The following is a 72,089-nucleotide window of genomic DNA, read 5'->3' on the forward strand; positions in this document are numbered from 1 at the left end:
GTCTATAATTTTTATAGTACCTCAATCTGTGACTGCTACAATAACTTCTACTATCCCATAGCCTTTAGTTTCCAATCCCACGTCTACACCTGCATATGCACCTTCCACTATATTTACCTCATCCACTATGCAAGTCTCCCTTCTCCCATCCTCCAAAATATCAACATTCTCATTAACCCCATCAACCACTTCATTGACCCTTCATTTGATTCAATCCCCATAGAGTATCCACCCTCTTGCCATCAAAATTAAGATTTTCATTAACCAACATAATTGAAACATAAGTGGTGGCTTCCATTGTCCCTAATCCTTTTGAACTTCCTATTAGTATCCCCTTTGCAAGCTAGTATATTTAATCTCATATGAGCTACTAAGATCACATAGATGCTACCAAGAAAGCTCAAGAGGAGAGGATTCAAAAGATAAGAAGAAAGGAAGCTTTTTATCTGACCAATCCCAAGATGGAATCCATGTATCACATAACACTTCAAATATTAATGGTTGTGGCTAAATACCCAATGTCACAAAACCTAAAGAGAAAAGTTAGCTAGAGACTATATAGTCTGGATGTGTAGGCTTAAACCTCAGTCAAGCCCAACCCCAAGATAAAATAGATATGATGGAGGAGATACAAAAAGTTATCACAACTAATTTTTTGAAGGTTAGTCAATAAGTGAACAAGAGGGAACAAGAGCTCAAAAAAATTAAAGCCACCATTCATTGACAAAATATTAAGATCAAAGTTAAGGATCTTGAAATTGCTTGACTAAATAAAGAGTTCTGAGACAAAGTATGTCTAAATAATCCCTCCAATCTAAGTAAGAAGAAAATGACAAGCTGCAAAAGGAATTGTAGGATATCTGATCTCTAGTCGATGTAGGCAAGAAAGGGAAGGAAGATGTAGAATTAAAGTTATAAGAAAAAGAAAAAGAAGTGATACAAGCACAAATGAGTCTCTCATATGCAATGAAAACACAACACCAATTACAACAAGATACGCAAAGAATACAAGGGAAACTACAAAAGAAGCTAAATGATGTTAAGGCTCAAAGTGATGCAGAGAGAAAGGAGAGAAAAATAGTTGAGCCAAAGTTGTAGAAAAGAATAAAAGAGCTAGCATAGCTGCAACAAGAAATGAAATATAAAAAGGTTAACTCTCAAAAGGAACTAGCTATAGTTCAAGTTCAATTGGATATTGAGAAAAAAGAAAAGGAGGTAGTTGAGTACATCTTGCAAGGAAAAGAGAGAGAGAATGGGCACAAGTAAGGTAGGAGCTCTCTAATTCTAAGGATATGCTAAAGAAACTCTAACAAGAGAAAAAAGATAAGGATCAGTTCATCCAACTTTTGCAGAGTGCATTATATAGCTTCACACAATAGACAAGAATTCTTCCCATGCTTCAATGGTTGTATATTTCACAATGGGATAGAATAAGGAATTAGCCATTGCATTGAAGCCTAAACTCAAGTTTATTGTAGATTCTCAATGGCTAAGCGCAGAAGTTGGTACTACACTAGAGAAAACCTTATCACACATTGCTCCAATGGTTGCAAATTCTTGATTTTTGATACAAAAACTATACATCTTGATTGAAGATGATTTAGTAGTGGCTGAAATAAATGATGGGATGTAGGTAGCTAAAAGGCTGAATGAGTTTCTTAAGTTTAATCAAGCAACCATTGAAAGAAGAGAATGCCTTGATGCCTTAGATTAGATTGTAAGGAAAATGAAAATTCATATTGAGCAACTTATCTAGTTGGGACTTCCTTCACCTTTTCTTCAAGATAATTATATCTTAGTAGAGGATCAAATAAAGCAGTTATTGGAAGAAAAAAAAAAAAACAAGATTTGGCAATGTTCCAAGGCGTAAGCCAACATCCAATAGTTGTGGAGGTAGAAGGAATTTTGCACTCCCTTTCTCTACTTGAATTTCATAACGAAGTAGTTGTGACAACAATAAATAATTTATCTTTTAAGGATATTATCAAGTTGGACAAAGTTTTTGAGGAATTACAATAGAAAGTGTAGCCATGTAAAGTAGACTTGACACCTTTGTAGTCAACACTTTCAAAGCTATGATCCCTATGTGATTTATATTTTTTTTTCAAGTTTTGGCAACAAACAAAATATTTTGAAACCATCGCTTTGTAGGAAGAAGTCTTTGAGAAGTTGTTAGATGTTGTAGATTAGATCTACCATGATCATTTTGCAGATGTATTTTCATATCATAACTTTGATAAGGTCTTACTTTTATTTTCAATCCTCTTAGGTACTATGCAGCTTTCTTTTCCTTTTTTTCTGCTTTCTCCAAATTGTGTAGGTCCTTTTACACCTAAGTTCAAAGAATTGTGTAGAGTAAGCCACATGTTGACATTGTGCATGTTTTTTCCAAACTGAGAATAGAAACTCCTAGGGTGTTGTGCTAAGGTGTCATTGTTGGACATTGTTGCTGCTAGGATATGTTGTTGTCATTGATGTAAACATATTTATGTGATTTGGTATTGAAAAGAATTGTTTTGGTGATTCGGTGATTGCATTTGAGGTTTTGGTCTTTCTATTCAGTGGCTAGTAGAGTCTGGTTTTTTATCCAGTGAGCTCCGATATGATCATATCTTGTGTTGCGGATTTGGGAGAATGTTTTGGATGTTCATGTGTATCTTCATTTCAAGCGGTTCATGATTTCATACTTCAGAAGCTGTCTTTCTTATCCGAGTTATTGTTGTTAAGTTTTCTTGAACGTTAGCATGTTGATCGATGAATATTTGCATAAGTGGTGTTGGTGCAACTATTGTGGATGGTTCTAACGTTCTTTTTGGTGTTTCTTAATCATGTCCTATTTTTCTTGGTGGCCCACATTAATTATTGTGTGATTTCTTGATGATCTTCATGGTCCGATGATATTCTTCGTGTTATGTCGTATTCTTGGTGGTGTAACATGTGGCGGTTGTTCGTGGCAAGATTTCCAGTGGTGGTGCATGTTTGAGAAGTTGATTTAGGTCCATTCTATGATGTATATGGAATTGTATTGGTCTAGTGATTGATTTATGTATCATGTGATGTAATTTTGTAATTAGGTGTTATGGGTTTGGCCGACCTTGTAGTCAAGGTTGATGATCTGTATAAATGGGTGTAATATTCATGTAATTTGGGGTCATAGGTATTGAGTCTTTATTATCAAAGAGTGGTGTATGTGCGAACAAGTGAATTCATCTCTCAGTATGGTGTGTTGAGAAGAGATTGGTGAAGGAAAGACATTTGAGCTTAACCGAAACTGTTCATTCTTTTCGGGTTGTAGTACAAATCTTTTTGTAAGGTAGTGAACCTTCCTTGAGGGTTGGAGCCTTTTAGGTCATTGTAATTTGAGAAGTGATCTCTAGGTAGTGTGTGTGAATGCATGTGCATTCCCCATTGTAATATTTACACATACTACTATAGAGTATCATCTTAATGTGGGTAAGATCCCACCGTGGTTTTTCCCTTAATCGGGTTTTTCACATAAAAAATATTGGTGTTATTTGTGTTGTTGTTATTCTTGTTATCTTTCTTTCTTCTACAGTTGATCAACTATGAGATTGTGCTTAATTGATTTAATCTGATGAAAACTGATTCACCCCCCCCCCCTCTTAGTTATCTTTCTTGTTGTTGCCAACAGCCATGTGGTAGCTTCCTATGCCACCATTGAGGAATACCAAGTGATCATCACTTTTTAAGTGCAATGTATCTATTGGAGCCACGTGTTTGCTCCTCACTCTTACTCCCAAGGCCAAAGGAAAGATTTTCAGAACTTTTCCATCTTTGGTCCCATCAACTATTTAGTCGTGTGGACCATTAAAATATTTCATTCCATTTCATTACACCTAAATGATGCATATCAATATCATGCATCACTAAAGGGAAAGCAAAGGAAATTTTGATTTATTGTGCACCTAAAGCCCGCAATAGTCATAGGTCAGAAAGGCACAATTTAAAAGATATTATAAGCTCAAAGGGACTTAAAAGGTGTGTCACTGGTTGATTTTGGATGTACAGACTCACAGAGGGAAAGAGTAGATGATGCCACATGTCAAAATAATGGGAATTTAAGCTCTAATCCATATTTTTAGCTCAATTCATCAAGTCATTCTAACATAAGTCATGGGTTGAGACAAATAACATTCCAACCACCCGAAAAGAAGCCAACATGATCACTTAGCTCAGTTGTTACAACAATTTCACAAGGATCTACAGGCAATAGGAATATAGAATCTTTTTTATTAGAAAAGGAAATTGCTCTATTTAAGATGAAAAAAATTGTATGAAGGGTTCATCACTTTTATGACATTTAGAAAGAAGATGACCAATAACATGCAATTTTAAAGACCTTACCATGTTATGTTCTTAAAAAATAATAGAGATCAAATGCATGAGTTTGTAACATATCCACCTCTATAGTGTTTTTTATCTCTGCTAATTTTCTTATTTTGATGCTATGTCTCTATCTAAGAGTGATTGCAATTATTGGTTATTTTTGTTTTGACTTTTATAATTTTATCTATATCATAGAGTCACAAGCTTTTGAATCATGTTGAATATTCTTTCAAATTTCTATAGCATGTATGATATTGGAGTTGTATTATTCTATGTGGTAAGCAAAAATGTTGTAAAAGTTTGGCAAATTGCCTTAGTTTAGTTTATTTTATTCTTTCATTTCTCTTTCCTTTTTTCTCTCTCATGCAAAAACAAAGAACCGACTTCTAAAATCTTGAAGATTGTTTACTAAAGTTTATTATAGTCCCCCATTTATAGAACTTCCCATAGGTTGTATCTCATAGGCATTGGCTTTAGAGATCAAAAATCACATCCAGGGGATGTTAGGAATTAGTGTTCACATGAGTGTTTAAATTAGCATCACAAGTATGTGTAACGAATATTAAGTTGTTGAGAAACAACTTAATGTTATTGTTAGTATGGTTTATTAGAATACTATTTTATTTTTCTATACGTGATTGTATTACAAATTTTTAGAACAAGGTGTCTAAGTAAAAGAGTGGTTACAAGAAGTTATACCAATTCTCCTATAATTTATGAGTTAATACTCCTATAAATATGTAGTGAACAAGAATGTGAGCATGTGCAAAATAGAAAAAGATTGTTATTTCATCCATAAAATTATTGGCTTCTATGGCTGCTATATTTCTTATACTTTATACAAGGAAAAATGTACAACAAGCCCATTTTTTATTGAACATTTACTCAAAACTTGAACTTTATTTTAATTGAACCAAGAAATATAGTTTTCAAAATCAAACCCAAACCTAACCTAACCATTTGCTTTAATTAAATTGTGTCAACTTAAAATATGAAATGTTTCATTTCTTTTTTATAAAATTATATTTAAAATTAATGATATCAAGTTTTCACAATCCATAGAATAATTGCAGAGTTGCTTCTAGATTAGATTGTGTTCAAGAATTTTTGCATCAACGTTTCGGATCCATCATCAGGATGACAAAGTAAGATGGATCACAGAAGATGATCCAAAACATTGATACAAAAAATCTTGAACACAATCTAATCGAGAAACGGCACAAAATTAATTATATTTAAACACAATAATTCATTTTGATGATCACCAAAATCATTTAAAAAGAATATTCAAAATACATTGATTGCACAATCTTATATTCAATATAAATTTTCTTGGGTCATGTAAATCTTCCTCGTATGAGCATAAGCTCCCCCAAATGGTCAATGGTGGCTAAAGGAGACGTCTCAGGCAAGCTAAAAAAACAGATTAACATAATTAGAAATTACGTGTAAGTTGCAGTAATGGATCTTATCAAAACAGAGACTAGAAAAACTGTCTATTCCACTGAAAAAAAGCCAAACTCTAAGAAAAAAGAAAAAAGTAGTCAATGCATAGAATTTCAGTCTGTCTAGAAGTATTATCACTGCTAAATTTTCCTGGACGTTGCTTTCAGCAAAACCAAAACAACTAATTAAATAATAAAAGGAAGAAATTCTATGAATAACAATAACAATAGAAATTATGTACATAAGTATTGATTAAAATAGAATTGCAAGTCAATTTTAGAAATGTATCATTACAAACAAATCTGATTTTGATGTTAGTAGCATCAGCATTGGTAAGAGATGTAGTGGGTTGGTTGTTAGAATATACTTATTTGTGAATTGAATTGAATTTTCTTATACCGATAAATATCTTTAAAATTTAAGGGTCGTCTCAATTTATTAGATCAATTTTTGGACGATCTAAGTATTGGTTGAAGTAGAATACATAGTCAATTTTAGAAACATCATTACAAACAAATCTGATATTGATGTTAGTAGCATCAGCACTGTTAATATGTGTAGTGGGTTTGTTAGCGTATAATTTTCTATGAATTGAACTACTTTTGTTATATTTAGAAATACGAATAAAATTTAATTGTAACGTCTATTTACCAAATGATTTTTTTATTTGCAATTAAGTCTTTTAATTCTCATTAAATAAATAAAATAATATATTGAAATGGATATAGATAAGGTAATTGATTATATTTTGTAAATTTTAAATAATTTAATTGACTTATTTTATAGCCATTATTAATGTATTCTAATAAATAATTATATTTTGTCTTAGATATAAAATTAAAATTATAAAGGAGACATATTGAATAGACAACCATTTACAAATATTTAATATTAGTAATGCATAAAATTACATACCCCACACTTTGTACCTTTAGTTTTATGTCACCTTCTATATATGTCTTTGATATGTGATTTGTCCTAATTCATGGATAATCATTATAATCTGAAATAAACTTCTTCTATATATCTTTTAGCTCTAATACTACTTACTACTTATCCTATTTCATACTCATGTCCACATATTCAACTTATGTTAGTTTCATACTAATACATTTGACATAAATATTTCAAAATTTAAATGTAATTATAGTCCCAAGCTATCTCAATTTTGAGCTAATTGTAATGTGTTGAATAACACATTGAGACATTCAAATTAAGTGTCTCTTACCTCATTTGCATCTAGAGATCATCAACTACTTTTCACTAATCAACTTTCCAATTTTAGCAATACTCCATTTCAACTATCTCTACAAACCTATTTTGCGATCCACATCTAGCTTTAGCAACTTTCAAAATCATTATTACTTTCATCATCTCTATATACCTTAAACCCTAATTGCATGCTAGGTACTTTGCATTATATTTGAAACTATGGTTGTCATATTCCAAAATTTTGCATTCAAAATTACCTCTAATTTAAGGTAGACCTTGTGCTTATCATATATTGTAGACCACTATTTCTATCAATTGGTTGAATTACTATCCTATTAGTTAGTGAAAAGGTGAGGGTCTTCCCTTAACACACTCTTCAAAGGTGTTTTTCAAAACTATTGTTTTTATTCTACATCTAGACATATAGACATATCTTCAATTGCAATTATAGTTAAATCTCTATTGCTAATTTTATATCAATTATTCAAATCTTATTTCCACATAAGACTCAAATTTGTAAAATGTGGATCTAATCTGATTAATTTTTGTACTCAAAATTTAGCCTAGCCAAATTATAACCATAATTGATTATAATTTATAGATCCAAATTTAGAATCAAACTAGCAAACATATATCTATTAAATATTCAAATCAAATAAGTTCGTTCATTTCATTTAATCTCCAATTCTTTAAATTATATCACATTATTAGTCAAATCTTTAAATCAAGTAGGCTAGATTTTATTCTATCTTAAATATTCATTAAATCTAATTTTAGTAATGAAAATTAAGATTTTTTTTCTTTTTGAGTCATTGTAGATTTATTTTAGAATACTAACCTTATTATGTTTCTATTTTTTCTAATATAGTAATTTGTATACCTCAATAATTTTACACTCACTTTGATGGTTGTACTTATTTTTAAGATCATTTTTGAAACCGTAATGCAATCTCCTACTCATCAACCTTTGTTTTGTTCTACATTAAAGAAAATAGGGTGCGCAATGCCCCTATCCTAATACACTAGGGTACCTGGTGCCCCTATCAAGATAATTTGGCCCAAATTTGAAATTATAACAGACAACTTTGCAAATAATAGGTAATTGCTCCCCCAACGTTGGCCTTCCTCAAAAATTAAATACTAAAAGGAAGCAATTCTATACTTAATAATAACAATAGATTATAGGTGCAATTCATGTAATTTTCATGAAGAATGGAGTCACCCATACTCATGTTTTTAAATTATATTCTTAATGTCTTTATCCACGTGTTAAGCTCTCATTTATATATTTTAGTTCAATGAAAGACATTTTGTTTTACGAGAGAATTGATGCCAACTTAGAATTTGCATAGATTGGAATTCTTTTTGTTTGTTAATGACAAAAAGTATGGCATTCCATCCATTTTTAATATAAGTATATAGTTATTGATTAAAATAGAAATGCAGGTCAATTTAAGAAACATCATTTTTAAAAATTGATTTTTGATGTCAGCAGCATCAGCATTGTAAGATGAGCAAGATGTGTAGTGGGTTTGTTGTTAAAATATAGTTATCTATGAATTGAGATTTTTTTCTTATATTGATATGTATTTTTAAAATTTAAGAGTCGTGTTTATTTATCAGATATATTTTTGATAACTTAATTATTGATTAAAGTAAAATTTATAGTCAATTTTTGAAACATCATTACAAACAAATCTGATATTGATGTTAATAGCATCAACAGTGTTAAGATGTGTAGTGCGTTTGTTGTTAGAATATAGTTAACAAACTATGAATCAAAAACAACTTGTTATATTCACAATTACTTTTAAAATTTAATGATCACATTTATTTGTCAAATGGTTTTTTATTTGCAACTAAGTCTTTTAATTTTCATTAAATAAATGAAAATAGATGTAGATAAGGTAATCGATTATATTTTTTTTAAATATAATTTAATTGACTTATTTTCTGAGAAATTATTAATTTATCTTGATAAATAATTATATTTTGTCTTAGATATAAAATCAAAATTGTAAAGGATACATATTGAATTGATAACCACTTACAAATATTTAATAATAGTAATGGAAAAAAAATGCATACCTTACACTTTGTACCTTTAGTTTTATGTCGCCTTCTATATAACTCTTGAATATGTGATTTAGAGTATGATTTTGACTAATTTGATGCAACCATTTGTCCTAATTCATGGATAATCATAAGAATTTGAATCCAACTTATTCTGAACTATAAATCTTTTACCTCTCATATTACTTACTACCCTCCCTGATTCATACCCATGCCCATAGATTCAACTCAAGTTAGTTTCATACTTGTGCATTTGACATAAATATTTTAAAATTTAAATCTAATTGTAGTGTCAAGCTATCTCAATTTTGACCTAACTATAATGTGTTGAATACCACATTGAGACATTCAAATTATGTGTCTAAAAAACGTTGTCTCTTACCTCATTTGCATTTAGAGATCATCAACTATTTTTCACTAATCAACTTTCCAATTTCAACTATCTCTGCAATCTTATTTTGGGATCCATATCTATTTTTAGCAACTTTAAAAATCATTATTACTTTCATCATTTGTATATACCTTAGACCCTAAGTGTATGCTAGGAATTTTGCATTATATTTCAAACTATAGCTGTCTAATTCTAAAATTTTAGATTCAAAATTACCTCTAATTTAGCATAGCCCTTCTATTTATCATATAATGTAGACCACTATTTCTATCAATTTGTTGACTTACTATCCTAGTAGTTAGTGACAATGTGAGGGTCTTCTCATAGCACACTCCTAAAAGGTGTTTTTCTACACTATTATTTTTATTCTACATGTAGACATCTAGACATATTTTACATTGCAACTATAGTTAAATCTCTATTAGCAAGTTTATATCAATGAGTAAAATCGTATTTCCACATAAGGTTCAAATCCATAAAACGTGGATCTAATCTAGTTTCATTAAATCTTGAATTTGTCTTGGGGTTGGTGAATCATTTTTTGAACCACTACTATAGCCTTGCTTTCTAAGTCTTTGGGGTTTAGTTTCAACCATACAAAGAAAAAAAAAATTCAAGAAAAGTGGCAAGATGACAACAGGGGTAGTGGAGACTAGAATAAGGCAATATGATTATTCATGACAAAAAGGTCAAAATTTGTCTCGTAATGTCCTAAGATGAGACTCAAATGATGACAAGATTAGGATTATGATAGATAGCCACAAATCGATATCTCAAGCAAGGTATGGCTTCCCAGGAGATGATAAATTCCAATGGTAATCTAACTTAACTCAAGAGACTAAGATGGTATCCTACCATGAAAGATGATAGATCTAAGCCAGAGACCACCTAGTGATATCAAGGTTTATGCAAGATAGTAAGGACAATAAGGCAACTTGTTTGACTTTTGTAAGATTGAGTCTTTGGATGAAAGTTTGAAAGGACTTAAAGAGGAAAGGCAATAATGGTGAACTAATGGCTGACTAATTGGGAATTCTAAGGGATCATCTGGGAATCTCTTGAATCTTTTTAACCAGACATGCAAGTTAAGATACCAATCATGCAATTACACAAGCAAGGCATGCAATAGAAATGTCTCAAATATGCGAAAAGATTAACTAGAAATGCAACTTTAAGTCTTAGTACATGGAAAGAAGTGTTAGGAATGTGATAATATAGTTTAGATACACAGTAGAAAGTGTCAAGCATGCAACAAAATATCCCATATAGGCAATTTTGGTGAAATGTCTACCTAATGTTTGTCTAGGTTTGTTCCAGGTATCAAATGTGACCAAATCTAAATGTTTGATTATTATAGTGGCAAGCAAACAATGGAAAAAAGAAGACATAATGGTTGTTGATGTGATTAATAATAATAAGGGTATGGCCTAGGCTCCTAAAAGCCCAAATTTCCACTAGTCTTATCACAAAAAAAAGACATGCCAAACACTTCCTATGCCTAAGGTCAAGGCCGATGGCAGCGAAATTGAAGCCCACACTTGGAATGTCCTTCGACTCAAATGTACAACACCTTAAGGAGTGATTTGAAATATTGTCTTTGTGAAAGAAGGATAGGTAGGAATCTCCAAGATTGAAAGGATAACCCAATCACCCTCTCCTCAAAAAACTATGTATAGCTTGTGCAAAGTCGAGGATTTCTTTCTCAACTTAAGGGAGTCTTATGTAAGTAAATTCAATGTGTGATGCTGCACCTTTTCACTAAGAAAGATGCCAACAAAAATCAATCAAAATGGTGGGCCTCTACAATAAGGTTTCTAGTTGTTGTTTGAGGAACTCGTGTATACATATTTGGTGGTAAGCCACTTAATAATTTAGTCTAATCCAACAAGGTCTTTACCCTTACCTTGTAGGAAACCATCAACATATAATCACAAGCTAAGCTCTATCTTTTACCTAAGTTGCTTTTTATATAGTGGACCAAAGGAAAAACCACTATGAGTCATTCCCCTTGGAGAGATCACTTCTCCAAAGGTGGGCTCTCTACAAAAGAAATTAAAGATATTGTAATTTCTTGTATATCCAAACTCTGCTAAGGCAAAGGGAGAGGATATTTTCACAACACCTTAGGGTTCTAAAAATAAAGCATCAAAGTGCACAAGACACATCAAACAAGATTTTTTTTAATGTACCAAATCCAAATGTGAGCTAATCTAAGAAAGCACAAGCACTCAACTAGCTATCTCTGCAAAGCACAAATTAGAAGTTTCAAAAATAACTCCTTTAGATCCTACAAGAAAATATTAGTAATTTCCAAAAGAGGGTCCTTCTACAACCAATGAAGAAGTTGCACCACTTTGGTAGTACCAGCAAGGGTTAGCCAAATGAAAACCAAATCTGAAAATGTAAAAGATGAAATGTAAAATTCAAATTTTAGAAACTAGAGATGTGGTTATACCTCCCATAAATGTAGATAAAATTGGATGTCAACTTGTAAAATCAGAAAACTTACAAAAAACACAGACACGACACTATCTACCATAAATGCAGCAATATCAACCACATGCGTGACAAAACAAAAACTATTAGAAAGTCTAATTAACTAGATACACGACCCAAACTACCAAGAAAATATAAATAACAACCACAAATGTGATAATATAAGCCACAAACATGTTGAAATAGAAAACTATCAATTTTACCAAAAACCCTAATAACCAGAGAGATGATAGGATCAGTCGTACATGTGAAAAGAAATACTACATATGCACTAAAAATGTCCATGCACATGGAAACATGAAATCGTCACAAAATCTAGCCTACAAGACTTAAAAATTTCTAATAATCAAGCAACAATGTTACAAATAAGGGGCAAGAGTCCCACCAGGTGTGCCAAAAAGAAAAAATGACAAATTGTAAATCTATGTAAACCCTAATAAGATCCAACCACTAACCCTAGATCTATAAACTAATTCAACACAACATTATTAGATATCTACCATGCATGTGAATAACAACAAAATAACAAATTTATTATACCATCCACACACAAATTAGGCTTGTGTCCATTGTTCTCCTATCCTCCATGATCTTGTAGTTAATATGGTTGCTCTCAAATTTGTGTTGCACACATGCACACGAGCTCAAGGAAGAATAAATGTGGTTGTGATGATGTATAGCTATGATGCAAATATGATGTGATGATATATGCTATAATGATTTTAACATAATGTAAGTATGTTATATAGAAAATGGGAGTCAGAAGCCTCTTCTATAGAGAACATCCAAAAATTGGAGAGTTAGGATTAAGAGCTTAAACGATGAATGGAGGGCTAGGATTAAGGAGTGGGTATTTAGAAAGACGTGTCATCATGTGTATGAGAAGAAAAAGCTAAATTAATTAATTAAATAAATAAAATTATTTATTTCATTAATAGAAGAAGGGCCACATAAATTATATAAATAAAATATTTATTTAAACTAGGAAAGGAGGAAATAGACAAAAGAGGATAATGAATGAATGAGTTAATTTTATTTATTTAACTAAAGGACAATCTTAGGTGTCTACATCATGTATTTTATATTAAAATGCATTTGGCCAACTTTTGACCCCATAACTTTGTGTAGTTTCCAAAGTTTTTTATAATTTTGACATAGATAAGATATATAAAGATATGAAGAAATTTATTTTGAGTTGTAGAATTTCTCAAGTTGCAAAGGGGAATAGTCATATTATTGAGTTGTATCAACCACTACCACTTTCAAAGAAGTGAGAACTTTATATTGGCATTTCCTAATTTATCTATATATATACATATATATAATTGTTCATTTAACTCTATATAAGAAATTCAAAGATATGGTACATGTAGCTGATCTATTTTTTATAGAAAAAAAAACACGAGGTTAGACAGGTTGTTAAGAAGTATTGTATAAGATAGGGACACTAAGTTTGTTTCTTACTTTTTCAAGACATTGTGAAAGAAGGTGAAAATAAATTTGAAATAAAAACCCATGTATATAAGTTATAGATATGAATTTAGGCAATTTGCTAAAATATTCAATTAGAGAATAAATGAAATTGAAAATGATATTGGCATAAGAAAATTTGATATATAAAAATTACATAAATATGAACAGGAGAAAAATACAAATTTTAGTTGCATACAATATTAGTCTAAGGAATGTATCAAAGTTAAGGGATATTAGGAATGAAGAGAATAAGAATGCAAAAATAAAATAATTGTAAAAAATATGAAGTATATATAGAAGTAAGAAGTCATTTGAGGAAGATAAATGATATATACAAGGAGAAATTTAATGAGAAAAGAATCCATAAGAAGTTCACAGTTGGAGGTGAAGTGATGGTGCATCTTAAAAATAAAAATATCTAGTTAGGACATAAAACAAGTTGAAGATGAAGTTTAGCCTTTATTGAATTGTCAAAATATCTGATTCAAGAAATACATAGGAAGTGGAGTTATAAATTTTTTTGGGAATGTCACAAGTATTCAAGGTTATAGATATATGTCAATATCATGAAGGAGAGGAAATAAATAGTGGTTTAAAACTATAATGCGAAAATTTTAGATATCACAACAACAAAAAGAAGAGATGAAGAATATTTTAGATAGTGGGTTGGTAGGAGCATTAGACATAGACACCATGAAGAAATTTTGGTGAAGTGGAGAGCAGGTTCTAAAGAAGATTCATCTTAGATTTCTAATGGCAAGGTAGAGCATCTTAATTTTACTTTATCCATTGAAAGTCAGTGACTCACTTTCCCAATTATCCTAAGTGTTTGATGCATGAGCATATCAAGGTGTAAGAATGATCTTGCATCACCCACATTTTCTTCTACTTTTTTAATTTTCTTGCAGATTTTCAATAACAATCTATTCATCATTCAAGCACCATAGATCCTACTGGATTTAACTACACATGCATACTTGAAAAATGTGTTCTATATTGATCCTACTAACACATACTTTTCAAGAGATTTTGATCACCACAAAAGCATATTTTAATTACGAACTCACTACCAAACATATAAAATAACCCCCAAGTTCACTATTTGAGGCTTGTGACACCACCTCAAAATATATAACAACAAAGGGACACATTTTCAAGTTCATTGAAACAAAGAGAGCTTATGGTATGTACCTCATTGTAACTCATTGTTCCATCACCACCACATTCATTTCAAAATATTTCATCTATATTGTGGATTACTACATGTTAGACTTGGAATTGAAATTTATGCCTCCTTGCATCTTACTACAATAATTTTTAAAGATAGAAGCTACTAAATAAACATTTATCATGATTATTTGACGATAGTTAGGTAGTTTCTGACTCAACATTAGCATTTTATTGTACTTTCATTTGAATTTGTCCTTCACATATAATTATGCCTTTATGTATCATTAGAAGTTGTGGCCCCATGTTGTAAGATCATATGATAAACTCTTACTCATAAGTATAAATCAATATAAAGATTCTATTGTTGTTTTGTGTTTCACTAAAATTTTGTTGTTTGATTATTCATTCATTAAATCCTTCATCCTTTTTTCCATAAATGAATCACAATGGTTTGTTGGAACATGCATTAAAGAAAATGACCAATAATTACATACATACCATGCCTCCATATCCTTTGCAAACACTTAATCTATAAAAAATGTTAAATTATTATAAACCTATTTTACATCATAGTTTCTTTATATCTTGTGTTATTTTGTTGTTAAAAATAGTATGACAGATTTGTATTCAATAAATATAATAAGAATTAATATAATTAGAAGTTTAAAAGCTCCAAATGTCTTGCCACAATGACACCATCCACCTGTGGTAGAGAGCCAAGACAATGAATCCACTCATTGTCCCTTATGCACACTAAAGTGCAATGACTTCCTTTCATTGTATTCTAGATAAAGCTGTGATTTTTTCTATTGTGCTTATGAAGATTCAAGTACAAACTAGTAAAGTTGCACTTGAAATTGTTCATCTCCAAGAGCTGCTAAACCACTAAAGAAATGCCTCTTGCAATGATTGATGGGTTCCTCCCAACTCCACCTCTCCTTGTGGGCATCAATGTTGACATAGCCACTCTTCTAGATGAGACAGTCACGATGACTATGGGTCTCACTCTTGCTGTCCAGTTCCTCACAATCCCAGGAACTATGGTACTCGTCAGGGATGGTCTCAACCCTCATCGCCACCTTCCCTTCAGCAGAGCATGGGTAGGCCAAACACCAGCAAATTTCTCTACTTGCCACTTGTCATCTTTGCGGTCCACACCCAATCGCCCTGAGAGGAGAACGCTGAAGACAATGCACTTACCACTTCGGAGCCAATTGATGACTCCACTCCTGGGGATGTTTGGGGGAAGCCAAATGATAATGACCCTCCTCTGAGGAGTTGCTTCAGCTGCTTAGTTTTTGTTGGGTTCAGCCCATATCTTTTGTTTTTATGATTTCAAATAAGATCCTTATGCTAAGACTCGTAGATGTACCTTTCTACCACCCTTCTCTTTATCTTGTTTAAATTAAAACACAATACAATAAGATATATTCGTAAGATGAGCTCCCTTTGATTTCACTTTATCGCCTCCAGGCATAAAGTTGAACCAACCAACCTATAGTAATGTATATTACAGAAAGCAAATTTATCTCATTACAGGCGTTTTAAATACAGCCGTCCACTACCACACCCATTCCACAAAAAGATTCTTCTACTATGGTAGGTTTTCGGGCCAAGGCACATAAGAGAAGATTGAAACTGGTCCAATATCTTCCACCACATCTGCATACATTCCAGATGATATGCCTGCAAAGGACTGAAATTCTGAAGGCATAGCCAAAGCTTCAGTTTGCCCACTGCTACTATCGTTGAACTTGACCACCCCATTTAAAATCCTGATTGAATTAACAGAACCTCTTACAAATTCCTCATGGGTTTCTTCATCACAATAAACCACTGTATTATTGAGAGCTCCAGTTTGTTGCAGGCTAGCTTGTGGTGCACTAGCCTTTTGTGCTTTGCTGTTTTGCTGGAGGAATGGATTTGGCACACAATTGGAATAAATTGAATGACATAATGACCCATTTCCATTGTTTTCCCTATGATATCTTCTTTCAATTCTTGTCTTCCAGTAGTTCTTGATTTCATTGTCTGTCCGGCCAGGCAAATGCTGAGCAATTCGAGACCACCTGTGAATCAGTAATACACAAATATAAATCAGAAAGCAGTGTGTTAATGCTTTATTTTGGCCCAATTCTCTGCTTTATGGAAAAAGAATGTGGTGGAAATGTAGACTATTGTTTAGAATGAAAAAAATACATAATAATGCACACATACAATATTTAATTTTTATTTTTATTAATAAAGAAAGTTTTTATGAAATGCTGCTGCTACTTTTTTATTATCATTTAATCTAAACATGTATTATTATATAAAATGTCTGAATTTTTATCAAATTTTGAAACTAGATAATTTTAAATAATAATTTCATTATTTATTGTCAGGGATGGCAAACAATCAACCTTTCAAGATTCTTGGCAGGGAATATGGATGGTTGCATGCAAAGGCAACGGTCATCCATATAACTACAACTTCCATTTTTAGTTCCCTAAATAGCCTATAAGAATTCTTAGATATCATTAAGAGCATGAGTCAAATAAGGTATTTGAACATCTTATTTTGGCTCTTGCTTGAAGCAATTAGGTGATTCATTTCATACTAAGAGAACCACCATCATAATTCAATACTTTTTCCTTGAGTATCACACAAATTATATGTCCATCATCATGAGAGGAATCAAAATTTCCATGAGCTTCTATGTCTTTATTGATATAGATGATATTGTTTTTGTTTATCCTTTTTATTTGAAGTGGTCAACTCAAAATATATCTTCTACTATTTATCATTCAAATGGCCATGTATTTGTCACAATTTGAACAATAAGGTCTTCCCTTTCCTCTTCCCTTAAAACCAACAATAGAATTATCATTTATTCTTTGCTTTATTTGCATCCTCATTTTTTATATCACCCTATAAGCAAGTACTCCTCATCATGCTCATTTTTGTGAATATTGTTTCTTCTTCGTATAACTCAAAGTAGAATGTATGAATAGATGCCCCATCAATATCCCAAGGTTTTTCTATAAGAACATTTCTCTTTAGGTTTTCAAATGGTTCTCCAACATATTTCCTTCAAGCTTATCTATAAAGTAACCAAATTGACTACCCTCCTCTAATACTCCCTAATGTAGGCTCAAACACTCTTTATCATTTCATTTACTTGAAGAAATGTCATTGAATAACTTGCCTTTCTTTGTGGCATATAAAATATATAATTATTGATACCAACATTAAATAAATTATTCCCACTTCACAACTAGTGGCATATTTTTTATTTCTATTAAGTGTGCATAGCTCTAATACAAAAGAAGAGTATGCCTAGAAATTTTTAATATTTCTAGAGAAATATATTAATATGGGATAACTCAAAAGACTAAATCTTACCTCCATTTGGGAAACCCTTTGGTCTATCTTTTCAATACTAAAATCACCATAGGTTTGATGTTAACCATTGTCTCAATTTTGAATAATTTCCCTAAGAAGACTTTATTTTCTCTAATTCTTCTCATCCCAACCCACTTTCTTCCATGTTGTCTTTTGGGATTCTCACTCTAGTATCACGCCTTCTAACTTAAGCACCTATTTCAGAAAAAAAAAAAAAAAAATTCTCAAATGGAAGATACATCAATTCCTATGCATGGTTTTTTTTTATAGCATCAATTTCATCATCCATAGCTTTTACCCATTTATTATTTTAATTATATTTTCAAAATAAATAGAACTATCTACTCAAAAAGTAAACAAAAATCCATAAATTTGTAATCTTCATTTTCATTTATTGTTGCCTCATATAAAGCCTTTAAGATCCTTGTCTTTAATGGTGTTCATGAAGTGGGAATAGATCTTTTCAATACATTGGTGATCTATTTGATAATAAAATAGGGAAATCTTTTATGCTATAGTTGTTGAGTATAGATGGTTGATATTTACCTTCATTAAAAATTTATATTTCAATTCTTATTGATTTCTATTATTATTTTTTCTTTCCCACTTCCATACTTCATTTCATTAAAAAATAACACTTCTACTATTTATATCTTCTTTGATAATTATATTTTATATCGTGTAACCCTTTGAATGTTCACTATAACCAATGGATATATAGTTTTCTCCTTTTTATCTAGCTTAATACTAAGTTTATGTGTTGGTGTGAATAATGGTATTTTGTAACTAGTTACTGGTTAGCATCTATTCAAACATGTTAAGTTTGCGTAGGATGGATTAGTTGTCACATGACACAATCATTTAATATTGTTCATGTTAGCTATCTTAGGTGTCCTTCTAGATAAATATGAGTCAACATCATGCATTTAATTTTGTCATAGGTTAGTTGTAACTACTCCCTCATCACTTGCCTATATAAGTAAATTATCTTGTACATTTGTAATCATCAATTGATCATCAAATCATTATTCATTCAACCATTGCTTCTCAATCTCATTTGGTGTTCATTACTTAGTTGCAACATTCTCTTTTGTGTGATTGGTTGCTTCTTGGTTGTGAAGCTTGGCTAGCTTCAACTTGGGCATCTAATTTCTTCAACACAAAGCACCAAAATTTCTTGGCACAAGTTACTCTTATTGGAAGGAAATAATGGAATGTAATTTGGAATATATATCTATTGGAATATGGAAGAGTGTCAAGAATGGGTATAGTGCTCTAGCCAATGGTCCTCGGACTCCTAATAAGGTTAAGGCATATGAGAACAATGTGAAGGCTAGAGTTTCAATTATTATTTGTTTAAGTGTTGTGGTATTTTCTAAAGTTGTTGAATTGAAGTCTACTAAAGAGGTATGGGAGAAGTTGAGTAGCGTATATGAAGGTGATGAGAAGAGAAAGCAAGAAAAATTGGCAAATCTAAAGCACAAGTTTGAGAACCTAAAAAATGTTTGATGATGAGAACATTGAAAGCTATATACACCAAGTAAATGATTTTTTAGTGAAATTAAGGGTATTGTCTAGAGGTAAATTAGAAGAAAGTGAGGTTTTGAGAAAGGTGATTTTGACACTACCAAAATGCTACAAACCAAAGAAGTATGCTATTGAAGAAGGCCATGATATGGACAAGTACACCTTAGATCAATCATATGGCTCACTCCCTATCTTTGAGATTGTTGAGCTAGATTATTTGTGGAACGAGAAGAAAGATGATACATTCAAAGATAGCAGAAAGATTGAAGGTGAACCTGAACCAAGCAATGAAATGGATGAGATAGGAGCAAACTTTGTAAGAAGACTGAAGAAAGGATCTGAAAAGTACAAAGGTAAGTTGCCCTTCAAATGTTTCAATTGTGGAAGAATTCTTCATTATGCTTCTAGATGTACTTATAAGGAAGATTATGGTACAAGACCTGATGATGATTGTAGACACTTTAATTTGTCCATACCCAACCACACTTGACCTTATCCCATTCTAGCCAATTAAACAAATATTTATTATTTATTTAATTAATCCTTTAACTTAACCCGCCACCTTTAACTAAATAAATTTTTCATTGATTTAATTAAATTTAACCTTCACCATTGATTAAATAAATCTATATTTATTTAACTATGTCTAACCTTGTCCTACAATTCCTCCTACTAAATCAATTATTTAATACCTACTTAAATAACTAATTTAAGCTAATTAACCCTATTACCATTTTTCCTATTATTAAATTCATTTTCACTCATCCTCTCTCTTCATGTCAAATCCTCCTAACTTGCATCCTAATCCTCCATTATCCCACCTAATCCCTCACTAATCATTTGTACATTCATGATCTCCAAGATTAAGAATGAGTCAACAACATGCTATAAATGGCTCTCCCATCTCACCTCCCAACCTTAAATGCCACCCAGTTTTGTTTATCCAAGGAATTTTGAATTCCTTTATTTTCCCCATGCTCCCCTTCCCAAGGAATTTTTAATTCCTTAATTCCTTTATTTTCCCCATGCTCTCTTTTCCTAAGGAATTTTCAATTCCTATTTATCTTCCCAATGTCATTTATCCCTCTTCCCCATGTCCTTAAGGAGTGTGGAGTCAAAGAATGCATTTATGGCTAAATCCCTTGGATCTCCCACTTGTCCTCTCCTCTCACATTCAATCTTATCTCTTCATCATCTTTTGATCTCCACCGTCCATTCCAAATTTCAAAATCTATAAATTGAGGCCTCTTCTCTCATTTTAATCATCCATTCATGTGATATCATTATGTTGTCAATTTTATCACTCAATCGTCTTCGTACTACTGCCATGCTGTTGGATCAATGAAAAACCACATTCAACCAATCATCATCATATCAACATACTTGTCATTTTGAGGTTTGCATGTATTTTTTTAATAGGATAAGTCTATATGCATATTTTTTTTATACCATTTGCATGCATTCAATGATAACAAGGGAAGAGATAATCACAAATGGAATAATAGAAATAAGAGAATAGATGATAGAGACAAACCTAAGAAGAATTTTTTTTCAATGGAAACCTATTCATCTAAAGAAGAAGATGGAAATGAATCAAATAAAGAATCATTGTTTTTAGATATAGAAGAGAAGAGTGGTGAAAGGTTCAATAATCTAAAAGATTTGAAGAACGGTGAATAAAAAGAGAATGAGAAGGTTGCACTACAGGCAAAAGTAGAGCCTAATGCATGGATAATTGACTCCAGACGTTCAAATCATATGATACGTGATAAAGGAAAGTTTAATGATTTTTGAGAAGTATGATGGTGGATCAGTGAAATTTGCAAGTGAGGAAGTTGCACCTATTTCATGGGGACTTCACTTAGTGAACCGGTGTTATATCATGTGCGTTCATGGCATACTAAAGAATCCCCCTATTTTCAAAAAAAAATTCCCTAAACTCCTTTTTTGTCACCCCCTCCCAATACATAGCCTGAATTAAAACCCCCCTATTTTCACCAAATATTGTATTTTCCATAGCCCAAATTAAAAATCCCCCTATTTTCACTAGATAAGCAATATATTGTTCTCAATTTCTAGGTTATTAAACCTCCCAATATGAATGCGTGCGATATAATATTTCCTAGCAAGTGAAAGCCCCTTTACCTATTTATGGTAAAGGTACTATTTCAATTGATGGTAAGCATAAGATTGATGATGTTTATTATGTTAAGGGTTTGAGATAATATTTGAAGTGTGAGTCAGATGTGTAGTAAGGGCTATAAGCTTACATTTCATGGGTTTGAATGTGCTTGGTTAAAAAAGGAAGTTCTAGAAGATTAGTTGCAAAAGATATAAGGACTAATGGAAATGTTTACTATGTGAAAAATAACAGAGGAAGCAATTGTATGTTGGCACAGAGCAGTGAATGTTGATTATGTCACAAAAAGATGAGACATATCAACTTTGACAATATGGTGAAGATTAGTTCTACTCATCTTGTAAGGGATTTACCAAAGATTATAAAAGCTATTTATACTATGTGTAGGGAATAACAATTGGGAAAGCAAAGAGGAGATTCAAGAACAAGGAGTATTAAACTTTAAAACCTTTAGAGTTGGTGCATACAGGTCTATGTGGACCTACAAGGACAAGAGGATTGAATCGTGAAAGGTATTTTATGTTTCTTATTGATGACTATTCTAGAATCATATGGGTTACTTTCTTGAAAGAGAAATTTGAAGCTTTAGAAATTTTTAAAATATTCAAGTCTATGGTTGAGAATTGCGTTGATGCTAAGATCAAGTGTTTAAGGTATGATAGAGGAGGAGAGTTTAATTCAAATGAATTTAATGGATTTTGTGAGGAGTATGGTATTAAAAGACATTTTCCTTCTCCTAGGACCCCTCAGCAAAATGGAGTTGTTGAAAGAAAGAAAAGCAGTGTTGTTGAAATGGCTAGAACTATGATGAAGGATTCTAATCTATCTAATGTGTATTAGAAAGAGGTTGTGCATACTACTTAAATTCTTAATAGGGTTCAAATAAGAGTGAATCACACAAAGACACCTTATGATCTATGGAATGGAAAACCTCCTACAATCAAGTTTTTTAAAATATTTGGAAACAAGTGCTACATAACGAGAGATGAAGAAGATCTAGGGAAGCTTCATGCAAGATTAGATGAAGAAATATTCTTGGGATGTTCTACAAGGAGTAAGGAATACTAATGTTAAAACAAGAGGCCAAATAAGATTGTGGAGAGTGCAAATGTCAGAGTTAGTGAAGAATGGAATCAGACTGAGACTGTACCTAAATCTGAGACTGAGGTAGAAGTTGTTCAGGTGTTTGCATAAGAGAAGTCAAGTCTCCAGAAGAGAAAGAATGGAAAAGTGAAAAAGAAACAAAACTTGAGTAGACTCCTAAAACACTAGAAAAATATGTGCCAAATAATCACTCAAAAGAATAGATTATTGGAGACAAGGATAGAGGAGTTCAAACAAGAAGAAGACTTGCCGAAACTAGTGATCAAGCAAACTATTGTTTTGTTTCGCAGGTGGAACCAAAGACCTATGAAGAAGCTACCATGGATGAAAGTAGTATTAAGACAATGGGAGAGGAGCTCAATTAGATAGAGAAGAATTAAACATGGGAACTAGTACCTAGACCAGTGGATAAAAATATGATTGGAACTAAGTGGGTGTTCTGGAACAAGTTGAATAAAGATGAAAAGTTGCAAGGAATAGGGAAAGATTAGTATGTAAGGGTTATTTGCATGTTGAAGGTATAAACTTCGATGAGAATTTTCCTCTAGTTGCAAGAATTGAGGCTATAAGGATTTTTGTTACAAGAGATTCAAAGTATATCATATGGATGCCAAGTCAGCATTCTTGAATGGAGAACTTGAAGAAGAAGTATACATTGAACAATCAGATGGATACAAGTTGTCACCTAATATAGATATAATTTGCAGACTCAAAAAGGTTCTTTATGGACTCAAGCAAGCTCCTAGATCTTGGTATGAAAGACTGGATATGTATTTGTTGTACCAAAATTTTAGAAAAGGTACTACACATAGTAATCTTTATTTCAAAGTTTAAGGTGATAAATTTTTAATTGTTGTTGTGTATGTTGATGATATCATATTTAGAGGAGATGATGATGTATGTAGGAAATTTTCAAAAGAGATGCAGAAGAAATTTGAGATAGTTACGATAGGTGAGCTATCATTTTTCCTTGGTCTTCAAGCTACTCAATTAGAGAATAGTATTTTTATTTCTCGAACCAACTACATCAAGAAGATGTTCAAGAAGATTTACATTGAGAATTCTAAACTTGTTGCAACCCCTATGGCTATTGGTTGTAAGTTAAGAAAGGATGATGGATCTCTAGAGGTTTATTAGAAAAACTATAGATATATGATTGGAGGATTGTTGTATTTGACTACTTCGAGGTTGAATATTATGTAGGTTGTCTTTTTGGTTGCAATATATCAAGCTAATATTAAAAAACTCTCATAATAAAGTAGTAAAGAAGATATTTAGATAATTAAAAGGGACTCTGTATTATGGATTATGATATAAGAAGGATGATTATTACACACTGAAAGCATATACAGATGCTGATTGGGCCGGATGTGCAGATGACAGAAAAAGTACACATGGTGGTTAATTTTTCTTGGGAGACAAATTGGTCTCTTGGTTAAATAAGAAACAAGATTTAGTGTCACTATCTACTACATAAGTAGAATACATTGTAGAGCCATCTTGTTGTACTCAAGTTATGTGGATGAAGCAGACTCTTAGTGATATTAAAGTAATGTATGATGAGGCAATTCCTATTATCTGTGACAATACAAGCGATATTAGTATTTCAAATAATTCAATAATGTATTCAAGGACTAAACACATTGCAATTCAATATCATTTCTTAAGATAGAAGACTACAAAGAAGGAAGTCAAATTAGAGTATGTACCTACAAAAGAACAGATTGCATATATCTTTACGAAAACTTTGGCAAATGATACCTTTGAGTATCTCTAAAATAAGTTGGGGGTCACTATCCCTCCTTTAAACTAGATGCATTTAGATCGTGCATCTATCTAGGGGGAGTTCCAAAGTTCATCTCATGCTCTAGGATTGGTGTGGTGGGCTCTCAAGGGGAGAAATGTGTGTTGTAGTTATCAGAGTCTTATCAGTAAGGGTGAGAGAGAATTTAACAAAGTTCCCTATGTACTTGACATCAAAAGGGGAGAGAGATTAGTTGTGAGTTCAGTTTTCTTTAATGATAAAGTGGGAGAATTCTAGAAACTTGAGTTGTCGTGTTGCGTTGTCATTGATGTCAAACTATCTTCTATTGTCATTGATGTCACTATGTGTTGTAGATGGTCCAGAAATGTATGTTTTGATGTTTTTGTATGGTCTAATAGTAATATTGAGGTGTCGTCGAAAGGTTGGTGTAGTAGACGTTTCAATATGCAAGAAACAATATTTATGCAAGAAAGAGTTTTTTAATGTCCTAGTGGAAGAATGTTTTCCTCCAATATGTGAATATTATGGAGTGTGGTTTTGGATATAATGTTTATGATCTATGTATATTGTGCCATCAATTTTATAGGTCCTTTGTTTCTCAAATGGTTGAGTTACTTGTTGTTGATTCTAATAGTTGGGTGTTTGTCAAAACTGGTTCAGAGAATGCTTAGTGATTCTTTGATATATGGTTTTATGTGTTGTAGATTGGAGGATTTGTTTAATTGGTTTGTGCAATGTTTTAGTTCACTTTTCTAGTGACGGTTTGATTGGCAAGTGAAGTAATGGTGTTCAGAGTTCAATGTTGTCAGCTGGGTTGTTTCCCAGTAGACTAAGGTGATGTATCCTATCTAAATCATACCTTTTTGGTCTAGATATAATTCAGTTCTTAATTTTTTATGTTGATATGGGTCTCACCATGGTATTTGTATATCCACATTAATTTTTGTGCATTGGAGAAAGGTCTTTGGGCCAACTAGTTGGTGTGCTAAAACATTTATCGACATGTTTCATTTTATGTTGACCTTGGAGGATGTGTTATAATGTGTGGTTCATTCGAATCATTTGGAAAGGATGTGTTGTGATGTGTTTGGGTCCTTTATGTCTCCTGGAGTGGACCACATTTGATGTTTTTGGTTCGAGTGGCCTTATTTATGTAATTTTGTATATTTTATCTATGGCTGACCTAGTTGAGAGTTTTAATGGTTTATCTTATATGTATAGGAGTCCAGATGTTTGAGTTATGTTTGTGATGTATGTGAATTGATTTGAAGTAGATATGAATGATGTACTAGTAGATTTAGTATAGAAAAAGTGTGAAAGATAGTTGTGAAGAGCTTTGAGATAGTGTTTGCGTTCAGATGTGTTTGCCATGATATAGGCAGCTTAACACAATGGTTCAAGGAAAATTTAATGATTAGGAGATCTTGTTCATTTTAGTTCATTTATCCTTTGCACTTGTCGGAAGAAGGTGTTCTTCTTTTGGTAGTCATTTCATTCATTTGTATCTTACCTTGAGACAGTGAGTATCAATACTACAAATCCCTTGTATCTTTCCCTAGGGTTGTGTACCTTGATCTTGCAAGTCCTTTTAGGTGATGTGAGCTCCTTGGCCTTGAGTCTAAAACATTGTAATCACTTATTCATATTGTGAGTGTGATTCTTGTTGGTGTTGAAAATAAGCCACACCCGGACCGACGATGGACTGGTCCAAGAGGGGCCAGTAGCTCAATAGTAGAGCACTCCAATAGTGTATGGAAAGTCCTAGGTTCGAGTCCTAGCTGGTCCATGTCTCAACATGGTATCAGAGCTAGGTCCAAGCTAGGAGCCCCAATCACACGAGGGGTGTGGCTTAAGGGGGGTGTTGGTGTTGGAAATAAGCCACACCCGGACTGATGATGGACTGGTCCAAGAGGGGCCAGTAGCTCAATGGTAGAGAAGTCCAGTAGTGTATGGAAGGTCCTAGGTTCAAGTCCTAGCTAGTCCATGTCTCAACAATTCTCGCCATAGTTTTTCCCTGTTTGGGGTTTTCCACGTAAATATAGAGTTGATGTGTTTGTTGTGGATTTTTTCATGTTTCATAATGGTTGTAATAGGTTAATTATGTTCTGAAGTTCAATTGATCAAAATTAAAGCATTTTGAGGTCCAGACTAATTCAACTCACCCAGCCACCCCCCTCAATCTTGTGGTGTGTTTAATAGAGTGACAACTTATTGTGCCAACTCCCACAAATTGATATATTCACATTAACATAAATATTTGAAATGGGAAAATAAATAAACCAATGTTATAAAATTGCAAGGGTCAAGAGACACCTTAATTCCCAAAATTTCACATTAGAAACAAAGATGTAAGATGTGGAGATGAATACATACAAGAGATCCTCTTGATTCCCTAGATCACCTTGTGGTGAGAGGGAAAAGCATAAATACCCTTGTAGGAACAAGTTAAATAAGTAAATTAATTCACTTTAAATAAAGAAATAAAATCACACAAAAGATATCTAAGGTTATTTCTTGTAAAATAGACCTACAACCCACACAATTTGATTCTATCATTAGTCTTTAAACAAGTTAACCTACATAAAGGGGTCAAAATTTGACATAAATAGTCCATGCATCTGCATTTTTACATAGATTTCATATGCCAAAGAAAGTTTGTATAAATGCTATTACATAGAACAACAATGTTAAACAGTTGAAAATAAAAAATTGAGAGCAAGTACACTAAAATATAGTGTAGAAACACCAAACAATATGCAAAAATGCTAAAAAGTGTAGAAATTCTAAAACACATGAGAAGAACCCTAGAATGCACATTCACCATAAAGTAGTGTGCATATGCCAATCACTATGGGGGTTTTTATAAAGAAGGTTACCTTAACTAGAATAATTTAAATAAGCCCAATGAGTACATATGCAACATTAAGTGCACATGAACCATACTAGAGATATAGGTACACCACTAAATAGAATGTAGGTGTCTTGGGGATCAACAATCATATACCAAAACTAAGGAGATTGTGCTATTTAACAAAAAAATTGCGTCAAACTAGGAAAAAGCATACACATGATAACTTGTAAAAATAACTAAAAATGAAGCTTAAAAGGGTGAAAAATAGATAGGGACATAATCCCACCAAGCATGCCAAAAATGTATGCTAAATATAGAACAAATAATAGAGAACAATGCTTAAGCAAAAGCCATTCTACATCTAGCTACACCATCAATGCTAAAATATGTAAAAAAGTGGTGAAAATTGAACAAGATTCTTACCAAGACAAACCTTGATGACTATGTGATGTGCTTAAAATAGTTTATGTTGTTGAGAGTTAATGTAGTTTATTATTCCAATAGCATGACTTTGTCTTACATCCAATTCCAACTCTTAGAAATAGCTTGAGGAATTATTAATTCACATATTTTGAATGAGGATGATGATTGTATAGGATTTGGTCTTTTGTAAAGAAAGAAGGTGTTTGATCCATTTGTAAGAGAGAATGAGAAGCTAGCAAGCTACATCTTGTGATTGTTGCATCATAATTTGAGAATAGATTAGAAAGCTCGATGAAGGGTGGCAATTTTTTTCATTTTTTATAGAGGGTGGAGATTGAAAAAATGTCTTTTGAAGCCTTGCACACTTGGCACTTGGTGCATTTGGAGCCTTGTGCAATGCTAAATTTGTTCATTTTAAACAAAGTGGTGGAGGAATATGCAAATAATTATTAGTTGATTGAACTTGATATTTTTATTCAACTAATGATGATGACGGTTTAGATGAGTTAAATAAATATTGTGTATTTATTTAATTTATAAGAGAATGTTGGGGGAAACATTGGTTTAATCAAATTAATATGATTTATTAAGATGGAATTATAAAATTTAGAAGAAGAGCTAAATTAGTTAATTAATCAAATAAATAAACATAATTTATCTTGTTTTTTTTCTTAAAATAAAAAACTAAAAGTGAATATGCAAAATAGATCTGCTTTGATGACAAAGAAATGACAAAATATATTGTAGATGTCACAATGTATATTGAATATTATTTGATTACCTACACCTATTGCATACATTAAAAACTAAATTTTATTGATATCAAATATTTCATTTGTATGTTTTTAAATTCTCATCCTAAATTTGTAATCTTTCTTCTTTCACGAGTATTTGTAGATTATTCTATGCTTGCTTAAACTTTGTTGTTGCTGCAACTCCTTAAATAATGAATCTATGCATTGTTTGTTGTATAAAATAAGACTTCAGCATCTTTCTTCCTATTTTCTTTGCAGAGATTTTTTTGTGCTTGTGTGAGGTATCATAAGTTGTCTATTCTTCTGATTCTAAAAACATTTTCTACTAAATCTCATGGACCTTTTAAAAAAAACAATGTCTTCGTCTTAATGTTCCAATAATCATAATTCTTTCCATTGAAATGTGGAATTTGCCGCTGAGCAAGACTCCACTCACATTAACCATTATAATTCAATTCTAAAAATACTCAAATTCCTTTCTTTAATATCAATTTCTTGAAATTGTTTTTATTTTGTTGCGACTAATGCTCTGCTTTATGCCAATCCTCTGTTTTACTAAAAACATCTTCTAAAATAAACTATTATTTAAAATATAAAAATACAAAATAACACATTTACAGAAAATTGAATTCCGTACTTCAAAAACAGTTTTACAAAATACTAACTCTATACTTAATCCGATCCATTATTATTTTATACAAAATATATACATTTCCAATATGTTTTGGAAACTTTCTTTATATCCAGACAGTTCTATGTGATAATCCCATATAACTTCTACAATCTGGTAAATATATTCTACAATACTCTATATTATAAAACGCCCTTCTGAATTAGATTTTTTTATTATTATTAATGCAGTTCCACAAAAACCATCTTCTAAATTAAATATATATTATTCATGCAGCTCTACAAAAAGAGGATAGTGAGGGGCAACATTATATTTCTAAATACTATTCATCAGTTATTAATGAGAGTTTATAATCAATACCCATTAAGAAATTCTGACAGGAAAGTAAATGTATTTCTAATCTGTAAAACCAAATTGCTGATGTTCATTTAGATTGTAATAATCAGTGATAATTGACAAACATTTAGAAGAGTAGAAAGTCTGATTCGAAGTTACCTGTTACCCCAACGGCTCTGTAGGTCTATGATCAAACGCTCTTCTTCTGGAGTAATGTTTCCTCTCTTAACATCTGGCCTGAGATAGTTCACCCATCTCAGCCTGCAGCTCTTCCCACTTCTCTTCAGCCCTGCCCACCCATGTTGACAGATCATTCGAATTATATTTTGCCATTCATCATCAGAATGTTAGAGAGCTTTTGCGATTTATCATCAGAATGTTAGAGAGCGTAAATAATTAGCACTGCTTTTATTTACATATATAAAAGACATCTATAACAATTATTGTTGAATTAAATGCACGTTATAAGAATAATTGAAGATCTACATAAAATTTCTAGTCTATGATAATAATTTGTAAATAAATTGAAAAAAAATATGCAAATCTATCGACTTTATCAAATCAATAGTATCAAAATCATGAAATATAATCTGAAAAATTGAAATTTGTTTTAAATCACATAACCTTATTCAAAGATCTTAAAATAATTTACTCTTAAACTAGGATTGAATTAATTCCTTTTACAATCTCAAAGTATCCACCTTAGAAATAGTTTCCTATTTAATCTCACGTTGAATCAATTCATTGCAAAGATAATTTCATTCTAAAACTGATACCTGAAGCTTTGGCTAGGAAATCCCAGTGGCCTTCAGCATGAGAAGATATATACCTAACAAGCTGCAAGTCCTCCTCAGCAGTCCATGGACCTTTTCTTGTCCTCTCTTTTTCTTGCTCATTCATCGTTTCTACTGCCAAACTGATTAAATGCAATATATCTATTGCAAAATAAAAACAAATTAATATTTCTCTTGTTTCTGTCCTTTTTGTTTCTTTATAATCCCCCTTGTTCTCTAAAACTTTTGGACCATTTTGTTAAAAGACCCAAATAGTTGCAGACATTAATGGCTGCACAATGATCCAAATGACAGGATATTGTACATAGCTGATTTAAAGGATTTTTTATTAAAACAATACCATCAAGTCAAAGGGTAAAGTTGTCCAGATTCTTGGTACGCTTGATTTTCAGCAAAGTTACGTGCTCTATTAATTCTCTATTAAAGATAACGTATGCTATACGTTTAGTTTAGACGAATTGAAGTGAGGAAGGATCTGAGTAAAGATAAGATATTTTTCAATGAATGAAAGCTGCTGGTTACATTTTAGCTGGAAGTCTTAGCTGTGATAATTTGAGAGGAGAATCGCTTCTCATGTTGTTTTCAAAAATTGATTTGAAAATCAATAAAACAGCGAGGCCCAGTCGTATCATAAATGCCTAGGTATGTATTTTCCAAGGATTGAATGATAGGCCAACTAGATAATGAAGTTGACAATATGAACCAGATGACGTGTTACTCAAGCAATGAGCAATCACATCTAGGGTGCAATCAGTATCTCGAAGAGGTGTGGAAAGTCAATTAGCAAATTTTCTCTTGTTTTGCATGCATTCATATCATATATTAGTTTTATATAGTGTTTCATGTTAAAATTTAGTTTCTTAAATGAGACATCGTTGGAATGCACAATGAAAACAAATAAAGAATTACCAAATATATAAATGCTTCATCTCTTTCAAAATCTTTCTACCTCTCTTTTTTTACTCTCTCCCCCTTCATTCTTCTATCCTTCTCTCTCTTATTTATAAAGAATGGTCAATTGAGTTTATGTATCAGGGGCCACCAACTAGATGTGCATTCATAATGTGTTAGACCATTTGATCACAATTTAAGTAGTGCACACTTCAAATCTTGATGTCTCTGTACCCAAAAATTGACAAGAAGAGTACTAATTGTATGACATTCATATCTTGCAAAGATAAGAGGAGGGTGTTAAGATTGAGTAGAAGTCTAGGGTTAGTATAGGGAAAATTCATAATTAGCAATCACATCTTGGGGGTGTAATGGGTTTCTAGAAGAGGTGTGGAAAGTCAATTAGCAAGTTTTCCCTTGTTTTGCATACATTCATATAATATATAAGTTTTAAATAGTGTTTAATGTTAAATTTTAGTTTCTTAGATGGGACATCTTTGGAATGCACAATGAAAACAAATAAAGAGTTATCATATAAAAAAATGCTTCATCTCTTTGAAGATCTCTCCCTACATATCTCTTATATATAAAGATCAATTGAGTTTATGTTGTTGGCAATATGCTAGATTAGGTTAAGTGTTGTCATTGATGTCAACACTGCATCTCGGTTGGATATGGTTTTGCTATCCCAGTTGGACCTATCCTGGTTAGACTTGGTGTTTATCTTGGATTTGGCTATGATTCTGATCTGGTATGATCAGATCCCTAGTTACAGTTTTGGATGATTATTCAAGATGGTTATATACTTGTCATATTTTGTTGGTTCATGATTTGGTGCTCAGAAAGCTATCCCTTATGTTCCTGGTAGGTATTTCCTGGTACCAGTTATCTTTACTGGTTAGCGATATTTGATGATATGGTTCAATGATTTTGGTCCGGCTTATGGAAATGGTTTTTAACGTGCTGAAGGTGTTTCTTGATTGTGTCCCAGTTGTTTGGTGGCTTCGCATTGGCTGGTGTGCTGATATGGTGGTCCTATTTGGATCCGGTTAGATATTCTGTGTTATTGGAGTGAGGGTTTGTATCGGTTGGTGAAACGTGTTGGAGATTGGTCTTAGTGTGATTTTCGATAATTGTTTAGGAATTTGATTTAGGTCCAAGCTATGTAATGTAAATCATAATATTGGTTTGGTAATATCATGTAATGTAATTTTTGTAATTATGGGTTTATGGGCTTAGGGTTAAGCTGACCTTATCATAAGGTTGATGATCTGTATTTATAGGTGACTTATTCATGTAATTTTGATATCGATGGTGACATATGGTATCGATGGTTATGTCTGCATTATCAGAGGAAGGTTTATGTGTGAACAAGTGATATATCATTCAGCAGAAGGTTTTGGTGTTGTAGGGAAAACATCTGTGCTTAACCGGAACTGTATCAAGCATTAGGAGATGCTACTTTCACAGTTCATTCTTTCCGGATCGTAGTCTGATGCTTTTGTAAGTCAGTGAGACTTCTCTTTTGTGATGAGCAGTGAACTCTAGGTGGTTGGCTTGATTGCAAGTGCAATCCCATTGTAATTAATTCACATATTGTTGCAGAAGTATTACTTGATTGTGGGTAGGGTTTCCCACCGTGGTTTTTCCCTTTACCGAGTTTTCCATGTCAAAAATATTGATGTTGTGTGTGTTGTGCTTTCATGCTTTTATCTTTCATTGTGTTGGTTTCCTTGTGCTCTGGTATAAAGGTTTTAATCTGCAATAGTTCTGATTGCTAATAGAAAACTGATTCACCCCCCCCCCTCTCAGTTTTGTCCCGGTACCAGTTCCTGGTCCTCTCTGAAGAAACTAAACTGCTTGAGGAGATCTGATGACATATGCATCTAGTTCCACATTCCAACCCTACCAAAAGGAGAGTCCTAGATTTGATGGTACAAATTACAAGATATGGATGGAGCGAATGAAGATTCATCTGAGATGTCTTGGAGCTGAAGTTTGGGAGATGGTGGAGAAAGGGTATTACCTCATGATCCTAATTCTAGAACACCGACACCTATTTATGAACAAAAGAGAGTTGAAAATGATGTCAGAGAAAAGGAAGCATTGCTAAGTGCCCTATCTAATGAAAATTTATTGAATGTCATAGAGTTGGAGAATGCAAAGTAGATCTGGACAAAGCTTGAAACTCTTTATGAAGGTGACCAAGCAGTGAAGATTGCAAAACTTGAAGGTTTTCAGGTGAGATATGAAACTTTGAAGATGGAAGAAGATGAGAAGATAAGTTCTTTCATGGATAGAGTGAATGAGATTGTCATGGGAAACAAATGTTGTAGCAAATCAGTTAATGAGGATGAAGTTGTGTCAAAGATTCTGAGAGTTCTACCTCTGGCTTACAAGATGAAGGCTACTGCAATTAATGAACTTAGGACAATGTCAAGTACCCCTATTACTAGAGATACATTACTTGGGAAATTGACTTCTTTTGAGCTTGAGGAACTTGGAGATCAGAGTGCTACTAAAACAGAGACTGGATTTAAAGCATCTGCCTTTGGTAAGAAGAAGATAGATTGGAACTAGTTATATGCTAAAGATTTGGAAGACATTGAGAGAGAAGACAAAGAACTTGAAGAGTTGGAAGCCCTAATTGCTAGAAGAATCCCTAAAGGACCAGCTGGAAGTAAGTATGAATGAAAAGTACCTTTTAAATATTTTTCATGCAATAAGATTGGTCATTTTCTTCTAGATGTCCTGAGAGAGATGCTAGGAATCAAGAAAGATATATGAGTAGTTATAAACCTAATCTGGAATATCATAACAAACCTAGATTTAAAAGGAATAGGGATAAATCATGTTATTATGCTGGTGATGATGATCTTGGTATTACTGATGATGATGATGATGAACCTATAATGGAAGCTCCGGTAAAGATTGGGTATTTATTGCTATCAAGGATGATTCTCTAGAACTTGTTATTAAATAAACTCATACTGAGGAGAAGGATTTAGCTGCTAAAATTGAAGAAAAGGATGAATGGGTTATAGATAGTGGATGCTCAAATCACATGATCAGTGACAAGAGGAAGTTCTTAACTCTGCAAGAATTTGATGGCGGACTAGTCAGATTTGGAGACAATGTAAGGCATGTAGGATTATAGGCAAAGGAATAATATCCTTGGATGGTAAGACTAATACTAATAATGTTTATTATGTTGAAGGATTGAAGCATAATCTTTTGAGTGTAGGTCAAATGGTGGATAAAGGATTTCATTTGCAATTTAAGGATGGTAAATGCAATATTATCAATAGATCTGAATTGGAGATTGCATCTGGAACTTAGACCAGAGGAAACATATTGCATCTGAACTCCGGTGAGAAAGCTTGTTTGACTTCTTAGGTTGATGAAAGTTGGTTATGACATAAGAGGATGTGTCATGCAAACTTTGATTGCATAGTCAAGATCAGTTCAACACAAGCTATTAGAGATTTACCCAATATTGTTAAACCTCGCAATCTAGTATGTAGAGAATGTCAAATGGATAAGCAAGTTAGAACTTCTTTCAGAAGCATACATGATAGATCTAATGAAATTCTTGATCTTATTCATACTGATCTGTGTGAACCGACAAGGACTAAAAGTTTTCAAGGTGATAGATATTTTATGTTGCTTATTGATGACTATTCTAGAATGATGTGGGTTGCATTTGTTAAAGAAAAACTAAAGCTCTTGAGAAATTCAAAATTTTCAAAGCTATGGTTGAGACAGAACTAGGATTGAAGATAAAATGTTTAAGATCATATCAAGGTGGTGAGTTTACATCCGGTGAGTTCAACAACTTTTGTGAGAAGCATGGAATTAGAAGACAATTTTCTGCACATAGAACCCCACAACAGAATGTAATAGTAGAAAGGATGAACAAAACTATCTTAGATGTTGCAAGAACAATGATGATGGAAACCAAATTGCCTAATATCTATTGGAGAGAAGTTGTCAATACCGTTGTATACACTTTCAATAGAGTACACATAAAAGGTAATACCGATAAGACTCTTTATGAATTATGGTTTGGTCATACTCCTACTGTCAGATATTTTAGAATTTTTGGAAGTAAATGCTATATTAGAAGAGATGATAAATTAGGAAAATTTGATCCTAGAAGTGATGAAGGTATATTTTTGGGTTATTTGACTAAGAACAAAGCATATAGATGTTATAACAAAAAATTGAATTGGATAATGGAAAGCATAAATGTCAAGGTGGATGAGCAGGATAACAATCAGATTAGATCATATGACTATGGACCAAAAGATGAATTTGTCAGATCAAAACCGATAGTGCAAGAATCAGTTCAAAGCATAGATCCAATTGCTCTGGTAACATCAGAAAATTTCATAGTGACTGATGAAGGGGAAAAAGAATCAGAAAGTCAAGACATTCAGAAAACACCCAGGTATGTGAAGCTGAATCATTAAGAAGATTATATCATTTGAGATAAAAGGAAAGGTGTGATGACTAGAAGAAGGTTAGCTACTGAAGAGGTATGTTTAATTTCTCAAACTGAATCGACATCTTTTATTGAAGAAAATAAAGATGAGAATTGGATGAAAGCAATGGAAGAGGAATTAGATCAAACAGAAAAGAATAAGACTTGGGAATTGATTCCTAGATCTAAAGATAAGAATATTATTCGAACTAAATGGGTTTTTCAGGAATAAATTAAATGAGGAATGTCAAGTTGTGAGAAATAAAGCTAGATTGATTTGCAAAGGTTATTCACAGGATCTTGAAGGAGATGATTATGATGAAACTTATGCTCCGGTTGCAAGAATTGAAGTGGTAAGATTATTTCTTGCCTATGTTGCACACAAGAACTACAAGGTATATCAAATGGATGTCAAATGTGCATTTCTGAATAGATATCTTGAAGAGGAAGTCTACATTGAGCAGCCTAATGGATTTTCTTTATCAGAATACAAGGACATGGTTTGCAGATTGAAGAAAGATTTATATGGTTTAAAACAAGCCCCTGGATCATGGTATGCTAGATTAGATAAATATCTTTCAAAGCTCGGTTTTAGCAAAGGTAATGTTGATAGTAACTTATATTATAAGATTGAGCATGATGATATATTGATTATTGAAGTCTTTGTGGATGATATCATTTTTGATGGAGAAGAAATTTTATGCATGAAATTTGTTGATGATATGAAGAATGAATTTGAAATGTCGATGATTGGTGAGATAAAAAATTTCTTAGGTTTTCAAATTATTTAGACTGATAAAGGTATTTTCATTTGTCAAACTAAGTATGTGAAGGAATTACTTAAGAAGTTTGGATTAGAGAACTCTAAACCTGTTGGTACTCCTATGATAACCGGTTGCAAATTGTCAAAGGATGATGAATCTCCTAGAATAAATCCAAGAAAATACAAATCAATGATTGGTGGATTGTTGTACATAACTCAGACTTGACCTAATATAATGAATGTTGTTTTTATTGCCTCTGGATTTCTGTCAGGTCCTAGAGAAACTCATGATATTATTGTAAAAAGGATATTTAGATATTTAGCAGGTACAATGGACTATGGGATAAATGGTATCCAAAAGATGATGATTTCAGACTATGTGCATATACAGACTCTAATTGGGGAGGAGATGTGGATGATTAGAAGAGCACTACAGGTGGTGAATTCTTTCTTGAAAAGAAATTGGTTTCATGGCTTAGCAAGAAACAATCATGCACTTCATTATCTATTGTTGAAGCTGAATATGTAGCTGTTGCAACTAACTGCACTCAGATTTTATGGATGAAACAGATGTTGAAAGATATAAGGGTAAGTTATGATGAGCCTATTGTTATTCACTATGATAATACTTCTGCTATTGATATGTCAAAGAATCCGATGTTTCAATCCAAATCAAAACACATTTCTATAAGGTATAATTTCTTGGAGGAAAAGGTTGAAGCAAAAGAGGTCAGAATGGTTTATGTTCCTACTAAGGAATAGATTGCGGATATTCTAACAAAACCATTGCCTAAAGATACTTTTGAATATCTCAGAGATCAATTGGGGGTCACCACCCCTCCGGAAGAGACTTAGAGATGTAGGAATGCATCAATCCTGTGATCTTATCAGACATACTTTCTGATCTGGTTTGATGAGATGTTGCTACTACTCAGGGGGAGTAGTCAGTCATTTGATTCACTTTCTTTTTGGTTTGATATATGTCCTTTGTCATTGATGTCAAAGGGGGAGATAGTGCTCATATGGAAAAAAGTTCATCTTTGGAGGAGATGGTATTCATGTTAATATAAGGGGGAGATATATTTTAGATCAATCATTGGGAGATTCTTGGCATTCCTTGGCACTTGGATGTTTTTCATATTCAGTGTTGCCATCAATGCCAAAGGGGAGATTGTTGGCAATATGTTGGATTTGGTTAAGTGTTGTCATTGATGTCATTACTGCATCCTGGTTGGACATGGTTCTGCTATCCCGGTTGGACCTATCCCGGTTAGACTTGGTGTTTATCTTGGTTTTGACTATGATTCTGATCTGGTATGATCAGATCCCTGGTTACGGTTTTGGATGATTATTCGGGATGGTTCATGATTTGGTGCTCCGAAAGCTATCGCTTATGTTCTTGGTGGGTATTTCTTGGTAACAGTTAGCTTTACCGGTTAGGGATATTTGATGATATGGTTAAGTGATTTTGGTTCGGCTTATGGAAATAGTTTCTAACATGTTGAGGGTGTTTCTTGATCATGTCCCAATTGTTTGGTGGCTTCGCATTGGTTGGCATGCTGATATGGTGGTCCTATTTGGATCCGGTTAGATATTTTGTGTTATTGGACTGAAGGTTTCTAGGTCGGTTGGTGAAACGTGTTGGAGATTGGTCTTAGAGTGATTTTCGACATCTATAATTGTTTGGGAATTTGATTTACGTCCATGCTATGTAATGTAAATCATAATTTGGTATGGTCATATCATGTAATGTATTTTGTAATTATGGGTTTATGGGCTTAGGGTTTACTCGACCTTATCATAAGGTTGATGATCTATATTTATAGGTGGCTTATTCATGTAATGTTGATATCGATAGTGACATATGGTATCAATGGGTTATGTCTGCATTATCAGAGGAAGTTTTTTGTGTGAACAAGTGATATATCATTTGGCAAAAGGTTTTGGTGTTGCGGGGCAGACATCTGTGCTTAACCAAAACTGTATCAAGCATTAGGAGATGTTACTTTCACAATTCATTCTTTCTAGATTGTGGTCCAATGCTTTTGTATGTCAGTGAAACTTCTCTTTTGTGATGAGCAGTGAGCTCTAGGCAGTTGGCCTAATTGCAAGTGCAATCCCCATTGTAATTAATTCACATATTGTTGTAGAAGTATTATCTAATTATGGGTAGGGTTTCCCACCATGGTCTTTCCCTTTATTGGTGTTGTTCTTTCATGCTTTTATCTTTCATTGTGTTGGTTTCCTTGTGCTCTGGTATAAAGGTTTTAATCTGCAATAGTTCTGATTGCTGATAGAAAAATGATTCACGTGCCCCCCCTTAGTTTTCTCCCAGTATTGTATATGTCTAACATATGTATCAAGTGTTAGATGTGAAATCATAATGTGTATAGACCATTTGATCACAATTTAAGTAGTGCACACTTCAGGTCTTCATGTCTTCGTACCCAAAAATTGACAAGGGAAGCTTGGAGTATATGTCATTCATATCTTACAAGCATATGAGTATGTTTAATTAGAAATGCATGGACCAATTAGTATCCAATACATAAACAAGGATGTTGACATTGGTTGGCACCAAGTATGGTGGCTATATGTTTGATAAATCTTGGAACAATGGTAATAGTTTTAATGAAATATTGAATTATATGCAATTGACATTTATGTACTCATCTTGATTTTTTAGTCATTTATGCACTATCCAAGTTAGTGTCTTTATCCCCTTATCCTTCTCAAGATAAGAGGATAACTAAACACAAAACAAAAGAGTAATTAACATAGAGCTATACTTTTACACTTTTCAAAGCAAATTTTCCATAGCCACATGGAAAGATTGGATTCCGAATGACACTATTCTCCAATAATCTAACCTTTCTAGTGGTAGGATTAAGTAAGAGTTAATTTTAAATGAGTCTTATTATTTATATAGATTAGCAATTTTGTAGTAGTTGAGTGTTCCTTATATTCTAAATTGTGTACCTAGTCTTGTGTTTACTTGTAATTTTGAACTCTCATTGAGCTTACAAGTTTATGAGGAGAAAATTTGCCCTAAATTATATAAATCATTTATTCAATTCCATTTCAACCTCTATTAAATATTAGGTAAGTGCACAAAGTGGGGGACCAAAAAGATGCCAAAAGCTCTTTTGGCCCCCATCAAGCCCTTTGGCGCACGCTAAATAAGGTGTGTGCCCTATTTGGCACGTGCCAAATAAGTTTGGCATACCAAACCTAAGGTTTGGTCAAGCCAAATCTATTTAGCATGCGCCAAATATGGTGAGCACCAAATCGCATTGCATTTTGAGAATTGCATCTTCATTTTGAGAAGCACAACTTGTCTATCATTTTCACTCTTTCTCTCAGGAAATATACATAAAATATAACATTTAAGTATAAGTGACATTTCTATTTGTCTTTTTCCATTAGAAATGTCACTTATACTTTAAGTTATATTTTATGTATATATTGGTAGGATATTTGAGAATGGTTTCAAATCTCTAGGAGTTATGATGCAAATTCTAGTTTTTAGAGTATTCATATAAATTTTAAATAGTCAAATTTCAATAATCAGTATGCTCATATCAGCAATCTCTCTCTGGTCTCTCCCTCTCCTTCATTGCATTCCCCCTCTTTCTCTCTTTCTCAGGTTTCTCCTTCTTTCCCTCCCTCTCTTGCACTTGGGATTTCTCTCCATCTAGTCTCTCCCTCAACCCCCACCTTCCACCCTCTTTCTCTTTCTCCCTCCCTCTCACCTTCCCTCACTCTCTTCACCTCTCTTTCTCCCTCTCTGTGGTTGATGGAAAGAAAAGAAAATACTAGGGAGAGAGGGAGAGAGACTAGAGACCAAGTGAGAGAAATGGAGGGACGAAGGGAGTGGTTGATGGAAATAAAGGAAATACCAAGGATAGAGAGATCTTAAGCAAGTGACAGAGAGAGAGTCGAAGTGAAAGAGAGAGGGAGGAAGGAAGGAATGGGTTGAGAGAGAGCGAGAGAGAGAGAGAGAGAGAGAGAGAGAGAGAGTGGGAGAAATGCAGGGAGGAAGGGAGGGGTTGATGGAAAGAGGGATATATCAGGGAGAGAGGAAGGGATGGAAAGAGAGGGAGAGATTAGAGTGAGAGAGATTAAGTGGGAGAGGGAGAGAGGGGTTGAAGAAAAGAGAGAGCCCAAGTGAGAGAGATGGAGGGAGGGAGGTAGGGGTTGGTGAAAAGAGAGGGAGATACCTAAGAGAGAGGGAGTTAGAGAGAGATAAAGGAAGGGGGCTGATGAAAAGAGATGGAGAGACGAAAGCGAGAGCCCAAGTAAGAGAGAGGGAGGGAGGAAGGTAGGGTTTGATAGAGATATATATATATATATATCAAGTGGGAGAGATGGAAGAAGGAAGGAAAGGGTTGATGGAAAGAGGGATATATCAGAGAGAGAGGAAGGAATGTAAAAAGAGGGAAAGATCATAGGGAGAGAGAGATTAAGTGAGAGAGGGAGGGAGGGGTTGAGGCAAAGAGAGAGACCAAGTGAGAGAGATGGATGGACGAAGATAGGGGTTGAAGAAAAGATAGGGAGAGACCTAAGAGAGAGAAAGAGAGATAGGGGAGAAAGGAAGGGGGTTTATGAGAGAGAGAGACTTCAGAGAGAAAGAGAAAGGGATGGGGAGGGAGAGAGGGAAAGAATGGGATAGAGACACTTGAGACAGGGGGAGAGAGAGAGGGGGGGGGGAGTGGGGGAGATATAGAGAACCCTAATGACACCATATGACCCCTTAGGACACCATATGACCTCTTAGGACACCATATGACCCCTTTTAACATCAGAATACATGAAATTACCCCTCATGATGCCATATGACCCCTTAGAAAAATATGATGTCCTAAGGGGTCATATGGTGTCCTAAGGGGTCATATTGCATTCTAACACATGTGCGGGCCCTTAGGACCCCATGTGACCCTTAACGACACCATATGACCCCTTAGAACACCATATGGCCCCTTAGGACACCATATGATACCTTAGGACCATATGATGTCCATATAGTGTCTTGAGCGGTCATGTGGTGTTCTAACACATGTGTGGCCCCTTAGGACCCCATATGACCCCTAATGACACCATGTGACCCCTTGAGACACCATATGATCCCTTATGACACCATATGACCCCTCAGGAATATGATGTCGTGAGGGGTTGTATGGTGTCCCAAGGGGTCATATGATGTCCTAACACATGTGTGGGCCCTTAAAACCCCATATGACCCCGAACAACATCATATGACCCCTAACGACACCATATGACCCCTTTAGGACCATATGGTATCCATATGGTGTCCTAAGGGGTCATATGGTATTCTTACACATGTGTGGTCCCTTATGACCCCATATGACCCCTAACGACACCATGTGACCCCTTAGGACACCATATGACACCTTAGGACAATATGATGTCCTAATGGGTCATATGGTTTCCTAAGGGGTCATATGATGTCCTAAGGGGTTATATGGTGTTCGAACACATGTGTGGGCCCTTAGGACCCTATATGACCCCTAATGAGACCCTATGACCCCTTAGGACACCATATGACCCTTAAGGATACCATATGACCCCTTTTAACATCTTAGTACACGACATGACGCCTTAGGACAATATGATGTCCTAATGGGTCATATGGTATCCTAATGGGTCATATGTTGTTGTAACACATGTGTGGGCCCTTACAACCCCAGATGACCCCTAACAACACCATATGACCCCTTAGGACACCATATGAACTCTGAGGACACCATATGACCCCTTTAACATCCCAGTACACGACATGACCCCTTTATGACACCATATGACCCCTTAGAACAATATGATGTCCTAATGGGTCATATGGTGTCCTAAGGGGTCATATGGTGTTCTAACACATGTGTGGGCCCTTAGGACCACATACGACACCATATGACCCCTTAGGACACCATATGACCCCTTAGGAAACCATATGACACCCTAGAACACCATATGATGTCTATACAGTGTCTTAAGGGGTCAATGGTGTTCTAACATGTGTGGCCCCTAAGTACTCCATATGACCCCTAATGACACCATGTGACCCCTCAGGACACCATATGACCCCTTATGACACCATATGACCCATTATGACAATTTAATGTCCTAAGGTGTCATATGGTGTCCTAAGGGGACATATGGTGTCCTAACGGGTCATATGGCATTGTTCTACAACATATGTGGGCCCTGAGGAAAACATATGACCCCTTAGGACCATATGATGTCCATATGGTGTCCTAATGGGTCATATGGATTTATAACACATCTGTGGCCCCTTATGACCCCTAACGACACAATGTGACCCCTTATGACACCATATAACCCCTTAGGACAATATGATGTCCTATTGGGTCATATGGTGTATTAAGGGGTCATATGGTGTCCTAAGGGGTCATATGGTGTTCTAACACATGCATGACCCCTTAGGACCCCATATGACCCCTAATAACACCATATGATCCCTTGGGACACCATATGACCCCTTACAACAACTATGAGATTTTGCCAAGATCAAGAGCTCAATGAAAAGTACAAAATAGAGAGACAAAATATAGGACAAGAATAAGTTGTATTCTCATCAATAGATAAATGATTAAAATTAGATCAAAAGTTGTTACATACAATGAATATGAGCCTGCATATATAGGCAAGGCTATATGGATATGTGAGCACACAAACATAACATGTGGCTCAATAAGAAACAAGGGTAGGTAGGAAATAGGTGTGGTACATAGGAGAAACAATAAAATATTTCACATGAGGTGGATCACCCACTGAAGGTGGAATTATCACTCCACAATAAGTGGATATGATAGAGTAGTAACAAGATCACACCATAAAAGGTGGAAATTCTCCTACACACACTATCACAGTGTTGCACAAACACCCAAGTGTCTCATACCCAAACTACTATGAAATGCATTATCCTAAGTAAACTTAAGTAAGGTGTAATAATATCCAACATGAATAATTAATTACACCACCCCCCCCCCCCCCCCTTAAGTGTAACTTAGGGGAATGCACTTAAGTCTACAATGAAACTAACCAATGCAAGATGGGTCTCGGCTATGAGGCCATGTTAGGTACCCATGTACAAATGAAAATGCAAATGCAAAGCAAATGAATGCAATGAAATCTCTCACAAAGCGAGGAAAGAGAGAAAAACCCAATGGGAAAAAGCCCTCCCCCAAAAGAGAGATGAAAGATATACAAGAGAACTCTCATAGAAGTGTGTGAGGAACAAAACCCCATGTGAGGAAAAAGTCCGCCCAATATGTGAGAAGAAGAGAAGCTAGGTAGCCCCCCCTCAATGTAGAATATACACCAATGATAGAAGCTCGAGAATGAATGAAGAAACTACTCCATGAACGTTGAACAACATTCCTCCCCTTAGGAAGAAACAAAACCAAAGTTGTATCCATGAAGTCTCCCCAATCATGAAGGGAATATGTAGGAAATAAAGTCATGATGAAAGGAATCTCTAAAAAACTTCTCAAGTGTCCCCATGTCGATGCTGAAAGATACCCCCTCCAAAGGTGGTAAACTTCTCCTGAAAAAGGCACTCCAAGATCTAGTGGAGATTAATGTAGAACAAGTCCCAAAGACTCACATGTCTCCTCAAAGCATAAAGAGACCTCCTCCAACTGCTCTACATAAGAATCCACAATCATGTCAACATTGAAAGAATGATCATGTAGAGAATGACTAAGAGGGTCAGAGTGTTCCCTCGCAACAATCAAAGAAGGATCATCTTCAAAGAGAAGATGAATATCATCAATGATGTCTCCCAAATCTGCAATGTAGGAATCCACAAACAAACCTGCAATGTCTATCAAGTAGTCATCCCATGAAACTGAAGATGGAAGACAAGGTATGTCCCGTTGTACTAAATCACAAGAAAGCAAAACTGTCACACTATCCACATCATCAGGTGCAATAGGTGATTCAATATCAATAGGAGGAGATGAAATGAAAGGCTCAGGAATGGGGTCATATGTGAGAATCCCCAAGTTCAAGTACCCAAAGTTCTCCTCAAAATCTAAATCATCATATGTAGAATCATCATGTGAAGAATCATCATATGTAAAATCATCCTCATCAATAAAATCTGAAAAGGAGTATAACCAAGATGCATGATCAACCACCCTAGTCGCAATTATAGCTCTAGTCTCCAAATCTCTAGATAACTGAATCAGGTGTGAACTCCATAGTTTTCCTTGTTTCCCCATGTGTGATTTGATAGATGGAAAGAAGATTGTTTGTCAAGTGGGGTACACACAACACATCATTAAAGGAGTTATCCCCAATAGCAATAGATCCTTTCCCAATCACAGCCATGTATGTATGATTGCCCATCAAAATATGTGCATGGTGCAAGGTTCAAATGTAGAAAACATAGACTACGACGATGTCATATGATGAGAAGCCCCTGAATCTAGAAGCCATCTCCCTGAATCATGACTTGTAGTAGCACAAAGAGCTTGTCCTTTTCTTTTCCAAAAAGAGTGAGTCTTCCCACTTGTAGAAGCCATGAATGCTTGCTTTTTCCCTTTTGATTGTGAGGAAGTGGAAGGTGATGAATCCTCCTTCTTGTGGGCATTAGGCAAATCAATGTTGTGCTTTTTGAGGATGTGTGTGAGCTCATCGATCTTCTTAGAATGGAAATGACACTCCTCATGACCAACCTTTTTATAATACGCACAAGTAGGTCTTCCCCTCTTTGGTGAATTGTCCCTCTTGGAAGAGGATGAATCTCCTTGTTATGGAGAAGGTGGTGCTTTGTCCTTAGGCTTTGATTTTCATTTCTTCTTGTTTCAGTTGTCCTTTCCTTGATTTCTTTTGTTCCCTTGATTTGCCACTAATGCTTGAGACTTATAAGCCTTAAGAATTCCCATGCTTATCAACTTAGTTTGTTCAATCATTAACATTTCGGCAGAAGAATCAAATGTAGGCATTGTGTAGCTTGAACCCATTGACATCCTATGGGTTTGGAAACTAGAAACAAATGCTACATATTATCGTTGAAGCTTTCCCATCAAATTGAAGATCAATTGAGTATCCTTCTTATCAATACCACAATCCTTGAGTTGTGCCCTCAACTCTTTTGCCTTAGTGACATAATATTGTACAGTATCACAGTTCTTGGGATCTAACATGGTGAGATCACTATCAATCTGATATCCCCTAATCTTATCAACTTGACCATACAAGTCTTGAAACTTTTTCCTAGCATGCTTGATTAGAGTACATTTCTCAATATGAAAACTGAGATCCTTTGATACATACTTCCTTAAGGTACCAATTGCCATGATATTCTTAGTGAGCCAATCCAAGTGAGCAACATGATCAGCCTTAGGATCAGTAGGATCAACAATAGTTTCATCAATGTAATGAGTTAGTCATTTTTCCATAAGTTTACTCCATGCATCAATTTTCCAAGTAGCATAATTATGAGGAGTTAAGAGAGGAAACTTAGGAGAACCCATAGAAGAAAAAATGGAAAGAACACAAGAGCACAAAAGCACAAGATACACCCCCCCAAAATTCATTCAATCAAAAAAAAAACCCCAAATTAATGATTTTGGCACTTTATATGTAGTGCATGTACAAAGGCCACTTGCAAACAATAACAAGGTGGAATTCTGATTTTTTTTACAGTTGCACCAATAGGATTAGAACTATAATGCAAAAGATCAAAATGATAGATCTATGCAATACAAGTGTCAAATTGGCCAAAAAAGACCATATGCTAAAAGTATAATTTCTACCCAAAATCGCTGCAAACTGATAACATATTATGAAAGTAGAGGAAAAATTATGCACTTTCAAAAAAAAATTGCACTTGAAAAGGAGTTTGTATGAGCCCAAATGGAGTCCCAAAAGTTGCAGAAACGGGGATTGGACAGGTATAGTCACCAAAAACTAAGATTTTTGAAAAATTTGTCCATCAAAATCAGAAAATAATTCCACCATGAGAAATTAGATGAAAAATTAGCCCATTTCAAAAAAACTTGCACCAAAAAAGAAGCAAAAATGAGCAAGATATGGCCTTCCAAAGTTGAACTACAAAACCGAAAAGCTCAACAGGAGGGGGCTGATAAATTTTTTTTAAATGATGACATCAAAAATCTGCGAGCCTAAATTTGGCAGTCTTATGGCCATTGCCAAAACTTTGTCTCCCTGTCTACATGGCGTTTGTACTGTACGGACAGATGACAAGGCAAGGTATGATCCACTAATGTGGCAGTACAGATGGTCTGTGTGGCATATGGTACTGCTGACGTGGACTGCCAAGTGTGCAAATGAAGAGGTGAGTGACTGGACCACTGACAGGGTCAACCATACTATGAACTGCGTGGCAGGGTCCATGTAGAAGGGCAAAGGCGTCAGTAGCGGGGCCGCATCTCAAAGCAGGTCGGCGTCGATGGGTCGACGGGGAAGACATGGCGGCTCATGGGACAAGAACGGCGGTCGACGGTTATTGGCCGGTAGATGGCAGTTGTCGGGATGTGCAGTCATCAGTGGTTGAGCTGTCAATGTTGTGGGAGTATAGCGGAAGCAGGAGTATAGGTGAAGCAGTGGCGGTCGAAGACTGGTGGAGGAGATGCCAGTTATCGGAGTCGGTTGGTCGGAGGCAGCTGCTGTGTGGGAGGGTCACCGAAAGTGGAGGTACAGTTGGCATCGGTAGGGGTATGCAGGCATCGACAAGACCAAGGTACGGGCTTGCAAAAAATTATGGTTGTCAACGACTCTACGATAGAGAGTGGAGTACGGGGGGGATGGTCACGAGAGCCCCCTCAATACAAAAAAAAAAAATTGATTTTTTTTTCAAAAGATTGAAATTAAATTAAAAAAAATATTTTGCGGAAAGTATAATTTAAAAAAAAAATTTTGAAAAAATCCGTACCGTAGCCTAAATTGGGGAAAATTTTCCTCCAAGCTCCAAAATTGACTTTCACCCAATATAGGCGAATTTATAGTCAAAATTCATGGAAATGGTCACCTAGACGCGATGGTGAGGTTGGATCTGGTATAGAATGCCTCCAAAAGATGATGCTCCTCAAATCTACCTCTTGACGTCGCAATAATGTCTCTCAAAGATGAATCAATGACCCTCTAATGGCTCTGATACCATGTGAGATTTTGCCAAGATCAAGAGCTCAATGAAAAGTACAAAATAGAGAGACAAAATATAGGACAAGAATAAGTTGTATTCTCATCAATAGATCAATAGTTGTTACATACAATGAATATGAGCCTGCATATATAGGCAAGGCTACATGGATATGTGAACACACAAACATGACATATAGCTCAATAAGAAACAAGGGTAGGTAGGAAATAGGTGTGGTAGGTAGGAGAAACAATAAAATATTCCACATGAGGTGGATCACCCACCGAAGGTGGAATTATCACTCCACAATAATTGGATATGATAGAGTAATAACAAGATCACACCATAAAAGGTGGAAATTATCCTACACACACTATCCCAATGTGGCACAAACACCCTAGTGTCTCATACCCAAACTACTATGAAATGCATTATCCTAAGTAAACTTAAGTAAGGTGTAATAATATCCAACATGACTAATTAATTACACTAACAACAACATATGACCCCTTACAACAATATGATGTCCTAAGGGGTCATATGGTGTCCTAAGGGGTCATATGGTGTTCTAACACATGTGTGGGCCCTTAGGACCCCATATGACCCCTAACAACACCATATGACCCCTTAGGACACCATATAATCCATGAGGACACCATATGACCCCATTTAACATCCTAGTACATGACATAACCCTTTATGACACTGTTGGTGTAATTATTTATTCATCTTCGATATAATTACACTTTACTTAAGTTTACTTAGGTACATGTACAACATTTTAGTTTGCATATGAGATGCTTAGGGAGATGTTTATACATTGGGAGTGTGTATGTAGGAGAATTTCCACCTTTTATGGTGTGATCTTGTTGTTACTTTATCATATCCACTTATTGTGGGATGATAATTCCACCTTCAGTGGGTGATCCACCTCATGTGAAATATTTTACTATTTCTCCTACCTACCCTTGCATCTCATTGAGCCACATGTCATCATTGTGTGATCTCTTGTCTCTTACCCTTGCCTTTATAAGATGGCCCATCATTCATTTTATGTAATTCTTGATGATCCAGTTGATCTCTTTTGCATCTTGATAGGAATACAATTTATTCTTGTCATATTTTGTCTCTCTTGTTATTGTGCTATCTTTTGGTTTCTTTGATCTTGGTTTCTTCAAGCATAATCTCACATGGTATTAGAGTGGTTGGAGCACCATTGCATAGCCATTGAAGAGATTTTATTGTGTCCTTGAAGGAGGTCAAGAGGCAGATTTAAGGAGCAGCATCTTGTAGAGGCATCCTAGACCAGATCCGACCTCATTGCGCCCGAGAGGCCGTTTCCATAAAATTGAGTATAAATTTGCCTATTTTTGGTGGAGATGCATTTTTGGGCCTTGGAGAAAAAATTTAGCCTATAAAGCTAGCAGTACAGATTTTTTTCAAAAAAAAAAAAAAGCAAATTTATTATATTTTCCATTTAATTATATTTGCAGTTTTTAATAAATTATAAAAGTTATTTTTTTAAATCAAATTAAAAAATATATATTTTATTTTGTGGGGGGATCAAACCCCACCTCGTACCATCCTCGGCCTGCTTTTCCATTTGCTGCAAAGCCGACTACCATACTGACCACTGCCCACTGTACTTTCTGGGCTCGTCATACCACTGGCTTTGTCTCCATCTGTCGGTAATCACACCCCCACCAGGGACTACCCAGTAGCCTCTCGGTCGACACCGGCACCCACAATTTTCTCCCAGTGGCCATCGAAACCGCCTCGGTGACCATCTCCCCATCAGCCATGTTTCTTCCACCCTCCTCCTTCCCTGGCAACCATCCTCCACGTGGACCATGCCAAATTGTCATTGGGCCCGTGCATCGCACACATGCCTTCCACCAGCAGGACCGACATGCAGCGACCTCACATTCGCCCACACGGATCCCAGTCATCTGCAGACTTGGCATGCCAAACAGATGCCATGTCAGTCGTACAAAAAACCCAGTCATTGTACAACTGCCACATCAATAGCCTAGTTGTCTTCCATGTCATCACTGCTATACAACCACCTCATCTGTCACATCATCACCATACCTACACTATCAGCTGACATGTAATCAGAATCTGTACTGTATGGATCCAACCAGAGGGTGACACATCAGCACATGTGTACAGTACATATGTCACATCAGGAAGGGTGGTGAATTTTTTGTGATGGCCATACGGCCATCAAATTTAAGCATGTTTTTTTTTTATGTCATCATTAAAAAAAAAATTCGACCCCCTCTCATTGAGCTTTTCAATTTTGGAGTTCAACTTTGGAAGGCCATATCTTGCTCATTTTTGCTCATTTTTCAGTGCAATTTTTTTTTTATTTGGGGTAGAATTCCATTCTCTCCACAATGGTGCAAATGGTTTTTCATTTTTATTCATATATTTTTCATAAAATTCAGTTTTTGATGATTGTACATGTCTAGTCCCCATTTCTGCGACTTTCAGGACTCCGTTCAGGCTCATACGAACTCCTTTTCAAGTGTCGTTTTGTTTGAAAGTGCATGATTTTTTGTTTACTTTCATAATCATATATCAGTTTGTAGTAATTTTGAGTGGAAATTTTACTTTCAACATATGGCCTTTTCTTGGCCAATTTGGCACTTGTATTGACACTTTTGGTCTTTTGCACTGTAGTTCTAAGCCTATTGGGGGAAGTTGTAAAACAAAATCAGAAGTCCACTTTTCCATTGTTTTCAAGTGGCCTATTGTACACGCACTACATATAAAGTGCCAAAATCATCATTTGGGGGGGTGTCTCTTGTGCTCTTTTTCTCTTGTCTTCTTTCATTTTTCTTCTATGGGTTCTCCTAAGTTTCCTCTCTTAACTCCACATAATTATTCTACTTGAAAAATTGATGCATGGAGTAAACTAATGGAAAAAGGGTTAACTCATTACATTGATAGAACTATTGTTGTTCCCATTGATCCTAAGGCTGATCCTAATGGTCACTTGGATTGGCTCACTAAGAACATCATGACAATTGGTACCTTAAGAAAGTATGTATCAAAAGATCTCATCTTTCATATTGAGAAATGTACTACAAGTAAGGATACTTGGCAAAAGTTTCAAGACTTGTATGGTCAAGTTGATGAGATTAGGGGATATCAAATTGATATTGATCTCACCATGTTAGATCCCAAGAAATTTGATAAAATACAAGATTATGTCACTAAGGCAAAAGAGTTGAGGGCAAAACTCAAGGATCGTGGCATTGATAAGAAGGATACTCAATTGATCTTTAATTTGATGGGCAAGCTTCCACAAGAATATGCAACATCTGTTTCTAGTTTCCAAACCCATGGGATGACAATGGGTTCAAGCTACACAATACCTACATTTGATGCTTTCACCAACATGTTAATGATGGAACAAACTAAGTTGATAAGCATGAGCATTCTTAAGACTTCTAAGTCTAAAGAGTATGTGGTAACTCAAGGGAACAAAGGAAATCAAGGAAAGGACAGCTCAAACAAGAAGAAAGGCCAATAAAAGCCTAAGGACAAAGCACCACCTTCTCTGCAACAAGGAGATTCATCCTCTTCCAGGAAGGACAATTTTCCAAAGAAGGAGATACCTACTTGTGCCTATTGTAAAAAGGTTGGTCATGAGGAGCGTCATTGCCATATAAGAAGATTGATGAGCTCCTCCATATCCTCCAAAAGAACAACATTGATTTGCCTAATGCCTACAAGAAGGATGATTTTTTAACCTTCCACTTCCTCACAATCAAAAGGGAAAGGGAAAGAATTCATGGCAGCAACAAGTGGTAAGACTTACTCTTTTGGGACAAGAAAAGGACAAGCTCTTTGTGATACTACAAGTCATGATTCAGGGAGATGGCTTCTAGATTCAGGGGCTTCTCATCATATGGCATCTTCATAGTCTATGTTCTCTTCATTTGAGCCTTGCACCATGCCACAAATTTTGATGGGCAATCATACATACAAGGATGTGATTGCGAAAGGATCTATTGCCATTCAGGATAACTCCTTCAATGATGTGTTGTGTGTACCTCATTTGACAAACAATCTTCTTTCCATCTATCAAATCACACATGGGGCAATAAAGAAAACTATGGAGTTCACACCTGAGTTAGTTATCATTATAGACTTGGAGAGTAGAGCTATCATTGCGACTGGGGTTGTGGATCATGCATCTTGGTTATATTCCTTTTCAAATTTTGTCCATATTGATGAGGATGATTTTACATATGATGATCACACTTCTTGTGATGATTCAGATTTTGAGGAGAACTTTGGGTACTTGAACTTGGAGATTCTCACATGTGACCTCATTCTTGAGCCTTGCATTTCATCTCCTCCTCTTGATATCACATCACCTATTGCACATGATGATACAGATGATACGACAATTTTGCCTTCTTGTGATTCAATGTAGCAGGGGTATATCTTGTTTTCCAGCTTCAGTTCCTTGGGATGACTACTTGACAGACATTGTAGGTTTGTTTGTGGAATCCTACATTGCAGATTTGGGAGACATCATTGATGATATTCATCTTCTCTTTGATGAAGATGGTCCTTCTTTGATTTTTGCGAGGGAACACTCTAACCGTCTTGTTCATTCTCTACATGATCATTCTTTCGAGGTTGACATGATTGTGGATTCTTATGTGCAACAGTTGGAGGAGGTCTCTTTATCTTTAGAGGAGACATGTGAGTCTTTGGAAATTGTTCTACATTCATCTCCACTACATCTTGGAGTGCCTTTTTGATGTAGGAGCATCCCCGGTTCATTGCCATCTTGCATCAACCAAAAACATTTTTCTTTCTATTTGCAAGTTTAGTTTTTCTTTCTGTGTGTCCCATTTTTGGCTCACCAGATCCTGTGGAGTTGGATTCTACTTGAAGACTTGATCATCTTTCTTGCTTCCAGACTGCATCACATTTGGATCATTTTTTGGCAAGATATCACTATCAGTTTCCATGATAGTTTCTTGTTACCGGTTGATAATCATTTGTTACTGGTTGCCTAGACCTATTCTAGTGATCTATAGGAACCCCTTCCGAAGCTTACAGAGCCTTGGGAATTGATTCTGATATTCCTTAGCATGTGGTCGAACTTTCTTGCAATCTACGTTCCATCATTTGGATTTTCCAGGGAAATCTCTTGGCGAAGGTCGACCATGTTATTTTACATGTTTGGTCTTGTTCTTCAGGTTTTGATCCCTTTTCGGGCCGACTGGATCCTTGGATCTATATATATTTGTAACTATGCATTAGAATGGAGGAATCAGAGAACCAAGTAGCTAGAATGTGCCTACAACAATTCAGTGAATAGGAGTACCGGAAAACCACATTTTGAGATAGTTAACGGAGTGCATCCTAGAAGTATATTAGAATTGAGAGACATTAGTAGTGAAGAACAGAGAAGTTTAGAAGCACAAGACTTCGCAGATCACATGGCAGCATTGTATATTTAGGTTAAACAACATTTGGAAGACATGAAAAACAAGTATAAGGAGAACGAAGATGAAAAGAGGAGACATAAGGAATTTGAAGTTGGTGATGAAGTGATGGTATATCTGAGAAAAGAGAGATTCCCGGTTGGAACTTATAACAAGTTGCAGATGAAGAAGTTTGGACCTTGCAGAATTTTGAGGAAGTTTAGTTCTAGAAATGCATATGAAGTGGAGTTACCAAATAGTCTGAGTATTTCACCTATATTCAACATTGCAGATCTTTATTAGTATCATGAAGAAAAATTCAGTGAGGATAGTGTTGCAAACTTGAAGAAACAGTTGCCTCAGAAGGAACCGGATCAGATTGAAGGGATTTTGGATAGTAGGATTGGGCGTAGTACCTAGAGCAGTCAGTATAAGGAATATCTTGTGAAGCAGAAGGACAGACTAATTGAAGGTTCATCTTGAATTTCTCAGGCAGAGGAAGACCGCCTTGGTTTCCCTTTGATCCCAGCAAAATGAGAGGCTCACTTTTTCAATAACCTCGGGTGTCTAATGCAGGAGCATCACTGGTTCATTGCAATCTTGCATCAACCAAAAAAAATTTCCTTTTCATTTTTCTTTTTGTTTGCAGTTTCAGTTTTTCTTTCTGTGTGTCCCTATTTTGGCTCACTGGATCCTGTGGAGTTGGATTCTACTTGAAGACTTGATCATATTTCTTTCTTCCAAACCGCATCGCATTTGGATCATTTTTTGACAAGATATCACTACCGGTTTCCATGACAGTTTCTTGTTACTGGTTGACAGTCCTTTGTTACCGATTGTCTGGACCTATTCTGGTGATCTATTAGAACCCCTTCCAAATCTTACGGAGCCTTGGGCCTTGATTCTGATGTTTCTTGGCATGTGGTCGACCTTTTCCCATGATCTACATTTCATCCTTTGTATTTTCCAGAGGAAACTCTTGGCAGAGGCCGACCTTGTTATTTTACATGTTTGGTCTTGTTCTTCGGGTTTTGATCCCTTTTTTGGCTGATCAGATCCTTTGGATCGATATATATATTTGTAATTGTGCATTAGAATGGAGGAATCAGAGAACCAAGTAGCTAGACTATGCATAGAAGTTAGATCTTAAGATTCAAGGTCCCAGTTGTGACCTATTCTACAAGGCCTGTGAGTTGGTATGTTGTAACCCGATTGTTACTAGTTGGATGTAATCAAATTTAATGCAATAAACAATCCGTTATGCATTGCCTCCATCATATCTTTGAGTTTCTATTGTGTTTACTCTTGCTAACCAGTCCAGATTGATCTCTTTGAGGTCCCTCCTCACTAGTGACTGCTGCACTTTTTTGTTGGTATTTTTAGATTGTTGGCATTCTGCATATAGATTGCATTAATAATATGTTGTCATTGATGTCAATTGAACCAGTAAATGGTATTCATGATATTGTTGATGATATTGATGTTATTGTTATTGTCTTGTAACTGGTAAGATAAACTTTAAGGAAGATGTTGTAAACCGGTATGTGGTAGTTTGTAAGTTGAACCGGTGTAAAGGGTTAAACCTTTCTATGTTATGTAACTAGTAAACCCTACCAGTTGGTTTTTGTTAAACACTAACCAATCAAGTTTGTTGATTTAAGATCTAATGTTGAGCAGTAATGATGGAGACATGTGTGATCATTGTATGAGGTTTAGTTCAGATTGATTTGGTGCATTTGTTTGTTATCTTGGAAAGGAGAAAAGTTGATTGCATCTAATACATAGCACGTGATGAGTTACAAAGTCCAATGAAGCGGTGATCATGGAGTGGTTGGAATTTTCTTGATTAATGTGAAGAGACTGTTATGATTTCTAATGGTCAAGATTGTACCGACTTGTTTGTATTCTCAATGATGATGAGAATTAGGTTTTTGTTGTGTTACCGACCTAGTTGATTTGTATTTAAGGTCGATGATATTGTTTTGTTAAGAGTTGCCAAACTTGACAAGATTGGGAGAAACCAGTTGAGTGTGTGGTTGCCTAACCAGTGGATGGATTTGTAGTTTGAGTAAAGGCAAATTGAATCTTAAGAAGGATCAGATCAAGCAAATGTAGTGCTATTTAGACAGATCAAGAAAACCTATTGTTTTATAACAATTACAACAGAAATTGAAATCCCCTAACCGGGTAAGCTCTAACAAGCTTGGTTACTTTCTAAATCCTCTAACAAGGTAGTCCATTAGTTTGGATTCTCAATCCTCTAGCGAGGTTACTCCTAAAAGGGTATTGTTCTTTTCATCAAGGCATATTTGTTGGTGTAAATAAATATTCATTTTGGATATTATTACACTTTACTTAAGTTAACTTAGGATAATGCATCTCTTCGTAGTTTGGATTTGAGACACTTAGGGAAGTGTGCACATAGGGATAGAGCTTGTAGGAGAAATTGCACCTTTTGTGGTCTTATTTTGCTGTTACACTCCACATTCGGTGGGTCATCGACCTCTTATGGAATATTATATGGCCTTGCCTATATACTACCTACCCCTAGTATTTCTTACCTATCCTTGTTTCTCATTGAGCCACATATCATAATTGTGTGCTCATACATCCATATGGCCTTGCCTATATAAGCAGGCCTATATTCATTGTATTGGTTAATCTAGTTGATCATATGCATATTGATGAGAATACAGTTTTGTTCTTGTCATTCTATTGTCTCTCCTTTTATGCTTTTCATTGTGCCCTTGATCTTGGCAAAATCCTACATGGTATCAGAGCCTATAGGGCTTCATTGATTAGTTTTTTGGAGACATTTTGGAGGCTTCTATTTTCGGATTTGGGGATCTTCATTTTTTGGGGGCGTCGTACAGCGATTTGGACATCACCGTTGAATCCGGGAGGCCATTTCCATGAATTTCGACTATAAAGTCGACCTATTTTGGTGAGAAATTTTTTTTGCCCATTTTGGCTATTATTGTACGAATTTCGAAAAAAAAAATTATATTTTCTAAAAATCAAAAAAAAAAAATTGGAAAAAAAAGGGGGCGATCCAAAATCTTTTGAAAAAAAAATAAAATAAAAAATATTTTTTTTGTTGTTTTTTGGGGGTCTGCAGACCCCCCCGACCTCGCAATACCCTGCAGGTTGCAGGTTGCAGGGTCATACCTGCGCTGTCGGAGCCGCCGCCGCCTCTATGCACCTCCTGTCAGCCACCCAGACCTCCTGCCGACTGCCTAGAAACTCCGCCAGCCACCCAGACCTCTCACCGGCCGCCCAGAAACTCCGTCGGCCACCCCGCTCCCGCCGCCGGCCCCCTCAGCTCCTGGCTCGCCCGTAACCCCTGCCACGCCTCTGGCAACACTTTCCTCCCATCGGCGGTCCACTAAACAGGCAGACCCGTGCCTGCCATGTGGCAGGCAGCCACTGGCCTGCGGTCAACAACCGTATGCCCAGTCACTGCCTCATCAGCAGCCCAGTCAGTTGCCTAGTCACCACGCCACGTCAGCAGTCCGTATGGTATGAACGCTCAGTCAGTAGGGAGGTGAAGTTTTCACGACGGTCATATGGCCATCAAATTTAAGCTTGTAAATTGCAGACTTTCGAAATTTTTTGACCCCCTCTTCATTGAGCTTTTCAGTTTTGTAGTTCAACTTTGAAAGGCCATATCTTGCTCATTTTTGCTCCTTTTTTGGTGCAATTTCTTTTGAAATGGGCTAAAATTTTGTGATCTTCGCAGTGGTGTAGTTATTTTCTAATTTTGATGCATAGATTTTTCAGAATTTTTGGATTCTCTCAACTATACCTGTCCAATCCTCAATTCTGCAACTTCAAAGGCCTCGTTTGAGCTCACAGGACCTCCTTTTTAGGTGCCTTTTTTTGAAAGTGCATGTTTTTTCGTCTACTTTCATAATATATGATCAGATTTTAGATATTTTGAGTGGAAATTGTACTTTCAGTTATTGGTCTTATTTGGCCTATTAGGTACTTGTAAAGTGCTTGGATCTTAGTTTAGATCTCTTGCATTATTAGTTTGAGTCTCTTTTGGCCTTTCTGAGGCAGTTGTAAAATTGTAATCAGAAGCCCACTTTGCCATTTTTTGCAAGTGGCCCATTGTATACGCACTAATTATAAAGTGCCAAATCATCACTTTTGGGGGGGTTCTTTGATTGAGTGAATTTGGGGGGGTGTCTTGTGTGATTGTGCCTCTCTTTGTGCTCTTTCATTTTTGTTGCAATGAGTCCTCATAAATTTCCACCTTTAACTCCACATAATTATGCATCATGGAAAATTAAAGTATGGAGTAAATTAATGGAAAAGGGTCTCACGCATTACATAGATGGAACAATAGCAGCACCACCTGATCCTAAGGTTGATCCTAATGCTCAATTAGAATGGCTCACTAAGAATTGCATGGCTCTTGGAACTTTGTGCAAGTCTGTATCAGGTGACCTCATCTTTCATATAGAAAAGTGTACTACAATCAAAGATGCTTGGGATATGTTTCAGAAATTGTATGGTCAAGTTGATGAAATTAGAGGTTACAAAATTGACAATGAGCTCGCCAACTTGGATCCCAAGAGTTTTGATACAATCCAAGATTATGTCACCAAAGCAAATGAGCTAAGAGCAAAGCTTAAGGATTGTGGAATTGACAAAAAGGATGCTTAGTTGATATTCAACTTGTTGGACAAGCTTGCACCAGAATATGCAGCATTTGTGTCTAGCTTCCAAACTCATCGTTTGATAGTGGGGAGTTCCTATGTTATGCCTTTGATGCTTTCACAGAAATGTTGATATTGGAACAATCTAAGTTGTTGAACATGGGGCTTCTCAAGTCTTCAAAGTCCAAGGCTTTGGTGGCTAATCAAGGGAATCAAGGAAGTCAAGGCAAAAATTCCAACAAGAAGAAGAAGCAATCCAAGTCTAAGCCACACCAGGAAAAAGGACAATCATCCTCTCCATCACAAGGTGATTTTTCATCCTCTTCCAAGAAGGGGACACCACCTAAGAAGGATAAACCAACTTGTGCATATTGCAAGAAGTATGGTCATGATGAGCATCGATGCCACGCAAAGCAAGTTGATGAGTTAACTAATCTTCTTAAGAAAAACAACATCAACTTGCCATCCGCCTACACAAAGAAGGATTCATCTCCTTCCTCTTCCTTACAGTCTAAGGGAAAAGCGCAAGCATTTGTGGCTACAACAGGTTCTTCACAGCAATGGATACTTGACTCAGGTGCTTCATATCACATGGGTTCTACAAAGGAGCAGTTTTCTTCATTGGAGCCATCTAAAGTACCTCACATTTACATAGGTGATGATACACAAGTAGAGGTTGAAGGGAAAGGTTCAGTTGACATGGATGATGGAACATTTGAGAATGTTCTCTATGTTCCTAACTTGTCTACCAACCTTCTCTCTATCTACCAAATCACTCACTATGGGAATGGGAAAAAGGTTGAGTTTACACCAGATTCAGTTGTGGTAAAGGAACTTGATGATGATGCCTTGGTAGCAGTGGGACAAGTCAATGACAACTCAAGGCTTTATTCATTCTCCCACTTTGTGCCAAGTTCACCTTCTAGGGCCTTGCTTACTCATTCAAATTCAGAAAGTAAGCTATGGCATGAGCGGTTTGGTCACCTCAACTACCGCTATCTTCAGCAGCTCAACACTAAAGACATGGTCACAGGTCTACCTCGAATCAGTTTTTCAAAGGGTGTATGTTCAGGTTGTTCCATGGGCAAGCATCCCGAGGAGAAGTTTGATAAGGGGAAAGCTTGGAGAGCTTTGGAAGTTCTTCAACTTGTTCACAGCGATGTAGCAGGTCCATTTCCAGCACCTTCATTTAGCAAGGCCCGCTATGTCCTCACCTTCATTGATGACTACTCCTGCTTCACTTGGGTCTACTTTCTTATTCATAAGAGTGAAGTATTTGACAGATTTCAGGACTTCAAGACTCATGTGGAGAAACAATCAGGGAAAGTGGTCAAGATTCTTCGTACAGATAATGGAAGGGAATATGTGAACAAGAGACTTGAGGATTTTTGTACACTTGAGGGAATTGATCTTCAGCATTCTGTTGCATACACTCCACAGCAGAATGTAGTTGCAGAACACAAGAATAGAACTCTCAAAGAAATGGCTAGCTGTATGATACATGCACGTTCTCTTGATCCCACTTTTTGGGTAGAGGCTATCAGTTGTGCCACACACATCCAGAATTGGGTTCCTCATAAAGCTTTGCAAGGTATTACTCCTTTTGAGGCTTGGGCTAGGAGGAAACTGATTGTGAGACATTTCAGAGTCTTTGGGTGTCCAGCATGGGCTCGCATACCTCTGCAGAAACGCAAGGCATTGGAACCTCAAAGTCTGCCTTGCATATTTGTTGGATATCCTGAGGGTGTTAAGGCATATAGATTGATGGATCCTGAGACACATGAGGTGTTCATTGAGAGGAGTGTTCACTTTGAGGAAAGCTCTCCTAGCTTGGCCTGTCTACCTCCTCCACCTTCCTCCATTGTGGATAGTGATGTTAGTGATTAAGATGATGAGACTCCTACAACTCTGACTCGCAGTGTTACACCTCCGCAAGGTCCATTTGCAATTGAGGAGCCTCGTTCTCCACCTCCACCTAGACCTCGTTGGGCTTGACAGACACTTGAGTCCGCGGGTTCTCTTGTTGGGGATCCTTCAGATACACAGAGAACTCGATCACAGCATCAGGATCTACCACATGCATTCATTGCTACTGCTTCCGATCCACAGACATTTAGGGAAGCATCAGGGGTTCCTGAGTGGGACCACGCTATGGAGGAAGAGTATAGTTCCTTGATGAGGAACAACACATGGGATTTAGTCCATCTCCCTAAGGGGAGAAAGATGGTTCGATGTAAGTGGATCTATCAGACCAAGTTTGCAGTGGATGGTAGTGTGGATAAGTATAAGGCTCGGCTTGTTGCGAAAGGTTTCTCTCAAGTTGCAAGTGTTGACTATACTGAGACCTTTGCACCCGTAGCTAAGATGAACTCCATTCGTTTGACACTTGCTATTGTTGCAGCTCATGGTTGGGTTGTACATCAGATGGATGTGAAGAGTGCTTTTCTTCATGGTGATCTTGATGAGGAGATTTATATGGAGCAGCCACAGGGTTTCATCCAGGATACTTCCTTGGTTTGCAGACTAAGGAAATCACTCTATGGCCTTAAGTAGGCCCCCAGGGCTTGGTATGCCAAGATGGATTCCTTTCTTCTCTCCGCAGGGTTCACTAGGTGTCATTTTGATCTGAATGTCTACATTTTGCGACAGGATGACTCTCACTTGATACTTGTTCTCTATGTTGATGACTTGATCATTACAGGGAGTACTTCATCCATCATTAGTAGGGTCAAATCTGCTTTGCATGACAGATTTGCTATGACTGACTTGGGTCTTTTGCACTACTTTCTTGGGATAGAAGTTTCACAGTCACCTTCCGAGATTACACTATCACAGCCCAAGTATGCTCTTGATCTACTTGCATGCTTTCATATGGCTGATTGTAAGCTTGCCCTGACTCCCTTTCTTTCAAGAGTCAAGCTTGAGGCTTAGTGTTCTTCTCCACTAGTTGATGCCACTTTGTATCGTCAGCTTGTGGGTAGTCTCATCTACTGGACCCATACATGCCTTGATATTTCATTTGCAGTTGGCATGGTTTCCCGCTTCATGCAGGAACCACATGAGCTTCATTGGAAAGCCGCCAAACGCATTCTTCATTACATCCAGTGTACACATCACTATGGGATTCACTATGCAGTAGGCATAGGACTTCGCTTGGTTGGTTACACAGACTCCGATTGGGCTGGCGATCTTGATGATCGTAAGTCTACTTCCGGTTATAGTTTTCACCTTGGTTCGGGCCCCATTTGTTGGCAGAGCAAGAAGCAACATGCTATTGCTCTCTCTTCGACTGAGGCTGAGTATCGAGGTGTTGTTAACGTAGTGGTTGAGACCATTTGGCTCTAGTAGATTCTCACAGAGTTTGGATTCACCACTCCACGACCGACAGTTCTACATTGCGACAATCAGAGTGCTATTGCAATCTCGAAGAACCCAATCCAACACCAGCGGACCACACACATCGAGATTCATATGCACTATATCCGAGAGCTCATTCAGGAGCAGGTCATTGATTTGCAGTATTGTCCTACAGTGGAGCAGGTTGCTGACATATTCACCAAACCTTTCACCGAGAGTAAGTTCCAGCAGTTGCGAGCTCTCTTGGGGGTGCGGGATGTGTCATTAGGGGGGGTCAGCTGACTTCTCCTTCCTCTCTTATGGGGGGGACTTTTTCCTCTTTTAGATTTTGTCTTTCTTCTTTGAGAGACTTTTGTACATTCATCTCTCTTTTGGGGGGGAGTTTTTTCCCACTAGGTTTTCTCCCTTTCTCCGTTTGTGAGAGATTGCATTGCATGGTTTTGCTTGCATTTGCATTTTGTACATGGGTACCTATCATGGCCTAGTAGCCGGGACCCATCTTGCATTGTTGACTTGAGTCTTCATTCCCCTAAGTTGAACTTAAGGGGGGGCATTGGTGTAAATAAATATTCATTTTGGATATTATTACACTTTACTTAAGTTAACTTAGGATAATGCATCTCTTCGTAGTTTGGATTTGAGACACTTAGGGAAGTGTGCACATAGGGATAGAGCTTGTAGGAAAAATTCCACCTTTTGTGGTCTTATTTTGCTGTTACACTCCACATTCGGTGGGTCATCCACCTCTTGTGGAATATTATATTATTTCTCCTACCTACCCTTGTTTCTCATTGAGCCACATGTCATAATTGTGTGCTCATACATCCATATGGCCTTGCCTATATAAGCAGGCCTATATTCATTGTATTGGTTAATCCAGTTGATCATTTGCATATTGATGAGAATACAGTTTTGTTCTTGTCATTCTATTGTCTCTCCTTTTATGCTTTTCATTGTGCCCTTGATCTTGGCAAAATCATACAATATTTATAAATCCCTTAACCAGGTGATTCCTAACAGAATCAATTCTTAACAAGACTTATTGTAAAAGATTTAACAGGCTTGGCTCCTAACAGGGTGAACTTCAAAAGAGTTCAGATAGCTATCCTTGTGATTCTCATCTCACTGTGGTTTTTACCTATTTGGTTTTTCCACATATAAATATTTGTGTCAAGTGGTGAATGTTTTTGTGGTTATGATCTTATATGTTGATTTGATTAACTACTTAACTATTCTGATAAGGCATGATAATTGGAAGCATTAAGAGATGAATATGTTGACATATGATTAAGCATTTTTTATGTTTACAAGATTGAAGTTGTTTACTGTTAAGTTGTCATAATAGTCAAACCGGTTGATGTTTGTTGATGTTGGTAATCTTTGAGATATTATCTTGACTGAGTTATTTATTGATAAGTTTATTTTTGAGTTTGGGAGTTTGTATCAGTTTTTCAGTATCCCAATTCACCCCCCTCTTAGTATTCTACCGAATACTTATTCTTTCATCATACCATCAATTGGTATCAGAGCATCTCAAGTCCTCTTTAACCTCAAGCCTAACAGCTTGAGGAAAAGATCTTGTAGATCATGATGAAGAAAGAAGGTCTGAAGTTCAACAAAGATAACTATAGGATATGGAGTGATAGAATGAAGATTTACATTAAGAATCTGGGAAGTCAATATTGGGATCATATAGAAACTAAGTATACTACACCTATTGGAACTCTGACTGATGATCAGAAGAAAGAATAGCAAGAGAATCATCAAGCATTAGAGGCTATTATCAGTTCTCTATCTGATGTTGAATATGTAGATGTTCATGGTCTTGAAACTGCATATGAAGTATGGAAAAAACTTGAAGAGATTTATAGCGGTGATGAACATGTTAAGATTGTTAAAGAGGAGAGTTTAAGAGGAAAGTTTGATGACATGATAATGTCTGAAGGTGAGAATATCCAGTAGTATGGTCAAAGGATAAAAGAGATAGTTGGTGAAATAAAGAGTGTAGGAGGGAAAGTGGAAGATGCCACAGTGATCAGTGAAGTACTAAGAACCCTGCTACCAGTCTATGCTTTCTGAGATGTAGCTATTCAAGAGCTTAAATCCATTGACAAAACAAAGGTAACTCTTGACTCTATCATTGGAAAACTTATTGCTTTTGAACTAAATGGATATGATGGTAGTGTACAAAAATCAGAATTTGCATTCAAAGCTTCTGTCTCTAACCCATCTGTGAGAAGAAGTAGAGATACTGACCATAGCTATGAATCTAGATCCAACAGAGATGTTGATGATGAAGATAGTTTAGTGGAGCTTGAAGCATTGTTGGCAAAATGACTACGCCCTAAAGGCAGTGGAAAAATACAAAGGTAAGCTACCGTTGAAATGGTTTGCTTGGAATAAGATTGGTCATATAGCAGCTAATTGCCCTAATGGTGAAAATGAATACAAGAGAGATAAATTTAAGAAATATAATGGTAAAGGCAAGAGAGATTGTCTTGTTTCTATTGATAGTGGTATTACTGATGATGATGCTAGTGAAGATATTGTGTTTGTAGCTATTAAGGAAGAGATATCAGATCAGAAGGCACTAGTGTCCAGGATGGATAACTCTGATGATTGGATCATTAATAGTGGTTGTTCACATCACATAACTGCTGATCAGAGAAAATTTATTTCCTTGAAGGAATTTGATGGTTATGTTGTCAGATTTGGAAATGGCTCACCCTGTATGGTTAAAGGTAAGGGAGTTATTTCTCTTAATGGAAAGAGCAGTGCTGGTGATGTTTATTGGGTTGAAGTCCTAAAGCACAATCTTCTGAGCATGGCACAACTTAATGACAAAGGATACCCACTGGAGTTTAAAAATGCTATGTGCAAAATCTTTGACAACAAAGGTGAATTGATTGCAATTGAGAAACAAACCAGAGGTAATCTATTTCATCTTAATCCTAAAGTTATCAGTTGTTTGATTGCAAAAAAAGATGATAGTTGACTTTGGCATAGAAGATTTTGTCATATAAACTTTAATAGCATTGTTAAAGTGAGCAAGTCTAATAAAATAAGAGGTCTACCTTAGATAGACAAACTAGTTAATGCTCTTTGTAAAGAATGTCAGTTAGGAAATATGACTTCTTCAACTTTCAAGAGCAAGCCCTTCTCAACAGAGCACTTGTTATATTTGGTACATATAGATCTATGTGGACCAATAAGAACTAGAAGTATTTCAGGTGATAGATATTTCATGATCTTCAATGATGATTTTTCAAGAATGATGTGGGTCACATTCTTAAAGGATAAGAATGAAGCTTTTGGTAAATTCAAGGCATTCAGAGCCTTAGCTGAGAAAGAGAGTGGCAAAAAGACAAAATGTCTGAGAACATATCAAGGCAGTGAATTCACTTCTGAGAAATTCACTAAGTATTGTGATGAGAATGGTATCAAGCGGCAGCTTTCTGCACCAAGGACACCACATCAGAATGGTATAGCAGAAAGGAACAACCAGTCAGTGGTTGAAGCAGCTAAAACTATGTTAATACAAGGAAATGTAGAAAAAACATTTTGCAAAGAAGCTGTAAGTAAAATGGTCTACACAATGAACCAAGTTCTAGTGAAAAGAGGTAAGGATAAGACACTTTATGAGTACTAGTATGGAAGATCACTTGATGTTAGCTATTTTAAAATCTTTGGTAGTAAGTGTTTTATTAAAAGAGGTGATTACATAAGCAAGTTTGAAGCTAAGAGTGGTGAAGGCATATTTCCTGGGTATTCCACCAAGAGTAAGGTCTACAAATGCTTCAACAACCAGACACAAAGAATTGTTGAGAGTGTTGATGTTCGTGTAGATGAGTGTCCTAAAATTTCATAAGGAACTAGTTCAGAGAGAAAGGATGAAGATCCTTGCATTTTGCTTTTGGAACCTGAAACTGTTAAATCAAAAACCGGTAAAGAAAATCCTGATGTACTTATTCAACCGGAATAAATAAATTCAGAGGAAGAAGACAATGAAGAGGCTGAACCTGATGAGAACGATCATGTTATTCCTAGATATGTGAGACTGAATCATAGTCCTAAGCATATTATTGGGGATAAGGATGTTGGAGTACTAACTAGAAGGAAAATTAGAGAGAACTATTCATGATCTCCACCATTGAACCTAGAAGCGCTAAGGAGGCATTTGGTGATGATCATTGGGTGAAAGCAATGGAGGAGGAATTGTATCAAATTGAGAAGAACAACACTTGGACCCTGGTATCCCGACCGGTAAACAAAAAAGTTATAGGTACTAAATGGGTGTTCAGGAACAAGTTAAATAAAGATGGTGTTGTAGTTCGCAACAAGGCAAGATTAGTTTGCAAGGGTTATGCACAATAAGAAGGAGAAGATTATGGTAAAACTTTTGCACCAGTAGCAACATTGGAAGGAGTTAGAACATTACTTGCATTTGCAGCCCATAAGAAGTTCAAGGTATACCAAATGGATGTTAAGTCTGCATTTTTTAATGGGATATTGGAAGAAGAGGTTTATATAAAGCAACCTGATGGTTATGCATTGCCAGATAAGGAAGACATGGTATGCAGATTGCATAAAGCTTTATATGGAATAAAGCTGGCACCTAGAGAATTGTATGAACAGCTTCATACACATCTAATGAAGATAGGCTTTGCAAGAACCAGTGATGACAACAACATTTATCTCAAGTCTGAAGGAGATGAAATACTAGTCAGTGAAGTATTTGTTGATGACATTATATTTGGAGGTAATGATGTCATGACAACAGTTTTGCAGATGAAATGAAGAATGAGTTTGAGATGTCATTAGTAGGGGAAATAAAAAATTTCATAGGCTTGCAGATACAGCAGATGAACAATGGTATTTTCATTACTCAATCTAAGTATGTGAAAGAAGTTTTGAAGACTTTTGGCATAAGTGACTGTAAACCAATTGGAACTCCAATGGTTGCAGGTTGTAAATTGTCCAAGGAAGATGCATCTAAGTCTGTAGATGAAAAGGAATAAAGGTCAATGATTGGAAAATTACACTATGTTGTTCACAGTTGACCGAATATTGCCCATGTAGTTGGTATAGTTGCTAGATTTGAGAAAAATCCAAAGGAAGCACATCTGATAGCAACCAAGAGAATTTTTAGATATTTGAAAGGTACAATTGACTATAGGTTATGGTATCCATAAGGAGGAAACTTTGATTTGAAGGCATACACTGATGCTGATTGGGTGGGAAATATTGATGACCCGAAGAGTACTACCGGTGGAGCATTCTTTCTAGGAGGAAGGCTAGTTTCATGGAGTAGTAAGAAGCAGAGTTGTACTTCACAATATACTACAAAAGTTGAGTATGTAGAAACTTATATGAATTGCACACAAGCTATTTGGATGAGGCACATTTTGGAAGGTTTTAAGATGAAGATCACAGAACCTATAAAGATTTTGTGTGATAATAAAAGTGCAATAAATATTTCTAAGAATCATGTTTTGCATGCAAGGACTAAGCACATTGAATTGAAGTATCACTTTTTGAGGGAAAAAATTCAAAGTAAAGATGTTATCTTAGAGCATGTTTCTACCCAAGAGCAGCTTGCAGATATCTTTACCAAACCTCTATCTAAGACCACTTTTGAGTATCTTAGAATTTAGTTGGGGGTTTTCCCTCTTCATAAAGTCAGTTGAGAATGATGTTGATTGCATCAATCCCTGAATTACTTGTAAAATCTTACATGCATTAATGTTTTTTGAAGTGGATGCATTCCACATGAGGAGCATCAAGTTGCAGTATGTTGATGCACAATGAGAATTTGGAATTACATGTTTTACTTTCGATTTGGCATTATTGTCAAAGGGGGAGAAGAATTATGTGATTGAGGAGAAGAATTATGTGTCTGATTAGGTGAATCAGTGACCAACTGAAGAGAGACAGAGCATTGTGAATACTTGCTAATGTAAACCAGGATTCCTATTCACCAATCCACAGTAACAATCATAGGTGTTGATATTCGTATTTGTTGGCATATGCACACTCCAATGAGACATTGTATGTGATTGAAGGTTTTGTCATTGATGGCAACCTTGCAATCCTATGGCACCGGCAAAGACATTATACCGGCATCAGCAAAACACACTCTACACCAGCATCAGGACACTGGCACCAACACAGAAGAAAAGAGGTATACCGGCACAGAGGCCGACAGGATTTTGTTATACAATATTTTGTTTATTATTGTAAGCCGACTTGGCAAATTGTAAAATGACTCTTATATATTAAGGAGATCATTGTAGACATTTGTAGGAGTGTAGTAGAAGCATAAAAGAAAATTATTAGGCAGACCTAATGTGCGAAAGATAGGTCAAGAGGTATATGTAAAGAACAGAGCAGGAACCGGTATTGAATCTAGCATTGAAGATGCTATTGTAAAGCAGTACGAGTTATTGGATTTGTATAATCCTTATTTGTAAGTCAGTGTGACTTCCCATTGAGCAGTGAGCTCTAGGCAGTTGACCTTCCTGCATGTGCAGGCCCCTATTGTAAGTAATATTCTCTTATTGGCCAGTGAGTGAATATTGTGGGTCACAAATCCTACTGAGGTTTTTCCCACACCGGGTTTCCTCATTAACATCTTTTGTTATGGTGTGTTTTTCATGTGGATGTTCTTGATTCTATTTATTGCATTATTTCTTGCATACCGGTACACTGTTATATTATGTTCTGCATGTTTTAAGTTAAGAAAATATTGTCACCGGTCAGATACTGATTCACCCCCCCCTCTCAGTATCTGTGGGACCCCTAACAATTGGTATCAGAGCTTGGTCCTCTATTTTCAGAAGCCTAATAGCTTGAGGAAGATCTTGACACCGGTAAAGATGGAAAATTTGATGAAGCAACTTGAAGGAGCTCTTACAGACTATGATGTAGAAAAGTTGAAAAATATCAAACTAGAAGATGATTTAAGAGCAGCTCAGGATATCATTCAAGCACTTCAAGAAAATCTTACTGTTGTAAGAAATGAGAGAAGAGAAATTTGTGAAAAATTGCAAAATGAGAATGATGAAAAGGAATCACTTAATGATATGATAAGCAAATTGAAACAAGAGAACATGACAACAAAGAATGAGATGCAGGATATGACTATGAGATTTTGCAAAGAGATTGAGGACAGGAAGAAGACTAAGTGATGCAGCAAATGAGAACACAAGACTTAGCTATGAAAATGACATGTTGAAGACAAATCTGATGCACAGTCAGAATGACTCAAATGAACTAATGAGACAAAAAGAAATCTTGGAAAGAGAACTGGAAACTGCAAATCAACACAAAGAAAAATTCAAGAAAATCTCAGAGGAACTTGGCACCTTGCTGAAGAATCAAAAACCTAAAGGTGACACTTCTGGAATTGGCTTTGAAGTTGGTGAAAGCTCTGATACTGCAAATACTCAGGATCACAACAAACCGGTAAGACAACCTAATGCTTATAAATTCAATGGTAAATGCTTTAACTGTAATAAGTATGGTCATAGAGCAAATGAATGTAGATCTAGAAATTATCAGAATATCAACACACCCACGGGTCAATGTTCTAAATGCAACAAAATAGGTCACAACTTTGAAAATTGCAGAATGAATGTGAGATGTTATGTTTGTGGAAAATTTGGACATTTATCAAATCAATGCAGAACACAAACCATCATAGGTTATGGGAAAGCTATTCAGAAGAATAATGTAACTTGTTATGCATGTAACAAGATTGGGCATATTGCTAAATTTTGTAGAAGTAAAGGGACACTGGTAGACAACAAAAGTTCTATGTTGAAAGGTAAAGAAAAAGTTGAAGAGGTCAAGCAAGAATTCTCAAAACAATGGATTAGAAAAGCTGATCTAAATATTGGGAATACTCCTCCACCGGTAGAACAAACCAATGCTTCACCAGTAGGACAAAGTGATACTTCACCAAAAGGATAGTTTAGTGCTCCACCGGTAGGAAGTTCTTCATCCAATAAAAGAAAATTTCCTTGAGGGTTTGGCAATTTATTGACACATGTGCTAAATATTCCCTCGATTAGAGATAAGAAGTTGAAAATTACTTATTACCGGCAAACAATGTTAAGTGAATACTTAACTGGCATGCAATTAATGTGGTAGATGGTGAAGAGACATTATAAAGTTAAGATTTTGGCTCCATTTCATTTCACCGAGATTTCAAATTTTTAGAGAGCGCGAAGACTCCGAGCTTTCAAATTTTCAGAGAGCGCGAAGACTCCGAGCTAAGGCATTTCAAGCAAGAAGCAAGCACACTCCAAGCAATCATCCATCCAAGGTAGTAAAAGGTATTTAATCATGGCATCCACCTCTGCAATTGAATACATATCAAACCCTACTATTGTGGAAGTAATAAAAACACCTAGGCCCGTATTTCAGTTAGTTCCCGAGATAGCAAAGAAGGATGATACCTTAGGTGCTTTTTCTCAAATCCCTAAGGGAGTAGTATATGCTGAAGACCCCAGAATGTACATCCACTACAACATTGAAGAGTTAGGACATGAGGAAATCAAAACCATGTATAAAACCGTGATATGTGATAATACCAGAAATGTTAAAGATGAACACAAGATTATTGAAACCCTAGGATTTACAGAAATCCTTAGCATTCTTGAATTTCCAAAGGATGTGATTAGGATAGTCTTAAGCAGAGTTCATGGAGAATTTTTCTGGTTAGATGCAATCCATAAGATCACCAAGGAAGCTGTGAAAGATGTCATAGGGTTACCAACCACCGGTAAGAGACCAGATAAAACCAAGAAGGTTTCCAATGACCTAGTTATAAACCTAACTGGTGCAACATTTGACAAGAGGTCTTTAAGGGTTAATGATGTAAAAGATGTCAATGTGAGATTCATCAATATGATATTAGGTTATAAAGCTACTCATGCTAATAGACTTAACTTAGTTTCAAGTTTATGCATTAAGAGTGCTTATGACATGGTCACAGACAATGCAAAAATTGACATATGTGAGTGGTTAAAGGATGAACTAATTGACAATCTTGGAAAGATCAAGAAGGACAAGAAAGGAACTTTCAGATTTAGAAATCTATTAGTATGCCTAATGCTACACATAACAAAATAGGTTCTCGGTATAGGTTACAAAGAACTTGGATATGACATACCAGTAGGAAAACAATTGACTGAACTATTCAATAACATGGGTGAGAACAAGGAAAACAATATTCATGACTTTTTCCAAGCATTAAAAACCAAAATGAAGAAAAGAGTAAGGTTATCTTAGAAGATTGTAGACAAATACAAAGATGATATATGCTTTATCATCAAGAAAGATGAAATCTAGATGGAAGCGGTCATCCCAAGGACAATTTGGGTAACCGAGATGGGATATGAAATAGATGATCACATAGTTGAAACATATGCCAAAGCACTTCTCGAAGCCCCCAATGAACCTAAGGAAGAAGTATTTGGTAGTGCTGAGACTATAAAAAGCCAAATACAATCAAAGAAAAGAGTAAAGAAGGTTGAGGCATTTGTAAGGAAAGGGTCCAGACAACCAAAAGCCATTAAAGAAGATGTATTGAAGAAAACTAGCATAACAAAGGATGAGTTGGCAGCTCCACAACCTGAAACTCATCTATCACTGGTAGGTACTTCTTCGGAAGGTGACATGCCAGCAACTTTTAAAAGAGTTGTAAGGAAAAGAGATCCCTCACTGGCAACCACACCTTCACCTAGAAGGACAAGGCAGAAGCAACAAGCTGTGAGATCACCAATTAGAAAGGCCACACCTAAGAAGAAGAAAAGGACAAATAGAGACTTGGCCCCTCTTGATATACTACTAAATGAAATCACAGAGGAAGGTAAACTGAAGAATATAGAGAAAATCTATGACACTCTAACAGCTAATGAGAAAGAGCAAGTTGAGAACAAAGTTATATTACATATGGACATGTACAAGAAATATTTGATGGAGGTAATAAATGAAATTCCTGATGAATTATTCAAAATGCTTGAGGCAAGAAGACAGGCAGTGATAGAATTGGATAAGAAAATAAAAATTGAGAAGCTACTTGTTGTATATCTAGTAAACTCTCCAAAAGAAATTGATGATTTGATTGCTCAGGCAAACCGGTCAGTATTCTCTACTACACACCGACGTATTTTACTAATGGCAGGAAGAGTTAATGAGGTAACAGAGGAAATAGAAGATGGATGGGATATATTCCTGGTTGAGAAAGAAAAACAAGAAGAGTACAGGAATCCCAAGCCTATCTTAGTCTATCAAAAAGATAGAGATAAGGGTAAAGGTAAAGTTGGTGGACCACCAAGCATCAAAGTTAGAGACAATTTACCCCCACCTTCTTTAAATACTCCACTGGTGAAAACAACAACTACTGAAGAACAACGGGCAGCAGAAAGTATGAATGCAGAGGATAACAATCCTAATTCTGAAGTCCTATATACTATGAATGTTGATACTCAGAAGATCAACATAATAGTAGACAAAGATTCAACTGATAAGTCAGAGATGGCTAGTGAGCCTCGGGTAGCAGGGGAAACTGAGAAACCAACAGAAGATACAGAGAAAAAGGTAGAGACTGAGTCATAGACAGAGACAACACAACATATAGAGAAACCAACAGAGCTAAAGGCTCCAGAACAACATCAACCGGAACAGGTACATAAGGGAACAGTGCCACCGATAACTAGTGAAGTAGGAAAACCAGTGCTGAAAGAAATGCAAACACAAACTGACCTACCAGAGGTCAATACAAGCATGGTTACTTCCAACGGTACTCAGATTGTTGGATCATCATTAGTATTCAAATCAACAAATGTGACTGAGGTATTACTTGATTCTATCAAGAAAATAACTGACTGCAACTCACAGGCTTACAAAGCAATTGATGATACCATACCAATTTTGAAGGTAATAGCTCCCAACTGTAATATAGATAACAAAGATTCTTTAGGACAATTGGATACATTGTGTAAAT

General features: G+C 35.7%; 1 protein-coding gene across 2 annotated transcripts; it reads right to left on the bottom strand.

The window, feature by feature from the left end:
- Positions 1-15,385: 15,385 nt before the first annotated feature.
- Positions 15,386-30,674, bottom strand: LOC131071345 (MYB-like transcription factor EOBII). Of its 2 annotated transcripts, none has more exons than XM_058007145.2 (3): positions 30,354-30,674; positions 29,684-29,813; positions 15,386-16,677 (listed from the first exon to the last, which is right to left on the bottom strand). In XM_058007145.2, the coding sequence occupies exons 1-3, from the start codon at positions 30,418-30,420 to the stop codon at positions 16,203-16,205; spliced, it is 672 nt and encodes a 223-aa protein (XP_057863128.2). In that variant the 5' UTR covers positions 30,421-30,674; the 3' UTR covers positions 15,386-16,202. The 2 variants fall into 2 exon arrangements, with proteins under 2 accessions (XP_057863128.2, XP_057863127.2); XM_058007144.2 differs by having other exon boundaries at positions 30,301-30,671.
- Positions 30,675-72,089: the final 41,415 nt, after the last annotated feature.

Source organism: Cryptomeria japonica, chromosome 2 (assembly GCF_030272615.1).
Source record: "Cryptomeria japonica chromosome 2, Sugi_1.0, whole genome shotgun sequence".
Taxonomy (NCBI): domain Eukaryota; kingdom Viridiplantae; phylum Streptophyta; class Pinopsida; order Cupressales; family Cupressaceae; genus Cryptomeria; species Cryptomeria japonica.

Bases quoted from the DNA above. Each gene is read 5' to 3' on its own strand.
- LOC131071345 (XM_058007144.2), bottom strand. From the start codon at position 30,424: ATGAATGAGCAAGAAAAAGAGAGGACAAGAAAAGGTCCATGGACTGCT. The intron at 29,814-30,300 runs GTATCAGTTTTA...ATGGGTGGGCAG, and splicing joins TTTCCTAGCCAAAGCTTCAG to GGCTGAAGAGAAGTGGGAAG. The intron at 16,678-29,683 runs GTAACTTCGAAT...ACTGATTCACAG, and splicing joins CAGAGCCGTTGGGGTAACAG to GTGGTCTCGAATTGCTCAGC.